Below are 72,089 nucleotides of genomic sequence, written 5' to 3'. Positions count from 1 at the left end.
CTACCTGAGGTGAAAGAACAATCGTGAAATTTAATAAAGAAGAAATGAAATGTTCAAGTGGAGACCAAAATTGCTTTACAGCAGTACAATAAAATAAAACACAAGCCAGTTGCCCTCAGCACCAGACTGTTATTCACACAAAGCAAAACAGGAAGTAGCCCTCAGGGTTTCTTCAGCAGAAATATGAGTGATGAGATTTTTATTTCTTTCCTTTTAACCTCTGAGGAGCAATGAAGGAAGAGCAGAAAGACCCACATTCAAGCAAAGGGTGAAAATTCTTTCTGTTTCCGCTACCATCTTTCTCATATATTATTCTGATAAACTGGCACTGGATGGAAAATATGTACCCTCTTTATTTTCTTAGATAATAGCCAGAGAAGGTAGAAATTTACATTTTTCTTCAGAAATGACACAAATTATTTCCCATTAGTACTGAGATAGGATGATAGTTCTATCTCTGGAAAAAACTGACAGGTAGCCAAACTGAATCACTGACTTCAAAATCCTAGTTGGTACCTGGTGTAATGCCTGCCTTACCATAGCACTCAAGATCATTTGTGGTTTTTTTTGTTTGTTTTTCTTGTCTTTTTAGGGCTGTACCCATGGCATATGGAGGTTGCCAGGCTAGGGATCTAATCAGAGCTGTAGCCACTGGCCTATACCACAGCCACAGCAACACCAGATCCAGGCTGTGTCTGAGACCTACACCACAGCTCATGGCAATGTCGGATCCTTAACCCACTGAGCAAGGCCAGGGATCGAACCCTGAGCCTCATGGTTCCTAGTCAGCTGTGCCATGATGGGAACTCCAAGATCATTTGTTGAGTAAAAAGACAGAAGATATTTTTGTAGAGAGATATGAAGAGGAATTGTAGAGGATTTTTTTTTTTTTTTGGAAGATTTTCTTCAAGGAAGCACACTGATTTTACTTATATGGTGTGTTTGTTTAGGGTGGTTTAAGAAGAGAGCCCATGGAAAGTCAGTCTTTGCTTTCTTCTGTCAATTCTACTTTTTGGCTACTTCTTCAAAATTAATATACATTTTCCTCACCTTGGACCGATTCTTTGTTTTTGTTTTGCTAGAAAGATAAAACAGAGGAATTTAATAGAAAAATCAATGATCTGTAATTGACTCATTATGGCTTATCTTTTTAACATCAAAAATTTTGTGTACTCAATCAATGAATCATACATATTTGCTACCATCATTCTCTTCCTACATGCATGAGAGTTCAAACCTGAACAGCATGTTTACAGACTTTATCAATTTTATCTTTTCTTTTGCATTTTTTTTCCCTTTCAAATGTCCCAGCCTCTAATCAAATCTCAGATCCTGTTGATAAGCTCAGCTAATAGTCCCATATTGGTCATTCTCTCTTTGCCTAAGCCCCATGCTAGTATTTTACAAATAATCCACAGAAAAATGACCAAGAATTTGAGTCATAGGTATCCAACATCCATCAGTCTTTATGGAATGTGTCTAAATGGACCATAGACAGACCCTCAAAGACAGGACAGATGCCACATAGAAGCCATTTGGGGGAAGATGAACAATGCAGGTGAAGAGGTCCTGGAGAGTGTTCATTTCCACCATCCTCCAACACTCCCTGAGTTCCTTTTTCATGTATAGATCAGGTTTCCGTGTAAGTTTTCAAAGGAAGTAAAATGTTCATTAAACAAAAACCAAAAACTATTGCTTTCTACGGTCTACTAAATTGGGGGGTGAGAAAGCACAAGGGGATTATTCCCATAAAGATGTTACTTTTAATAGTAACACAAGTCATTTGCAGGCAATGGCACCATGACTCTCCAGCTTGACCATTTGTCATTGGCATGGTGCATATTTAGAGAGGAATGAAGAGAAAAACAACAGGGTAAAGCCAATCAGTATTTTGAAGCAAGCTCAAAAGCATCAAAACAATGGCATCATTAAGAAAGACAGTCTATACAAGCATATTTCCTTTTATTGTGCTTTACAGATACTGTTTTTTTGTTTTTGTTTTTTTAATGAATTTAAAGTTTGTGGTACCCTGTGTCGAGCAAATCTATCAGCACCATTTTTCCAACAGCATTTTCTCCCCTTGCATCGCTATGTCACATTTTGGTAATTCTTGTAATATTTCAAACTTTTTCATTATTATCATATCTGTTATGGTGATCTATGATCAGTGATCCATGCTGTTTCAACTGCAAAAAGATTACAAGTCCCTGAAGACTCACTTAGCATGTTTTAGCAATAAAGTATTTTTAAATTAAGGTATGTACATTTTTAGACATAATAATGCTCTTGAACACTTATTGAATTACAGTATAGTGTAAACATAACTTTCATATACACTGGGAAACCAAAACGTTTGGGTGAAGGGCTTTACTCAACATTCACTTTATGGTGGTGGTCTAGAACCGATCTTGCAGTATCTCCAATGTTTGTGTGATTCTACTGAATCATATTATTGCACACTAGGGAAGGGGCACCACCTGAAATACTCATCCTGCACCTGCCACCTGAGGCAGAGAAGAGAAGAAACCTTTCCTCAGTCCTTTGGCTAGCCTATTTGCACCCCTGCCCTTAGGAAAATGTATGAGTAAAACCTTGTAAATCGCCAGACTCATCTGGTCCGAAGCACTTTTTTATTTTCTGCCCTTAAATTCAGTTTAGTTCCCTTCTTGTTAGCCCAATTTGCATGTAATTTTAAACCTCTTTCTTTCTTTTCACTATCCAGTTCTTGCTTTCCAGGCAGTATTAAGGAACCAGCCAGACACCTGTGGGTTTCTGGGCATCCTCAATTCTCTCTACAGTTGAAAAGTTTCTTTTACTGCCCTGTCAGAAGCCACCCAGTGCCTCAGAAGTTCCTATACATGTTTCTATTAATCTTCTATTTTTTTTTTTTTTTTGTCTTTTGTCTGTTGTTGTTGTTGTTGTTGCTATTTCTTGGGCCGCTCCCGCGGCATATGGAGATTCCGAGGCTAGGGGTTGAATCGGAGCTGTAGCCACCAGCCTACGCCAGAGCCACAGCAACGCAGGATCCGAGCCGCGTCTGCAACCTACACCACAGCTCACGGCAACGCCGGATCGTTAACCCACTGAGCAAGGGCAGGGACCGAACCCACAACCTCATGGTTCCCAGTCGGATTCGTTAACCACTGCGCCATGACGGGAACTCCTCTATTAATCTTCTAAATGACAATTCTCCAAAGACTGGTCTCTTCTTCAATCCTTCAGACTTGATCCCTGTCTCAGTTTATTGTTATAAAAGCAAGCGCCTTAGTTTCTCTCCATGAAGAACAAATTTCTATTTATGAAGTGATTTTAAGACAACCACACCTGAACTTTCTTACATTTAACCAAGAAGTTCAAACGTGTTATCACTCATGGCAGCATAACCAGCCCTGTCCTAAATACTAGCATAGTACTGGAAACTCACTGCAAACAGAAATATTAGCTCAGAAATACCCGTTGTGGCTCAGCAGTAACAAATCCAACTAGCATCCATGAGGACATGGGTTTGATCCCTGGCTTTACTCTTTGGGTTAAGGATCCATGAGCTGAGGTGTAGGTCACAGACATGGCTTGGATCTGGCATTGTGTAGGTGTTGTGTTGGACCATGGCTGTAGTGTATGTAGGCTGGCAGCTGCAGCTCCGATTGACTCGTAGCCTGGTAACCTCTATATGCCACAATTGTGGCCCTAAAAAGACAAAAAAATAAAAAAATTAGCTCTATTTCTGAGATAGATGGGAAGAAAAAGAGAGGAAGGAAGGATATTGGCAATGGGATGGGGAGTGATGGTAAAGATATAAAGTAATCATAATAAGTGAAGGGAAATGGAAGAGAAAAAAAAAGAGAAGTACAGTGTAGATAAGGCAATAATTTAAAAAAAGAAAGCTACCCAAGATAAGAAGATAGGAAACGGCATTTACTTAGGACTTTTTATCTGTTAAACGCAAAACCCAAACACTAGATTTGAACTCAGAATGATACCCCCTTTTTTTTTTTTGGTCTCTCACTTTTTTTTTACACTTTGAAATTGTGTGTTTATTTATGTTTTCTTTCTTTCTTTTTTTTTTTTTGGTTTTTGGTTTTTGGTTTTTTTATTACTCAAATGAATTTTTCACATCTGTAGTTGTGTAATGATCATAACAATCTAGTTTCACAGGATTTCCATCCCACAGCCCAAGCAAATCCCCCCACCCCCCAAACTGTCTCTTCTGGAGACCATAAGTTTTTCAATGTCTGTGAGTCAGCATCTGTTCTGCAAAGAAATTCAGTTTTCCTTTTTTCAGATTCCACATGTCAGTGAAAGCATTTGATGTTGGTGTCTCATTGAGGGGATGAAGAAGATGTGGTACATATACACAATGGAATATTGCTCAGCCATTAAAAAGAACAAAATACTGGCATTTTTAGCAACCTGGATGGACCTTGAAATTATCATGCTAAGTGAAGTCAGCCATACAATGGTCTCTCATTTGACAAGTAAATTAATCAAACAAAAATAAAGAAGCAAACACAACAACAGAATGTAAAGGATCTTGAAGCTTGGCGAGGCTGTGGGCCAAGTAACAAACTCGAGAACAAGAAGGCATCAAAACCAGAATTCTAGATTCCTTTATCAGATTTTAAAACAGAGGTCTTCCAAAAAATGAGAAGGAAAATAAGGGATGTTCATTAAGAGGGAAAGGGTGAATTTATCTGCAGAGAGTGACTTTTTAAATTGGCCTGTGCTCTCAGGCTTTTTCACTAATGTTTTGTTAGGATAATATTAATATTTCACCATCAATTAAAAACTTCCTTAATTGAAGCAAGACTTGGCATTTTTTCAAAAGTTTAAAAAAAAAACAAACCAAACTTAACCTACTCTCTTCTTTTAAAGAAAATATTTAAGAGCTGACTCTTATGTGAATGTATATGAGGGGCGCTAAAATTCCTAACCCCCAAAAAATATATTCCTTCATGGAGTAAAGAAACTTGAATCCCTGTCTTATATTAATCTCATTAAAAAAGATGATTCATAAAACTCAGAGTGAAAAGGAAAAAAAAATCTCTGGCTTAAATCAAAGGAAACATGGATAAAAGCTTTTCCAACTCTTCTTTAACATGTAAATAATACTCACAAGATAGGAAAGGAAGTGAGCTGTTATCAGTAAAGATAGTAATTTATCCATCCTTATAAATGAAATTAAATTGGCGTTGTGTTTAAGAATGCAAGGGTAGAGTCTAGATCACGGAACATGACCTATGAATTAGGCTAGTGGAAGTGGGTCCTTTGTGTTCTGGAGAAATGTGGAAAAGAGATGTTAAATCATAGAAGGTAGACATCAGATTGGCTGCAAAATAACAGGGCAAGTGGCAAGTTTGCAAAGCCTAAAAATAGACTTTCCATTTGGAAAGGGACCATCACTGGAAAATGAAGCTAGCTTCAAATACTAGAGGGTTACCTCGTAAGACTGACAAACTAAAAGATCAGGAAACATGGGAGAATCACTCGTATTGAATAAGAAACATTGATACTGAATGCTGATGCATTTAACTGAGTCCTTAAGCATCTCTGGCCTCAGATCCCTAACCTGAACATTGCTTAGTGGCAGGAGAGGTGCCTGTGAGCCCTGGGCACTAGGCGGGGCCTGATAATGGGTGCTGAAGAAGTCCTTGACTTTTCTCACAATCTCACCTAGAGTGGATCCTGCCTTGTTTAAGCCTTATAATTAAACACAAAATCTTCTCAACATCAAAGATACTTCTAATCCAATTAAACTGCCAGTAAAGTCAGTGCATTCATTTTCAGTCTTTGTCTCCAGTTGTAGTTTCTGGAAACAGAAGAATAAAGGCTTTTTTCCCATTAAAAATAAAGAAAGAATAAAGCCTACCAAATGTCATGCATGACGATGACAACAAAGAGACTTTATTATCTGTACTTTTCTAATACATCTGGAAATAACATCAGAGATAAAAGATATTTAAGTCTTTTATTCTTAGAAAGAATAAAAAGTTTTCATTTATTCAGAAAAAAATATATCTGGGCTCCTTTTAATATTAACTCATGACCCAATATTAATTTTCTTAATTTTATTACTAATAGCTCAGAGTTCGAACTCTATATAGTACACCCTCTGGGAATTAAGATGTTTTGATTTTTTAACCCCCCCTTACATTCTGTAACTTAGGAGAATAATTTCTCATACCGTGTATTACTCTTGTTATAGCATTTTTGTCTCAGGTCAGTTATTACTTGACAATTTATAAGTGAGCCTTTCTGACTTTATTTTTTTAGATGAAAAGGTCATATATAAGTCTTATTTCCCAAAATGAGTAAATAAAAAGGTGGTAAATTACATTATAAAATTAGTCTTCACTCTACAAAGAGTTTCACCTGGGATCCATCATGTAATGATTTCCTTTATTTCTGTTGTTTATTCACCCACAGAAAAATAAAACATCTGCAGTGAAGGGCTGAGAGGCTCACATAATTACATCTAAGCTGTATGATATATAATCCATGCAAAATGAAAATGGGGCATTCTGAATAGAAATTTTTGTCTGGTAGAATAGTACAGTTGGACCACCATTTGATTTATACCACTCCCCCAACCTGGAAGATATTTGACTCTGAAATAAAATCCGCTTGCCAATGACATGAATGTCATCTCATAGGGTGACCATGACCATACTATCTAAATATTTAGAGATCTCTAGCCAACACTCTGGCTTCCTGATCCTTTGCCTTTAGTTGAAATAAACCATGAAGACTATGATATTCGGAAAGATTTTTCATTTTAATTAAGTATTGGAAAATCAACTCAAACCCGAGCTTATTTCTTGGTTTCCTCACTCCATTAGACTGTGAGCCTAATATAGGTAGGGACATTGTCCATATTTTTTCTAATGTGCTAGCACTGAGGACAATCCCTGGCTCTATATTATGTGTTATTATATGTTATTTAATGTAATATTTGTTGACGGTAAAATGGGTGACCTATCTTAAGACCAATTTAATGTGCTTTAGGGATCCTGGGTCCCAGAAATGCCATGGAGCTTCTTCCTGGCTGGCCCCTTTAATATCTTGACTCTGCTTGGTCTTGCAATTTACTCTTGATTACTCACATCTCTTTTAATGATGGCTTGGCCCCCAGAGAGAAGGAAAGACGGCCCCTGACAATCCAAACGCTTTCCCTTTTATTTCTGATTTAGTGAATGATTATCCAGTGTAATGGAAGAACTCTAAACAGCTCTTTTGTATCCTATACCGATACATATTGTCAGAAAACAAGATGAGACCATATGATCAGCAGTTCCATTAGCAAAAACCACATGGCAAGGGAACAGCGGCTTTCCAGGGGTAAGAAGAGTGTAGGGGAGAGCGAAACAAAATGTGCACCCTAACCCCTTATTTCTCATTAGTATCCCAAAGTTAAAGTGAGAGTTACCTGCTTGTCTTGAGGAGACAATTTACATTCTTATGTCTAGAGTCTCCATTCTGGGTAATAATGGGTTCATTCAATCTAGTATCTTATTTTCCATATGGATTACTTCTTTTTGGGACTTTCCTCTTATCCTCAGTCTCTGACATCTCAGGGCAGGTAAATTCTCAGCTAAAAGAGGACTCAGAATTTTAGCCTCAGGGATGGGGAAAAATGTCATTCTCTTGACCTTACTGGCTTTCCTCTGAAGGCAATCTACTGTAATAGTAGGGGAAGCCAATGTTACAGATGAAGTGGAGAGCAATCTGCTGGAGAATCTCCTCGTGCTGGAGTGAGGCACAAGAAGAGGAGATAGGAGAAGATCTTTTTGTTCTATTCAGGCCTTCAACTGATTGTTCATGGCCCACTCACATTGTGAAGGGCAATACTTTTTACTCAAATTCCACCAATTTAAATCTCATAGAGAACACCCTCACAGAGACATCCAGAATAGTGTTTGACCAAATATCTGGGTACCCTGTGGCCCAGCCATGTTGACACTCCTTACACAGCTCCCTCCTTTTTTTTCCCCCCACTTGGGCACACCTGTGGCATATGGAAGTTCCAGACTAGGAATGGAATTGGAGCTGCAGCTGCCAGCCTATGCCACAGCCACAGCAACACTGGATCTGGGCTGCATCTGTGACCCAGCTTGCAGCAATGCCAGATCCTTAACCCGCTGAGCAAGGCCAGAGATTGAACCCACGTCCTCATGGACACTGTGTTTGATTCTTAATCTGCGGAGCCTATCAATAGGAACTCCGTTACACAGCTCCTTAAACCATACTTGATCTCTAAATAAAGACAATAACATAATAAGACAATGTCGTACTTCTATCTAACATGATAAAACTATTCTGTGCACAATTAAAAACATACAGACCTTTTCCACAGAAGGGGATACAAATTCCTTGAGGGGTCTTTTCTTTTCTCTTTGATATGCCATAACTTAAATATCATGGTACAAAATCAGTCCTTATGTTGCTTGATAAGGGTAAGAGAAGGAAGAGAACAAAGATATTACGCATGTACACATATACACAAATATGAAGAGGAAATATTTACCAAGATACTGATTACAGGTTGTGTTTCTACACCTGGTAATGAGGTCATAGCTGGTATTTATCTCTGCTTTCTTTCACTACCTTTCTGTTTTCCCTTTGCTTTCATCAAGAATCTCAGTTGTTTGTAGTTTGTTATATTATGGGATAATCCAAACCTTTATTTACGAAAGATCTGGCCACTAGTATTTCTGCCTGAATTTGCTGTTCAGTTGATTACTGTTGATGTTAATCACAGGGCGATACTAAGACATGTTTTAAGCCATCTCTTTATACTAGACATCTTCCTTGCTTGCATTGTGGAATAGTAGTTTAATTTCTCCTTGGTAGCCAAAACCACTTACCCCAGCCAGAACAGTAACTCCCTTATTTGCTAATTCAGAGTCATAAAGAGCTGTAAGTGCTATGTAGCAGTCTTAACTTTTAGTTCAGTGGGTTCATTGTTGTGCCTTCTGATGAAAACATTCCTCTCTTTGGAATTAAGATAGTCTAGACCATCAGGGAATAAGGTCATGTGGACAGGAAGAGGAAACCTTGCTAGTGGGTTGTTAGGGATCATAGTGAATGTTACCACTTATTTTTACCCTTAATTCCTACACATGTAAGTCTTGACTGTGGGAGAAATAGCATCATATATTAAACACTGATTCAGAGCCTATACGCCCCCCTGGAGACCTTCCCTCAGTCCTGCAAAATATCACCTAGCTTGCACTGTAATTAAGTCTTCAAAAGGCCAGTTCACTATTCTGACAAGTCAGCTGCTTCAGGAAGATGGGGAACATGGTAAGACCAGTGGATAATCTGAGGGTGTAGCCACTGCTGCCCTGCCTTTGTTGTGAAGTGAGTTTCTTGATCAGAAGCAGTGTCCTGTGGAATATCAGAATGGAAAATAAGGCATCGTGGAAACCCATGGATGGATGTGCTTTTGCATAGAGGAAAGGCACACTTGTATGCAGAGTAAATATCTATTTATAAAAAACAAAATCCTGTTCCTTCCATGATGGAAGCAATTCAGTGAGGTCAACCTACTACTAGGTAGCTGGGTGATCACCTGAGGAGTGGTGCTATATTGAGGATGCAGTGACTATCATTAATGATAGCCATTAAGCAGTGGCTATCATCACGTCAGCCTTGGTGAGCTGAAATCCTTATTGTTTATCCCAGCATAACCTCCATACCCGCCACCATGACCACTTTGTTTATAATACCATTTGGCAAAGGCTGTGGTGACCAGGGAAAGAGGCTGACTGGTACTCACAGAATGGGTCAATCTATGTGCTTGATTATTAAAATACTCCTCTGCTAATATTTAGAGATATTAGCAGAGGAGTATTTTCATAATCTTAAATAGTACTGTTTAATATCTTTAATAGTACTTTAATATCTTAATTAGTACTGTTGAGCTGAAAAAGTGCTTTGACATAATTTATTCTAGTTAATGAATACAATGTATTAGTCAAGAAATTTCTCTAGATATTAGCATCAACATGAGGAAAATGATCTGAAGCTCTTATGTGACATTAGTATTACTCCATCCAAAGAATATGAAGAGATAATATCTACTGAGGACACTAATATCATTGTTTACTCGGTTTATTACTTCATTGCTCAACATTTCTAAATTAGACTACAGTGAGAAAATTATCAGCAGTGTGATAATGAGAATGTCACATATAAAATTAATCATATTTGTTGATTTCAAAGAAAAACAAAATCTTATGGAATGCATTGGATTAGTTTTCATTAAGTTTGATGGAACCAAATATCAATATTTCCTTTGTGTTATTTAGAATTTTTTAATGAGGTGAATTGAAATTTAAAAAAAATAGTAGTTCATTATAAAGGAAGATCATTATTACTGCTAAATTACCTTCCATAGTTCCCTTGGCTTACAGGAGTATTTATACAGATGCTGATTGTGACAGTGTGATATTCTTATTTGTATAAAAAGAGGTATGTGAATATGATTTTCTCTATTAGCAAACTATTCTTTGCATTATTCATTCAAATATGTTGTAAACAAGTTGAATATGCTGTTTCTATGCCTTCTCTATCTTGAAATAATAAATGTACAAAAGAAAACCAGTTTGGTACAGTTTAAGCTAATAGAAAAACTCATTCTAAACAATACAGAGTCAATTCACACATTAGATTTAATCAAATAAAGTATAAAATCTCAGAGAATTTTATTAGAGTAGTTTATTGAAATCAAAGAATGAAAGAACTGGGTGAAATTGCAAGATCATATAGTACATCCTCTAATATTTTACAAATGAGTTAATGATCTCTAAGGGAAAGCAGCATGCTCAAGGTCATGGAATAACTTAATGGCAAGGTCAAATTCTCAGGTTCTGTTCAGAGGAAAACATATAGACTTCACAATTCCTTATTAAATTGCATGTTCCTGGTCTCATCATTGTAAATTTTCTCTGAAAGAACATATAGTTTAGTTTGTATCCAGTTCACAGAAAGGTTAATATGTATATATGGACAAATTATATATTCAGAATAAGAATACAACAAAAACTAAAGGAAACCAGCTATGTTCTCTGGATAAGCAAATGTTCGGAACAGACATGATTAATGAAATCATTTATAAGATGGTCAGTCAAGGAAATAAATTACATGTTTGCCAAATTATTGCATGAAAGGATATAAGGAATTAACTTCATATTTTTTATTTAATTTATGTCTAACAATGTGTATGTGTATATAGAATGTCACTTAAGCCTTACAATAAGATTTTATCTTCATGTTATACAAATTACTAATAATTATTTGGATGCTAATTAATTGTTTAGTGGATGTTATGTTACTTGCTCAAAATCAAATATCTAGTAAATAATAAGGGTTTTTAATGTGGTTTTACCTTATTAGAAGGTTGATTATAAATTGTTTTAGTTGTTAAAGCTGGAAGATAAAAAAAAACTTGAATTAAGAAGGTAGGTATTTGGAGTTCCCATCATGGCTCAGCAGAAATGAACCTGACTAGCATTGATGGGGATGCAGGTTAGATCCCTGGCCTTGCACAGTGAGATAAAGGTCCGGCGTTGCTGTGTGGTGTAGGTCGCAGACATGGCTCGGATCCTGTGTTGCTGTGTCTGCAGCATCTGTGGCATAGTCCAGCAGCTACAGCTCTGATTCAACCCCTAGCCTAGGAACCTCCATATGCTGCAGGTACAGCTCTTAAAAGACAAAAAAAAAAATAGGTCTTTTATATCTTAGTGAAAGCTATGAGCTTTTAATCTGATAACAATTAAGCAGTTATCATGAATATTAAAATACAAAATATTTTCATGATTGAACCACATAAAATTTTAGCTTGTTTCATTATTATTGTTATTATTGTCTTTTTAGGGCCACACCCATGGCATATGGAAGTTCCCTGGCTAGGGGTTGAATCGGAGCTGTAGGTGCCAGATTACATCACAACTCATGGAAACACCAGGTGCTTAACCCACTGAACAAGGCCAGGGATCAATCCTGCGACCTCATGGATACTAGTCAGGTTTGTCACTGCTGAGCCAAAATGAGAACTCCTATTATGATGATTATTATTATTTCAATACTGACGTGATGCTCAACAAAAAAAATAGACTCCTACTGAGTAAAGTAGGTCAGAAAGAGAAAGACAAATACCATAAGATATCACTTATATCTGGTACCTAATATATGGTACAAATGAACCTTTCCACAGAAAAAAATATCATAGACTTGGAGAATAGACTTGTGGTTGCCAAGGAGGAGGAGGAGGGAATGGGATGGCTTGAGAGCTTGGGGTTAATAGACGCAGACTATTGCCTTTGGAATGGATTAGCAATGAGATCCTGCTGTGTAGCACTGGGAACTATATCTGGTCACTTATGATGAAGCATGATGATGTGAGAAAAAAGAATGTGTACATGTATGTGTAACTGAGTCACCATGCTGTACAGTAGAAAATTGACAGAAGACTGTAAACCAACTTTACTGGAAAAAAATAAAAATCATTATATATAGAAAATGTGAAACAAAAAAATATAAAAACTAAAAAAAATTTTAGAATGTAAAAATTATAATAAAAGTTGAAAATAAAATCACTCCAATTCTTCAATGAGCATTTTTGGTTGTTTTGGTTACTTTTCTTCTTTTGTATATTTTCCTTTTCTAGTTAGCTTTTAGATGTTTTTTACTATGCATCGACTTAATTTTCTAAAGAGGTTCCAACTATCCTAATAAAGAGTGGCTTATTCTTGCAGAGAATGGCTGCTAAAATTGGCATTTTTAAGATTTTTTTCCCACTATATTCACTTTATACTTTAAATCAGATGTATATAATCTCATGCATGCATATGCCTCCAGCTACCTCCGATATACAAATGCCTCACTGTACTCATTTGGTAGATATTGGTAGTGCTCACCAATACTTTTAATTATCTTGATATTACAGGTCTAAAGTACAGTGATACTCTCTGCCCTATTTAAATTAGGACAGACCTTTTGTTCTGCTTTGGCATGAAATGTAATGTACATCAATTCCAGGTGGAAACAATTAAGAGCCAGTGATGAGCTCTCTGTGTTCCGTTTTTTTGCCTGAAGCCCCTTTATGAGGTGATGGGATCATACACTGCTGGACTCTTGTCAGCCTGCGTTCATGTCTTTAATGAGCAAAACCTTCCTGCAGAATCTTATTCATCATGCTTCTAAGGGTTGGGAATGGTTCATTACTGCAACATAAAGTAACAAAACTAGAAAAGACAAGTTTAGAAAACATCTCTCTCTCCAGCACACTTACTGTTACATCCATATTTAAATTAAACATTTATAACCAGATGATTCAAAGCCGTATCAAGTTTAGTACAGTGCAAACTGAGATATTATCCTCATATTCCAAACTCGCCATTCTTCCTTCCTCTATTGTTTATAATTGCCACCAATATGCTTTTATATTTTAACTGTAGTTTCTTCTCTCTTTGGATCCACATCTACAATAAGACAGAGTGCATCAGTCTAAATAGACCACTTAGGACCAAGAGACTGCTGTCATATTGTATTAAGCAATATTCATTTTAGAATAAAATTTTCTATTTGCTTCATACTTTTTGTTTTCTTTATATATAATATACTTTGAACATACAGACTATAATATGATACACACCCATGCATCCAGACTCAAAATCAGTAAAGGGTAACATGACACCACATTGTTTTATTTTTTCTGTAGAAGTTAAAACTACAGTTGACCCTTGAAAAACACAGGTTTGAACTGCACAGGTCTACTTACATTTGGTTATTTTCAGTAAATGCATGCTATTGAACTACACAATCCATGGTTGGTTGAATCCAAGGATATGGAGCATTAAATACGGAGGACAGGTTGTAAGTTTTATGTGGATTTTTGACTGCAAAGGAGGTCGATGCCCCTGACCCTATCCCCATGTGTTCAAGGGTCAACTGTATGTGAAAAGACCTTGATTTTCCATTATTAGTTTTCTATTTCCCAAGAATTAGATTATAATCTCCATGAAATCTGTGACCTTTATTTCCATATTTCTCATTTGATTCCTGGCCTTTAAAAGATTACATAGTACATTAAAGCCACTTATTTGATGTTTGCTCAGCAAAAACTGAATAAATAAATAAATTATACCATGCTTTTTTATTACCCAATGATTTTGACTTTAGATAATATTCAAAGTTGATATCATTAATGTTCATCATTCTCATTTATTTTTCAAAAGACATAAAGATGATTTCATTCATGCTATAAATCCCAAGTTTGTATTACTATTTCATTTGGAAAATGACCCTCTACAAGAATAGGATAAATTTTAAATAAGTAAATTATAAGTTTGAAAAATTAAAATAAAAATCCTGATTGTTGAATTTCATCCACTATTGCCTTTAAATAAGATTGTAAAAACTATTTTTTATTTTAATATACACTTAGTATAATAAAATATTAACTCTTGCTTAAGTACTATTTTTCATTCTTCAGTGCCTTTTTTTTTTATTTCTATTGGGGTATAGTTGATTTACAATGTTATATTGCCTTCTAACAGCAAAGTGGGTCAGTTGTACATACACATATATCCATTCTTTTTTCCCGTATAGGTTATTATAAAACATTGAATACAACTCCCTGTGCTATAAAGTAGGTCCTTGGTAGTTATCTGTTTTATGTAGAGTAGTATGTGTTAATACTATCCTTCCAATTTATCTCTCCCCACAATGCTTTCCCCTTTGGTAACCCTAAATTTGATTTTGAAATCTGTGAATCTCTTTCTGTTTTATACATAAGTTCTTTTGTATCATTTTTATTAGGTTCCACATTTAAGTGACAAGATATTTGTCTTTCTCTTTCTGACTTATTTCACTTAATAATGATAATCTCTAGGTCAAATGCTTTCATTGGCATTGTTTCATTCTTTTTTATGGCTGAATGATAGTTCATTGTATATATGTACCACATTTTCTTTATCCATTCCTGTCAATGGACATCTAGATTGTGTCCATGATTTGGCTATTGTAAATAGTGTTGCAGTGAACATCACTGTACATGTATCTTTGCGAATTATGGTTTTATCCAGATATATGCCCAGGAGTGGGATTGTTGGATCATAGAGTAGTTTTATATTTAGTTTTTGTTATTTATATAGATAATGCGTTAATAAAAAGAAAAAATGGACCTAGTAGCTATTTCTTTGCCTCATTGAATTGAATAATACATGGGAAGAGTCATGTAAAACATTCATATTTATGGTCAGATGAGTTACAGTGGTAATTCTGTCAATATTCTGAAAGACCAGTATCTTTAAGAAAATGAATGTTAATAAAACAGCTTTTATCAACACATTTAAGTCAGCCTGGAATTTCTTATATAAAAATAAATAATTTCCTTCAAAGTGTTGGTAAATTTATTCCTGTTTCTTATATGGATGTATTAAATTCATTTAAGTGTTTGAATGTATTTTCCCTATAGTCTAGGTGAACATAAAATTGAATTGTAAATTTGTCATCTATATTAGTGCTTTCCTTGGGAAGACTTGAATGTACTTTGAGCCTATCAATGCATCAAAATGCAGAGCGACCCAGTCATTTCTACATGAAATAAGTGACAGTTTCTTGCAAAAACACAGAAGTCTGTATTTAGTTTTTCAAGGAACCGCCCTACTTTTCTCCATAGTGGTTGTTCCAGTTTACAGTGCTGGAAGATTCCCTTTTCCCTACACCCTCTCCAGCATTTATTGTTTATAGACTTTCTGATGATGGCCATTCTGACTGGTGTGAAGTGATACCTCATTGTAGCTTTCATTTTCATTTCTCTAATAATGAGTGATGTTGAGCATCTTTTCATGTGCCTTTTGGCTATCTATCTGTCTTCTTTGGAAAAATGTCTATTTAGATCTCACCATTTTTTTATTGGAATTTTCTTTTTTGATATAAAGCTGCGAGAGATGTTTATATATTTTGGAGACTAATCCTTTGTCAGTTGCTTCATTTGCAAAGATTTTCTCCCATTCTAAGGGTTGTCTTTTTGTTTTTTTAATTATTTCCTTTTCTGTGCAGAGCTTTTAAGTTTAATTAGGTCCCATTTGTTTATTTTTTTGTATTTATTTATTTATTTATTTGTCTTTTGGTCTCTTTAGGACTGTACCCACAGCATATGGAGGTTCCCAGGCTAGGGGTCCAATTGGAGCTGTAGCTGCCATCCTACGCCAGAGCCACAACAATGTGGGATCTGAGCCACATCTGCAACCCACACCATAGCCCACGGCAAGGCTGGATCCTCAACGCACTGAGTGAGGCCAGGGATCCAACCCACGTCCTCAAGGATGCTAGGTGGGTTTGTTAACCACTGGGCCATGACAGGAACTCCCCTTTCATTTATTTTTTAGTTTTATTTTCATAGTCTATGAGGAGGATCCAAAAAGATACTACTGCAATTTATGTCAAAGAGTGTTCTGCCTATATTTTGCTCTAGGAGTTTTATAGTATCTATAAAATACATTTTGAGTTTATTTTTGAGTAAGGTGTTAGAGAATGTTCTAATCTTATTCTTTTACATGTAGCTATCCAGTTTACCCAGCCCAAACAAAACAAAGTTTTCTTTTATAATTTCTTTTGCCAGATTATCAATTTTAAAAGTTTGATGACTTTCTTAATCACTTTGGAATGCTGTAACAAAATACCAAAGACTATGTGACTTATAAACAACACATATGTTTAAGTGCTCTCGTTGGATATGGAAGGAAGGAAGTTTAGACAATAGTATCTTATAGGTACTACTAGTCTTGATGATAACGTTACTGCTTGCAATAGAAACAACATATTAAAAAATAAGGATAAATGTTTAGGATATTATAGTTGGTGGTGTAAATTTTGAATTTCACCAGCAAAACACTTTGCTTACCAAGATCTCAGTTGTGACAAGTGTTAGTGCCCAAATTTGAATGGAGATATATGTATCATGAATCCATTGAGTGACCATGGGCCTGGATTTGTAGCCATGTGACTGGTAAAATCATATTGCATGACGGCAAAACTTGAAGAGCAGGGAAAGATTTATCCTGGTACAAATGTCTTCAAAGAGTGCTGGTTCTCATTTGATAACATCAAGCTTAGGGAGAGCTGTTACTGAGTAATTATTGACTTCAGTGGGATAGGGTATTTACCTAAAGGTAAAAGATGAAAATACTAAATCAGTGGAGTACAGAAAAAAAGCAACATTACTGCCAGACAGAGGTTAGAGGTACATGTGGAATGGAGAATAAATAAAATTCTTCCAAGAAGGACACATAAGAATTAGTATCCTTGGAGTTCCCATCATGGCTCAGTGGTTAACAAACCCGACTAGTATCCATGAAGACGTAGGTTTGATCCCTGACCTTGCTCAGTGGGTTAAGAATCAGATGTTGCCGTGAACTGTGGTGTATAGGCCAGTAGCTACAGCTCTGATTTGACCCCTAGCCTGGGAACCTCCATATGCCATGCGTGTGGTCCTAAAAGACAAAAGACATACACACACACACACACACACACACACACACACACACACACACACACACAAAGAATCTGTATCCTTGCAGAAAACTGCTGTTTATTTATATTTTCCCTTTTATTTCATTTTCATCTTTATTAAATTACAGTGGAAAAATAAATATGTAAAATATTTCAAGTGTACAATGTGATGATTTCTCATATGTGTGTATCATCATCATGAAAATATTCTACCTCCCCAGTTAACATATCCATTTCCTCACATTTGCTTTTTTGTGTATGAGGGCATTTATGTTCTACTGTCTTAGCAAATTCAGTTATAGAAATAGTATTATCCACTGTAGTCATCATATTATATATTAGGTCCAAAGAACTTATTTATCTTAAAACTGAAAATCTGTACCCTTTAGCAACTTCTCTTTATTTTTTGCCACCCCAATCCCTAGCAATCACCTTTCTACTCTTTATTTCTGTATTTGACCTTTTTTTTTTGTTTTGTTTTAAGATTCCAAATATAAGTGATACCATGTAGCATCTGTCCTTCTTGGTTTGACATATTCCACCTAGCTTCATGCATTCTATGTTCAATCATGTTGTCATAAATAAGATAATTTCCCTCTTTATAAATTCTGAATAGTAGCTCATTGTGTGTGTTTGTGTGTATACAAATAGCACATTGTCTTCGTCAGTTCATCCAGTGTGGTTATCATGGGATACTTAGGTTGTTTCTTGTACCTTGGCTCTTGTGAACACTGTAAATTAAAGAGTGCCAGTATCTCTTTGAGATAATGATTTTGTATCCTTTGGGTATATACCCAGAAATGGAATTGCTAGATTACATGGTAGCTCTATAGTTGATTTTTTAAGGAACTATCTATTGTTTTCCATAATGGTTATGCCCATTATTACTGTTTTCATCTTGTATTCCCATTAAAATTGTATGTTTTCTCCTTTCCTTACAAATATTTGTTATTTTCTTTTTGATAACTGCTAAATGAACAGATGTGAGGGGATATCTCAATGTGATTTTGATTTAAATATCCCTGATGAATATTGATGATGAGCAACTTTTCATATACTGTTGGCCTTTTTAATGTCCTCTTTGGGAAAACATCTCTTCAGGACTGTTGCTCATTTTTAATTATATTTTCTATTAAGTTCTTTGTACATATTAGATATTAACCCTGTATCATGTATGTAGTTTGCAAATACTTTCTCTCATTCCACAGTTTGCCATTTCATTCTGTTGGTGGTTTTCTTTGCTATGCAAAAGCTTTTTATTTTGATGTAGTTCCATTTGTTTATTTCTGCATTTATGGTCTTTGCTTTTGGAATCAAACCCCAAAAATAGCTGCAAAGGCTAATGTCAAGGAATTTATCCTCTATATTTTCCTTCTAGGAATTTTATGAGTTCCGGTCTTATGTTTAAGTTTTTTATGTATGTTGTAGGATAACGATCCAGCTTCATTCTTTTGCCTGTGTTTCCTCAGTACAACTTATTGAAGAAATTACTCTTTCTTTGCTGTTTATTCTTGGTTCTTTTGTTGAAAATTCATTGACTATATATGCACAGATTTATTAATGGGCGCTCATGTTTGTTCTATTGATACATGCATCTATTTCTGCCAATAGTATTCTATTTTATTTACCATAGCTTTGTAATAGAGTTTGAAATAAGATATCATGATGCCTCTAAATTTGTTCTCTTTCTCAAGATTGCATTGAGTATTCAGGGTCATTTGTACTTATTTTTCTAGTTCTTTGAGGTTCAGCATTAGATTGTTTATTTGAGATTTTTAAACTTAATATAGGTATTTATCACTGTAAACTTCCATAATAGAACTGCTTTCTATTGCATAAGTTTTGGTATCTGGTATTTACATTTTTATTTGTCTCAATATATTATTTAATTTTTTCTTTGACCTACAGATTGTTCAGAACCATGTTGTTTAATATCTACATATTTGTGATTATTCTAGTTTTTGTCTTGTTATTGATTTCAAGTCATAAGATGGGAAAAGATTCTTTATATGATTTTATTTTTAAATTTATTGACATGTTTTTATTGCCAAACATATGGTGAATATTCCATGTATTCTTGAAAGAATGTGTGTTTTGCTGCTGTTGGATGGAATATTCTGAGTATGTCTATTATGTCTTTTTAATTTAACATGTGTTCAAGTGCAATGATGCAATGACTTTTTTTTTTTTTTTTTAACTGTGGCATGCAAAAATTCTGGGGCCAGGGCTGAAACCTGGGCCACACTTGTGACTTGAGCCACTGCAGTGATAATGCTAGATCTTTAACCCACTGCACCACCAGAGAACCCCAATGATTTCTTCTTTATTTTCTGTTTGGATGACCTATTCTTTATTGAAAGTGGGGTATTAAAGTCCCCTACTGTCATCATGTTGCTGTCTCTATCTCCTTTAAATCTGTTAATATTTGCTTTATATAGTTAGATGCTGTTACTTTCTTTTTCTTTTTCTTTTTATGCCTGCCTGGTAGTTCCTGGGCCAGAGGTCAAATAAGAGCTGCAGTCATGGCAACACCATATGTGAGCCGCATTTACAACCTATGCAGCAGCTTGCGGCAATGCCTGAGCAAAGCCAGAGATCAAACCTGCATCTTCAGAGACAGTGTCAGGTCCTTAACCTCCTGAATCAGAATGGGAACTCTTAGGTCCTCCTATGTTGGATGCATAAATATATGCTAATATTACATCTTCTTAATGAAGTTATCCGTTTGTAATTCTGTAATGACTTCGTTGTCTATTGTAACATTCTGGCTTAACTTTATCTTGCCTGATATAACCATAGCTACCCTTGTTTTCTTTAAGCTTCTATGTGTTCTTGAAGTTGAAGTATGTGTCCTGGAGGCAACCTATAGTTTTTTATTTTCATTTTTTTATTTTTTTTTCTATTCAGCCATTCTATGTCTTTTGATTGGATAATTTATTACATTTATATTTCAAGTTATTACTGACATAATGAATCTAGTATTTCCATTTAGTTAGTTGTTTCCTTGTTTTGTAATAATTTTGTTCCTCTCTTGCTCTCTTTCTTTGTAATTTGATGATTTTCTGTAGTGGTATTTCTTTATTCCCTTTTCTTGATTTTTTTGTGTAGCTGTTAGATTCTTTTGCGTGTGGTTACCGTGAGGCTTATGTAAAAAATATTATATTTTTAATTGTCTATTTTAAGTTAATAACAACTTATGTTTGCCTGCATACAGATGCTCCCCAACACATTTTTTTTGTTCCTCGGTTTGCATCCTTTTGCATTATGAATCTGTAAACAAATTATTATTTTAATAATTTTCTGAATACTTTTAATCTGTATACAGAAGTTATTATAAGTGATATAACTACACTATTACAACATTATAATGTTCTGAATTTAACAATATGTGTATTCTTATCAGTGAGTTTTATACTTCTTTTTTTAATTTTTATTTTTAGGGCTGCACCCATGGCATGTGGAAGTTCCCAGGCTAGGGGGTCAAATCAGAACAGCAGCTGCTGGCCTACACCACAGCCACAGCAACATGGGATTCAAGCTGCATCTGTAATCTACACTGCAGCTCACGACAACACTGGATCCTTACCTACTGAGCAAGGCCAAGGATTGAACCCGTATCCTCATGGTTACTAGACAGGTCCCTTACCACTGAGCCACAATGGGAACTCTGAATTTTTACTTTTCTATGTTTTCCTGTTACTGGTTAGTGTTATTTCCTTTAAGCTTAAAGAATTCTCTTTAACATTTCTTTCTCATAAAGGCAGTCTAGAGATGTTACATACCATCATTTAGCTTTTGTCTGGAAGATACTTTATCTCTCCATAAATTCTGAGTAGGAGAGTCTTCAATGTTAGCATTTTTTTTTCATCATTTTAACATATACCACTCTTTAGGACTACAAAATTCTGCTGAAAATTTTCCATTGTCTTATGGAGTTTCTTTTGTACGTAACAAGTTGCTTTTCTCTTCCTGCCTTTAAGAGTCTTCCTTTTCTTTAACTTTTGACAAATTCATTATAATGTATCACTCTGTGGATCTCTTGGGATTCAACATTTTAAAAATCTCTTTGGACTTCCTGGATCTGGATGTATATTTTCCCATTTCAGGAGAGTTTTCAGCCCTTATTTCTTTGAATGAGCTTTCTGCCTCTTTCTCTCTCTTCTCTTTCTGAGATCCCCAATAATGTGAATTTTGGTTTACTTAATGGTATTCCGTATATTCCTTAAGCTGTCTTCTCTCATTTCATTCTTTATGTTTTCTCCTCTTATTAGATGAATTCTGCTACCCTGAATTAAAGTTTGCTGATCCTTTCTTGCACTTGATAGTCTGATATTGAACCCCTCTATTGAATTTTTCAGTTTAAGTATTTATTTCCACTTTTGTGATTTCTGTTTGATTCTTTATTCATATTTTCTATCTCTTTGTTTTATTTCTCACTTTGTTTGTGCGTCACTCTTCTGACTTTAATGAGCTATCTAGGACTGTTTTTTAAACTTTATACGAGGTAAATCATTTCTCTCTGTTTCATCAGTATCTGTGTCTGGAGATTTTTCTTGTTTTGTTTCTAAAATACTCCTCTGTTTCTTCATTTTTCTCGATTTTGTTTGTTGTTTTCTACACATTACATAAAACAGCCTCCTTTCCCAGTCTTGACAAAACGGTCTAGTATATGAGATGAACCTCATCAGTTAGCCTAGACTGTCTCTCAAGCTGCTATGCTTGTATAAGTTGGCTTCTTTGTTTTTCGTGGCACCCATTAGTTGAAGGCATGACAAGTCTTAGGTGTACCAAATGGGAGGATCACAGTCAGTACCTAGATGAAGGCTAATTGGAAGCTAGATCCTCAGGTAACAGCTGAGAAATTATGTAGTTAACTCATTCTAAGGAAAAAAGGTATAGTTGCCTTCTCCCTCTGTGGTAGATCTAGGTATATGGGGGCAGGGAGATGCTCCTGCACCTGTTAAAAACTGCTTGTTTGTTTTAGCCCTGTGGTACTGGTGAATGCAAGCCTCACTGACTGTCAGAACCAGCAATCTTGGGTCTGTCCCTTGGATGACAGCCACAATAGCTGGGGCACAAGATGTGTATATATACTGTTACTTGGAAAATACTGATGACTTGGTTTTATTATTGTAGTAGTTTGGAGGAAAAAGTGGGACAGGTGTGCACTGGTTTCTCAAGTTTTTGGGTAGGGCTGCAGCCAGCCCCTAAGATGTCTGTCTACTAAAATAGAAGCCTGGCCCTTAGCCAGCAGCATTCAAAGTGTGCCAATAAATCCCTTTTAGGAAAGGACTGGTAGATGTACAATTTTTCCTGTCCCCTCTGAGCTGAGTCCTAGAGAGATAGACAGTGCTCTGTGAACCCATTAAGAACTACTCCTTGGTTTACTGTAGTCTTGTGGGTCTCTTGGAATACAAGCCCTTTTGCCTTTCAGAAGTAGGTGTTTTGAGGGTCCAACCCTCAGCTGGGGGTCCTAAATGTGGGGGCACTAAATGTGGGGTATAATCCCTTTACTCTCCATGGAGAAGCTAGGAGTTGAGGCTCTCTGATTGTATGGCTCTGTGTCTGGGCTAAGATTTATGATAAAAATGTATCTTAGCCTTTCCTATCTGTTTCAGCATGTGGATATGTTCTCATTTGCTGAGTCTGTAAGAGTCACTTATGTAGTTCCTGGGTCTTTTCTATATCTGTCTGCACATTCAGTACATCTGTGGGAAGAGAGGAGTTCAGGATACACCTATGTCACCATCTTGGTTAACCACCCTCCAAAAAATAATTTCTAGTTAGGCAAGTAAGTTTAAAAATTTAGTGAACTACATGAGCATACAAATGAATTAATTAAACTGTATCATGTTTCTTATTAATTTACACAATGGATTCTCTAGAGGAGGAAATAACTGTGTGAATTACTGCTGTTGTTATTATTCCTTGTCTTCTCATTACATTTTATTACTTTAATATAACAACACTTAAGAATTTCTTGGATATATTTGAAAGTTTCATGGGAGATTGAGTTGAAGGGAATTATGGACACAACAGTAGTTATTCTACAAAGATGAAGGAAGAATACATGATAGCCACAAATTTATTTTCTTGTGACTTAGAATGAAAGTATTACATGACGTGTTGAGAATGGCTTAAGAAAATTCTCTGAAGACTCTTGATGTTGATGAAAAGTGAACTATCTCTAGAACATGACAACTACAGCCTGTATTGATTGTGAATCTAGAAGTTCTAGCCATCAACAGGAAGAATGGTTTCTTGAAATCTCACTACAAGTTGGTAATTTTAAGAAAGAGGTAAATGGAGCTATCCAAGAATCCCTGGAATTAGTAATGAAACATAGCTTTTGCACTCCTTCTTTGCTTCCTTCTTATTTTGATTGCCCTACTTATTGAGACAACTTATTTTCCTGGGGTATTTTTTTTTTAACAACAAAAACCAAAATTTTAATTTTAATTACTTCTTGCAGATTGCCACATGGTCAATATCAGGTGGATAGCAACAAATAGCAAAGTTATGTTTAGATGTACTATTTTTGAAGTATTGTTCCAATGAACCAAATTCAATGGGAATTATAAGGATACTTTTTCTCCTTTGTTCCTCATTATAAGGAAGGTATTTTTAATAATTTCCTGCCCCCAAAGAGAACAGAGTATCTCAACTATTTTCAAGTATGCAACATGTTATAGAAGTCATCGAAATTCTTGACAGTTGGGTGAACCAGTAGATTTGGTACAAACTCGGAAATTTTTGGAGTATTTACTGCTAATATTTCTTTTCCTGGGTGTGAATACTTTGTGATTATTATGATTTGGACATTTTTTTTTTGGTAAAGGAACTCAAGAGCAGGGCTATGAATTATATGCTCAAAGGGTTCTTCACACAGAGATGTCTCAATTAATTTATCCAAACTTGGTTACCCCTCAAGAGTAAGAAAATAATATTATATAAGCCATGATTGTTTCACAGAGAATTCTCAGCTCTGAAAGTCATTCTCTTACTGCCATCATAGAGTTGCTGGACTCAAGAATATAGAAATGGTAGACTACTCAGGGTAGAATTGAATGAAAACACAAGGCTTCTCTCAATCCTAGACTCTTGAAAAAAGAGCTTCATCACTTTTTTCCTTTAATTCTTCCTTTCTTCCCTTTTTCCCTCCTCCCTCCCTCACACTCATTCTCTTCCTTTCTCTCTCTGTCACCCACTTTCTCTCTTTCTTTTCTCTTTTTTGCGTTTCCTTCATAATAGATCATGAATGTTTATTCATAGCAAGTAATGTTTTAAATATTGGGTATATAACAGGAAACAAAACTATGAATCTTATGGGAGAAAAATATAAATTTACATTTAAATAATACAAATGTACAAACATGAATCACCACCTTTTTCTAGGGTTTGTAAACACTGATCTGTGATTTTGTGCCAAATTAAATTTAGAAAACCTTATATCACAGAGTAAACTGGATTCTTCATAAATATCCAATGGAGAAGATTTTAAATGTGACTCATTTTGACATAATGAAGTCAAAACCATTTGACAGATAATTAGAAAAAATGCTTCACTCAAAAAAAAAGAAGGGTCACCCTAAATTATCTGTCTACATTGAATGGAATAATTGAGATAGAATAAATTTAAACGAAACACTAGAGATTTTTTTTTAACCCAGATGATCAGAAATATTCTATTAATTGGAACTGATTTCAACTCTGATCTCAAATATTCTTCCTACTCTTTAGTGTATAGTTAAATTACTTTTCACTGTATATAGTTCAAATAAATCAATGAATGAAAAAGTAATGCAACATAATTCATATATACACTCAGGAGCTTCCTGGCAAAAAGTATTATGAGCAAGGAAATGTTCCTATTTTTAATTATTTTGGTCCACTGAATGATAACATTGATTTTATACACCAATCTTATAACCATGCAAAATTGTTCATTGAACTGTATCTTATGAAATTTGTAACATTATGGTATTCCTAAAGGAAGAGGAACATAAAAATATATTTGAGATGTTTTAAGTTGAGAAATTCTTGTGCAGAATTGGGATTTATTCCCTAGCACATGAGAGTTTATGATGTTAAACAAGAGGTAGAAAGATTATTTATGCATTTTACTTTTTTTCAGAGCTTGCAGGACTTCTCAAACTTATTTCTTCTGGTGTTATCTTAGAGGAAAATAAGTATTTTAAGAACCACATTTGATTCTGTCTGTTTCTACAGAAATAAATATCAATCACCATGACAGAATTTAATTTGCTTTTGAATGTACAAAAATGTGGGACTTAAAATAGAAAACAAATTAACCAATCATGTTATACCTCAATAATTGCATATCTTGCCTTTTAGATGGTAGACTTTATTAAGTCAAGACTTTATCCCATGTGGCTACTACTATCTTTGGAACTTAAGGTGTTTAATTTATTTTTTTTTAATAAATAAGTTTTAGTTTCAGAAGGATAGGTGTTAGCTCTTCTCTAAATGTTTGATAGAATTCGCCTGCGAAGCCATCTGGCCCTGGACTTTTGTTTGTTGGAACTTTTTAAATCACAGTTTCAATTGCAGTACTTATGATTGGTCCATTCATCTTTTCTATTTCATCTTGGTTTTGTCATGGAAGATTGTACTTTTCTAAGAATTTGTCCATTTCTTCCAGGTTTTCCCTTTTATTGCCACAGAGTTGGATGTAGTAGTCTCTTATGAGACTACTTTGTATTTCTATGATGTTTGTTGTTACTTCTCCTTTTTCATTTCTAATTTTATTGATGTGAGTCCTCTCCCTTTTTTTCTTGATAAGTCTGATTAAGGGTCAAGTGGGATTTATCCCAGGGATGCAAGGAATCTTCAATATCTGCAATTCAATCAGTGTAATACACCACATTAACAAACTGAAGAATAAAAAAACTGTAATCCTCTCAATAGACGCAGAAAAAGCCTTTGACAAAATCCAACACCCATTTCTGATAAGAACCCTTCAGAAAGTGAGCATAGAGGGAACCTACCTCAACATAATAAAGGCCATATATGACAAATCTACAGATAACATTATTCTCAATGGTGAAAAGCTGAAAGAATTCCTGCTGAGATCAGGGACAAGACAATGATGTCCACTCTCACCACTACTCTTCAACATAGTTTTGGAAGTCCTAGCCGCAGCAATCAGAGAAGTAAAAGAAATAAAAGGAATCCAAATTGGAAAGGAAGAAGTAAAACTATCACTTTTTGCAGATGTTGTGATACTATACCTAGAGAATCCTAAAAACTCTACCAGAAAACTGTTAGAGCTCATCCATGAATTTGGCAAAGTTGCAGGATACAAAATTAATACGCAGAAATCAACGGCGTTTCTATATACTAACAGTGAAAGATCAGAAAGAAAAATTAGGGAAGCAATTCTGTTTACCATTGCATCCAAAAGAATAAAATACCTAGGAGTATACCTACCTAAAGAGACAAAAGACCTATACTCTGAAAATTCTAAGACACTGATGAAAGAAATCAAAGATGACACAAATAGAAGGAAAGACATACCATGCTTATGGATTGGAAGAGTTAATATCATCAAAATGACTATACTACCCAAGGCAATCTACAGATTCAATGCAATCCCTATCAAATTACCAAGGACATTTTTCACAGAACTTGAACAAAATATTTTAAAGTTTGTTTCGAAGCACAAAAGACCCAGAATAGCCAAAGACATCCTGAAAAAGAAAAATGGAGCTGGAGGAATCAGGCTCCCGGACTTCAGACTATACTACAAAGCAGCAGTCATCAAAACCATATGGTACTGGCACAAAGACAGACATATAGATCAGTGGAACAGGATAGAAAGCCCAGAATTAAACCCATGCACCTACTTCCAGCTAATTTATGACAAAGGAGGCAAGAATGTACAATGGAGAAAAGACAGCCTGTTCAATAAGTGGTGCTGAGAAAACTGGATAGCCACATGGAAAAGAATGAAATTAGAATATTCCCTAACACCCATAACACTATACACAAAAATAAACTCCAAATGGATTAAAGAACTGGAAATAAGACCAGACACTATACAACTCTTAGAGGAAAACATAGCCCAACAACTCTCTGACATAAATGACAGCAACATCTTCTCAGTTCCACCTCTTGGAGTATCTACAATAAAAACAAAAATGAACAAATGGGACCTAATCAAACTTAAAAGTTTCTTCACAGCAAAGGAAACCCCAAACAAAATGAAAAGACAACCCACAGAATGGGAGAAAATCTTTGCAAATGAATCGACTGACAAGGGATTCATCTCCAAAATTTATAAACACATCCTACCACTCATTACCAAAAAAAACAAACAACCCCATAAAAAAATGGGCAGAAGGTCTAAATAGACAATTCTCCAAAGAAGCTATATGGATGGCCAAAAAACACATGAAAAGATGCTCAACATCACTCATTCTTAGAGAAATGCAAATAAAAACCACTATGAGATACCACCTTACACCAGCCAGAATGGCCATCATCAAAAAGTCTACAAACTATAAGTGCTGGAGAGGGTGTGGAGACAAAGGAACCTATTACACTGTTGGTGAGATTATAAATTGGTGCAACCACTGTGGAAAACAGTATGGAGATTCCTCAGAAAACTAAACATAGAACTACCAATTGATCCAACAATCCCAGTCCTGGACATCTATCCAGAGAAAACCATGACTTGCAAAGACACATGTACTCCAATGTTTATTGCAGAACTTTATACAATAGCCAAGACATGGAAACAACCTAAATGTCCATCGGCAGAGGAGTGGATTAAGAAGATGTTGTATGTATACACAGTGGAATATTACTCAGTCATTAAAAAGAATGAAATACCGGCATTTTTAGCAACATGATGGACCTAGAAATTATCATGCTAAGTGAAGTCAGTCAGACAATGAGACACCAACATCAAATGCTTTCACTGACATGTGGAATCTGAAAAAAGGACAGAATGAACTTCTTTGCAGAACAGACTCTGAAAAACTCACGGACTTTGAAAAACTTATGGTTTCCAAAGGAGACAGGTTGGAGGGTGGGAGGGTGCGCTGGGGGTGTGGGATGAAAATCCTATAAAATTGGATTGTGATGATCATTGTACAACTATAAATGTAATAAATTCATTGAGTAATAAAAAAATAAACAAGTTTTGATAAAGAAAGCTAGGTGCAGAATTCTCATTGTGGTGCAAATGCAAATCCAACTAGTATCCATGAGGATATGTGTTTAATCCCTAGACAAGCTCAGGAGGTCAGGGATCTGGTGTTGCTGTGAGCTGTGGTGTAGGTCACAGACACAGCGTGGATCCTGTGTTTCTGTGGCTGTGGTATAGGCCAGCAGCTGTAGCTCCGATTCGACCCCTAGCCTAGGAACTTCTGTATGCAGTGGGTGTGGTGGTAAAAAGCAAAAACAAAAATTAAAAAAAATTTAAAAAAAAGAAAGAAAGAAAGTAAGCAAGCTGGGTAGATAAGTGCTTATGTTAGCCATAACATTCTTAGTGGGAAAAAAATAGAGAAACATGTGGTCCACCAAAAATGCAATGAATAGTACACACTAGAGCTGCTTTCCCGGATTTACAGTTTTTTTTTCAAGGCCTGACTGATTTTAGTTATTTGAAAATGGTAGTAGAAAGGAAGCACATTGATATACAGTAATCACAATTTAATGAGATTGAAAAACACCTTATTTTTTGACACAGTCTATATGTTAATATGTTAACTAGTGGTAGACTTGGACAAATATCTTCATTTTTTTAATCAATAAACGCTTTATGAACCTAACTTAACAAAAATATATACCAGGTGACTTGCACCCCAATATTATTGCTATAGCAATACAGCAGTTTGGGAGATGACTAAAACAAGGATCCTTTATAATCTTCGTAAAGTCATAGTATAGAAGTTTGTGAGACAAATGAGGAAGGTACCTGAAAGAGTTCATGATTTTATATCTTGCAGGGAGATTGGATTTTATTTTGAAAGCACTATGAAAGTCATTACAAGAGAATTAAAATGAGTTCCAAAGCTTCAATGCTGTCTTTATTTATATACTGCTTTTCCCAAGTAATAGAATCTGGCATATGGAAAAAAGAGAGTTTTATGGTATGCTTGTTTTTAGAATATGTAGCAATTGTTTTCTATTAATGTGATAAGGAATAGCAATACAAATGAAACATCAAGGGCATATTCATCAAAAAACTGTTTGTATATTGATGGAGAGATTTGGAGAAAAGGCCCAATAAAACCCAAATCATGACTGGAGGAAACCAAGCATAAATGATGGGCAAAAGCATATATTACACTTTTAACTGCCTTTTATCACTTGACTCTCCTTTACTTTGGCATTAGTAGAAAGCACATAAAAGGAGTCTTTGTGAATCTCTCTTGATATTTCTATAAGAATTAATGATCAATTTTAATTAAGCCATGTTAATATTTGTAGTCAGCTTGCTCTGACCCTTTTAATGTCTGAGTAATCAATAATAATACACATTAATTAGCCTGTATATTTGACTAATATATTTTTTCTTTACCCAATTTTATCTTGTCCACTTAAGAAATTATCGTCGTATATAAAATTTATAAAAATAAATTAAGAAATTCCCAGCATGGCTCAACGGAAACGACTCTGACTATTAACCATGAGGATGCATGTTCAATCCCTGGCCTTGCTCAGTGGGTCAAAGATCTGACGTTTCCATGAGCTGTGGTGTAGGTCACAGACATGGCTCAGATCCCACATTGCTGTGTCTGTGGTATAGGCCAGAAGCTGCAGTTCCCATTGGACCCCTACCCTGGGAACTTCCATATGCCTTGGGTTCAGCCCTAAAAAGAAAATAAATAAATAGAATTTCTCTCTGTCCCTCTCTCTTATATTCTCTCTTTCCCCCACCTGCCACACATACATACACATGGAAACACACTTGCATATATATCACTTGTCCAGCTTGATCTTGCTTGAGTCACAGTTAGTTTTCAGAAATTCAGAATAATTTTTATTTTTGCTTAAGAAAGTTTATGAATATGTATTTTGTAAGCCTAGTCAGCTACACATAGTACAAAAAGAACTCTGAAATCATGGCCAATTATTTTAAAATAGAATGTATCTTTCTGTCGTGGCTTTTGTTATGTATTTATTAATGGGAATTTTAGCCAGCCCCAAACCCATAGGTATGATCCATGTGGATTAACCTGGCAAGCAGGTTTTTTTTTTTTTTTTCAGCATCACAAAGGACAAATTCTGATGAGTAAGTAAGGCACTTTCATGTGACAAAAGCATACACAAAAATGAAGTTTGTGGGAGAGAAGGTTAGAAATTGTTTTTAACTCACTGAGTGAATTTTCTCATTTACTTTAGCATCACCACCTCACCAAACTCTTCTTTGTTCTTCTTACTTTTGAGCTTGTAAGACCATAAGCTCCCAAACTCTCCCACAGAAAGTGAGGGCTGAGGTCTGGGTCAAGATTCGCTATTAAAAGCCTGTTCCTTCTGCACAGAAGTTTAGCCATATTTGCAGCACTGAAAGCCGATATGAGCTGCAATATCTCATCGACAGGAAGGATCTTAAATGCAGCCAACCAAGCTGTCTCAGTGAATTTTCCGTCCAAAAATGGTAAAAAGAGAAGGAACCTAGTCATATATACAGCCCAACATTTTGTGATGAGCCATCTCCTTCCTACATAAGTTAGAATGCTCTGATGGGTCTGATGCAATATACATTCTATCTCGTATATCGTGCAATATTGACCCTCCTTCATTGAGAACTGAAGTCTGTATTTCCTCCCCTTGAATCTGGATGGACTGGTCCCAGATGTGTGATTTCCAAGGCTAGGTTAAAAAAAGTCTATATAGTTGATGCCTAGCTCTGTTTCTTGAGATTCCCATTCTTCAACCAATCGAACGCACTGAGAGAAAGTCCAAGCCAGACCATACAGAGAAACCACACTCAGAGTCTGCCATGCAGAGGAACAGACACAGCCAATCTGCCATCAGCAATCAACCACCAGAGAATCAAGACTTCCCAAAGCCTTTCAACTTCCCTAGCTGGCAAGTGAGGCAAAATTGAGCTTTCTCTGCCAAGCCCTGCTCGAACACCATATTCTGGAAAAAAGTAAATGTTGTTTTAAGCCACTTTTGGGGTGTTTTTTAATGCAGCATGAAATGACCAAAACAGATGGCCTCACTCATATGTCCGGCAGTTTGCAGGCTGTTGACTAGAGAGCTTCAATTTTCCTCAAAGTAGAGTAGAGGCTAGCTCAGGCTTATTCACATTTTGATTTCCCATTTCTAAGCAAGAGTAAGAGAGCAAGTCTTAAATGCATAGGTGTTTTTTTAAGCCATAACTTGTATTGCACCTACTGATGTCCCCTGGACCAAAGCAACCTACCTCCACATCTGTATCATGGCAAAGTGCCTTGATCATGGATTCTGCAAGGTACAGTATGCATTCTGAAGCCATATGACTTCTGACACCAACTCAAATGTAACACAATTAACTGTAAATGCCATTTCTTTTCTGTGCAAGTACCAAAAAATTTCATGAGATCCTAGACCTAGGAGCATCTGTGAATTTAGAAAATTTTTCAGGGATATAATCAGTGCAGGCAGCTTAAATATGAAATGGAATAAAGATTAGAGGTTTTCAGGAGATAATAAAATTATACATTGCCATGTAAAATAGGCCTAAGGAGTCTTTTGAAAAGCCCAAGTTTCTCCACACTTTTTCATATTCACCAAGTTTATTGGGAATGTATCCTAAAGTAGGAATTTATAGATGCCAGTTGAAGACTTGAGCTATGACATGATCAGACACTTGTCTTTTTAATATAGTCTTGACTGAGAGGCAGGAAAGACCAACTTATATAGGAAAGGATTTGGAAAACTTCTTCTGGAGGCCAAAAATTCAGGTGTGAATGAAGATTTTTTTTTTTCCAGTTTCCTACAAGGAGTGAGGAATTTCATATAGACCTAGGCTTTTGTGAAATCAAAAAGCCAACTATGAAGACACGGTCACAAAATCTGGTTTACCAAAGTCTAAGCTGTTTTCATTGGAATATTTAAGAAGTGAGATTTTGAAATAAATGTTTACAGCTGTGAGGTAAGCTTAATTAACCTGAGAGTGAAAACTGTACCTCATAGAGATTGGAATCAGAGTAGTATTCTCTTCACCAAGGGAGATCTGGTGAGATAGCATTCTATCAGAGGAGGATGAAGAAAGGACAATTTGAGAAAAAGGTAAGAGAAATAAAAGTTCTGTGTCATAAGATGAGCATCGGTAGGGGGCTATTATGAAGCATCACAGCAGTACGTTGAGCATTCAGAGTATAATAAAAGGATAATATATCGGACCGCATGAAATCATTTTTGTAGAATAAACATTTCTGAATATTCTATATGGTTATCTTAACAATTAAGGAATGAAGAAATACATATATTTCTTCTCAGTTATATAAAGGACAGTAATCCCTTTCATTTTTGGAATTGCACAATTCTGTTTTCAATGTTTTTGATGTATCAATGAGGGTTGCTAAGACAGATCCTTAGGTGTCTACTTATAATATGTACTTAGATAATGTTGTCTTTAACCAAATCAAGTTTGTATTACCCATCTAATACAAATGAATGCAAAATAATTTTGATCAGTTAAACAAATAAAGATCTTGACAGCTGCCAAATGTTCTAGAAGTGGAATCTGCTGAAAGAACTTGTACTACATAGAATGGTAAGCAGATCTTAACATTACATAAATTGTCATTGTATGAGACCAAAAATTCATCATGACAAGTACAAGGAAAAAAAGATTTGGTGGAAATGGAAGACATATTCATAATAAGGGGTAAAGAGGTTTTGATTAAAAATCAGTTCCATCTCTGTGTGATACACATACGTGGACTTATATATACCTATAGCATTGCTATATAAATAAATGCATTGTGTTCAGGATCAACATGACTGCTGCCAACCCACAAGCTCCTGAAACTTACATGAGCATGATTGATGGAGTCTCTTTTGCGTTGAAGCTTTTGACACCTTACTGGGAAATTTAATGGCCTATCATCAGAGAAGGTAGAAGAAAAAATATGTAGTTGTTCTTCGAGAATTTCTATAGGAATTTGAAGAAGCCTGAGATGGTTTGTTTCTCATATGATCACATGAAAACAAATATAAATGTTTGTATGTTTGGGCAACAAATATTTTGGAAGTAAAAATCAGTTATAATTAAAAAGTGCTGAACTTCATCTTATGAAATCCACTGAGCCTTTTTAGAAATGGGAAATTTCCATAAGTGGTTGTCATAGAAACTAGAAAACTTCGTGCTTTTTTTCCTTTTCTGAATGCTAGTATTAAAATAAATGGGCCATATCACAGGTCTTTGATTTCCCTCCAGTCTTGTGTGTATTTGATTTCATCATGACACATTGTGAGAATGCCATAACAGAATAAATTGCATCTTCAGATGGGATGTAGTTAAAGAATGGATACACTGTGTTTCATTAATAATAGAACACTTGAAGTACCAGTGGCCCTTCAATCTTTTCAGTAATATGAAGCATAGAAATATACAACAGCAACTATTTTTTTTTTTTTAAATCATAGAACTTCCAAGTCCAGCTTCTGAAGCTGTTTGGAAAAATGACCATGACAGATCATGTTCAGTATTCCAACTGCTAATCTCTAGATGGTTCTCAGACTTTATCATGTTTGATATACTCCATGGACCTTTGTGTACTTTGGTCAATATTTATAGGAACTCTTGTTCTATGCATGGAGTACACATTGGTGATACAGAAATGACCAAAGTACCTGTAGGGCTCTTAATTTAGTGGAGACACCAAAATTACCTACCAGATAAATTAATTTATCTTCATCAACTTAGTGTTATTTCCCAGTAAACCCAGTAAGTTGAAAATGCATTGAATCCACTAACTTAACCAAAAATCATGCTTAGCCTAGTTTCCCTTAAATGCTCAGAACACTTACATTAGCCTATAGTTGAGAAAAGCATCTGACACAAAACCTCTTTTATGATAAAGTGTTCAATTTATTCTGTATGTTATTGAATACTCTACTGAAAGTGAAAGCCAGTATGGTTGTATGTGTATCAGTTGTTTATTCTCATGATCACGTGGCTGACAGGGAGTTGTGCCTCTCTGCCATTGCCTAGAATCACGAGAGAGTTTGTATGGCTCAGCATTCATCTAGGCTAAGAAAAGATCAAATTCAGAATGCAAAATATAGTTCCTACTGATAGCAGATCACTTTTGCACCACAGTAAGGTCTAAAAATTTAAAATCAAGCCATTGTAAGTCAAGGACCATCTGTGTTGTATAAACACATTCTTAGACAGACATGTGAACCTGACTGCCTCTTGCCCAGTAAAGGTGCAAAGATTTAAATCCAACCTTAGTGGAAAAGAGATTTAAAGTTTCAGTAAGCATGTTCCTGAGTTTCATTTGGGTGGATTATTAATGAATTCAAGGCATATCAATGCTTTCTAACATAGTCAAATAATTATTTACAAACTATTTTTTACAGTTTAGATTTAGGAGAAGTTAAGATAGTGAAAAAATGATTTGATATAGAATAACTTCGACTCTTTTCTTGTATGACCTCTCTCAATTTCTCTTTATACATTTATCACCACTTTATCTTTCTCTTTATGAATATTTTCCTCTTTCTTCCAAAGTACATGCTAACAGAATTTGTGATTTCACTAGGAAAGTTAATTAAGAATTAAAATATACATGAAGTTTAATAAATACTTTGTTGACTATGGAGTGAGGTAAAGCAAATGTTCTTTCATGTTATAAGGGTTTGAGTGAGACCTAAATACGTAGGTTGAAATTGAAATTTTAAAATCATTAAGTTTTAGGTACTTATTTCACTTCGGAAAAACCTAACAGATGAACCGAGAGATCATATTTGAATAGCAAAGAATAAGTCCACTAACACAAATTATCTCTCTCTGTTCTGAAGTAAGGCTAAAAAATGTTTTTGATTTAAATATTGTAAGGTTATTCCTTATATCTGTAAATGATTCTGCTTCAATTAGATGTAGAAGTTATAGGGTTACACTCCTGTTTTTAATTCTCTAAGTTACTTTTGAGATGATAACATGTTATTAGAAAAAACCCTTTATTTGTAGTTACATATAAAATATTTTAGAATTAATTATATGAAACATTTTCCTAATTTCATCCAGAAGTCCACATTGCTTTTCTAAAGTAGCATTCATTTATTTTGTGCAAGTTGAAGAAAACCTCAAAATGTTCCTTTATTTACTCCGATATACAAATATAAAATATACTTTTATGTATCTCACTATTTATTAAACTGAAATCTCACCAGGGGAAATACTCTCTGACACTTTCAGAATAAGAATGTCCATTAAAGAAGTAGGAAAGATACTTTTTGAACAGAAACTGAAGCCTTCTGGTATATACCAAGGCTTAAATTAAAAAAAAAAAATACTATGTGTATGCATGGATAATAAAATCAATGGCTTGTTCAATTTCAATTAATAAATATGAATATAATATTTGCATAACATACACTGATGCTGCCTTATGGGCCGTATGTGAAGAATGGCAGTGATAAAAAATAGAATACTGCAAATCATATGAACTAAAATGGAAGCCATGATATAATAAGGCAGTTATGGAAATATCAAACATGTAACTCTATAAGAAAATGAAAGTTGGAAAAGCAGTAATTCTCTCTCCAAGAGAGTTTACATTCTAATGTAATAAAATCAAATCATATTTAGTATTTATTCAAAAGGAGTGTCCTAAAGAGGTTCCGAATATAGCCTCAACCACTATTAGAAGGTTGGTGCTTTTCCTTGTAAACAGCTGGGATAGCCTGTTCTAAAGGAGAAAATAAAAGAAACCTAAATGTGAAATAAGAGAAACCCTGATGTGGTCAGAGAATGATTTCTGTAGGAGTGACCAAATGACAAAACACAAAGGATTCTGCTGGTAGTCAGAGATAAGACCACTTTAATGTATGAATTGAGGAATATTTCAGCCTCAACTAATTTCCATTGCCTCCATGAAAGCTTTATAAATACCTTGATACAAAACTGAAGTTTATATGTCTATTGTTTTACTTTGCAACTATTTTCAAACATATATATATATATTTTTTTTTTATGACATTCTTTTGTGTTTTTCCCTTGTATATTGAGGAGGGCATAGCTAAAAGTATAGATCCTGGCTCAGATTTGTGTTCAAATCTGACGTCTAACACTATCTAATTCTGTGGTACTTTCTCAGTCATCAAACAGAGCATTTGAATATCTGTTACATTGAACTAGATGACTCAAATTCTATTTTATATGCTTGACTAGATGTGGACTCTGCATTTTACAACTTCCATTTCTTTATTTTAACGTCTTAATTTACTTGTCATAAGACTCCTTTCCAAAAAAAATGTTTAAGAAATATTTCATCTCCAAATTCTGTTCAAAAAGCCAGGAGATATTTGTTCTTCTTCTTCATATTAACTTTAGTTTTGAAAGTGTTTAAAAAGTGTTTATGAAAAAGACTTCTTTTTAGGCTTATTAGAACTATTCTGCCACTGATAACACCTAACATATATGCAACTTTAAATAAATATTTAAATGTAATTTGAGCATAACACAGTAACTAAAATCAACTGCTTAATAATATGTGTATTGGAGTTCCCACTGTGGCACAGCAGGTTGAAGATCCAGTGTTGACTCTCTGGTGGTGCAGATTCAATCCCTGGCACTGAACAGTGGGCTAAGGAACCAGCATTGCAGCACTTGTGGCATAGGTTGAAGCAGCTGTGGCTCAGATTTGAGATCCCTGGCCTTCCATATGCTGGGTAAAGAAAAAACAAAATTTATATATATATAAACTGTGGCAAATCTTGATATATGGTGGTTCTTCATATGATTAAATATGGACAAGTGTTTACTATATAGTAATTTTTAAATATCATTTGTATTGTGTTAATTGAGAGCCTAATTCTGTGATTGAATAGCATGAGAGCCAGTTTTTGTGGTTGAATGGCAAAAGTGTTCTGCCTACCTGGAATATATTCCCAGAAGTGTTCCTTCTTGGAAATGCAACCTAAATCATTTAATTTACCTTGTTGAGCCTCAGGTTTACTCTTCTGAATCTGATTTTGCAATTTAAAACTATTTACATGAAATAGTTTTGTATATATTAAACTACTATTCATATAGATTTGTATAGATGGGTTTTTTTATTCATGCATAGAAGGTTTTATTTAGGCATCATTAAAGTGGTACAGAATGAATGAAGACAGGTGAACAATGCTCATTAACATGTGGGATCATTTTTTTTTCTCCTTTTTATGTAAAAGGGCTTTTATTAGAGTACAGTCTTAAATAATGGGAGTTTCTAAATGTGCCAGTTACAAATAATATATAATTATACCCAGAGTAAGTTAGGTTTGGGGTTTCCTTTTTAGGAACAACTACACACAGATATTGAGATTGCCATTAGTACAGAATATTCTCTAGGAAAACGTATTTTTCTGGAAGGATTGAGAAGAACAGATAAAAATAGAGATATATCATACTCTTGAGTAATTTGCTTAGATATCTGACTTCCAGATGAGGTAGTATTTCAATTTTATGTTAATAAAAATCTTCATGTGAGCCTTTAGGTGGAATGAGTTTTTAGAAAAAAATTCATATACATTCAAAAATGTAAAAAAAGAACATTCTAGGGGAATATGCTCTATTGGATAGTGAAATGTTTCAGAGTGATCATATATGTTAAAAAAAAAAACTGTATTACTGGTACAAGAATAAACACATTAGTGAAATGGCAGTCTAGTATACATTGTGATGACCAGCACTGAAAACAAAGGGTAAAAGTCTAAATATGACACGTGGTACTGAGATAAATAATATTTACAAAAATGTAAATACGCTATCAGAGCATGAAATAACATTAATTGCAAGTAAACTAAGTAGTTAAAAATTAAGATAAAATGTAAAAAGTAAATACAAAATTAGACAGCTGTAAATTGGCAATTAAATAAAAATAAAAGATGAGGTTAGTACAATAAAAATTTAAATATCTTAAATGGAAATAGTAAATATCCTACAATCAAAATAAGACATTTAGAAGAACGTGATTAATTAATATATCCCACACTTTTGACAGCCAATTATCTTCAATAATAAAGATAAATTTTATTTTGTATTTTTATGGTAAGCTTTAGCAAACAAGGCACAAGTAAACTTAAAAACAACTTAAAAATTATTTTTTTTTCAAAAGAGAAGAGGAAGGAAGGAAAGATGGAGGAAAGAAAGGAAGGCAGATGGCCAAAACTTACTGATAAAATTAAAATTTTATTTTCCTCCATAAATTTAATGAATACACATTTTTCAATGAGGTCATATTTTTACCTATTTAATTTGGTGAACTTTTAAAGATAACAATTGATGGAATGAAAGATAGCCATAGTTATTGTCATCTACCAGGGAGACTATATTGGTCCAAACTTTCAGAGAAAGGTGATCTTTGAAAATGTATGTAAAAATGTTTATAAGAAGGATAAATTTCACCCAGAAGTTGTGATTTAATAATTTTAACCTAATCTATAAGACATTTATTTCTGTAATATATGAATTTTTATACAATTTCATTTATTATAACATAGAAATAGGGAACAACCTAAATGTTGGGTGTATAAGGACTTAGTTGATACAGCTGCAGGAACTGTATCTTTATATAAGGCAGCAAAGTAATAATTTTGATGGGTAATACTCTAAACAAAGCTATTGAATTATTTTTTAAAAGTCACAGCAAAATTAACTTGCATTCACAAAGAGAGTAAAGGTAGGAAGATAATTTATAAAAATGCAGGATTAGTAGCGAAACTTGGTATGAATTAAAAGTGTTCCTGTGAATTATCTATAAATTAATGATAAAAATTAACTGTATTGGTCTCATTTTTCTTTTTTTTTTTTTTTAGTAAAGGGACTGTTTAATTTTAGATCTAGCAGTGTTTTGATTAACCTTTTTTATGATGAATTTTGCCCTATTTATAATTAAAACCTTTACCACTTATAGAATCCCATGATGAGACCTGCACTATGAAAAGAAAAATATTCTAGACAAGAGTAAATCAGCTGATGAAAATTCTCTAATTCATCTATCTAATATGCATTACTATAGCAACAAAGGAATCTAGCCTGTCTGTTCTTGGTCTTGTCTTAGAAATATTTACCAAAAAAAAAAAAAAAAAAAAAAGGTGGGGGAGTTCCCTTCATGGCTCAGCGGTTAACAAACCCCACTAGGATCCATGAGGATACGGGTTTGATCCCTGACCTCACTCAGTGGATTAAAGATTTGGCATTGCTGTGGCTATGTTGTAGGCCAGCAGCTACAGTTCCAATTTGACCTCTGGTCTGGGAACCTCCATATGCTGCGGGTAGGGCCCTAGAGAGAAAAAAAAAAAAAAAACTTGACAAATGTGACATTTTCCTTCATCAAATGATGCCAATAGTAATCATCCTGGCAAAATTCATATTGCTCCAGTACTTTGTGGACTGAAAATTGGACACATGACTTATCAACTGTTATTATAAAAACTCCTATGAAGCAGTCAGGATTGATGTTACATCCCCCCAGTTTGCAGATAAAGTAAATGAGGCTCACAGTATTTAATCATCATCCAAACCACACAGATAATAAATGGCAGAAATGACAACATCTCACCCTGTTTATCTAGTTCTGACCCACTAATCATGCAGTCCTTTTGAAGTATATGAAAATTCATATTTATGCTTCATGATATAAATGAATGGATAAAAGTGTTTGTGCACGTGTTTGTGTATATTTATGTGTGTGTTAGGTAGTTGTCCTTAAGTAGTATAAAGCAGCTTAATTCAGTTTTGCAAATTTCAACAAGCATGAAGTAACTAGGGGATTTTGTCAAAATGAGGAATTTGTTAGTTCTGGGATGAAATATGAAATTTCACATTCTAGCAAGTTCATTTCCTGTCTATAGTGACACATTCAAATGCAAGCTCTTAATTCTAATGAGGTCCTACAATATAGCACAGAGAACTATATCCAGTCTCTTGGGACAGACCATGTTGGAAGATAATGTACTAAAGGGAAAATATATGTATATATATGACTGAGTCACTTTGCTGTATGGGAGAAATTGGCACATTATAAATCAAATCTAATTTTTTTTAAAAAAGATAGCAATTTTAATTGTGATTTTTTTAAGAATGTTAAAATAGGCGAGAAAAAAAATCTTTAATTTGATCAGTCGCAACTGCCAACCTACACCACAGTCACAGAACGCCAGATCCAAACCACATCTGTGACCTACGCCGCAGCTCGTGGCAATACTGGATCATTAACCCACTGAGCGAGGCTAGGGATCAAACCTGCAGCCTCCTCTATCTAGACTATGTTGGATTCTTAACTGGCTGAGGCACAACAGAAAATCCACTTTCTTTATACTATAACCAAAACACCTAAAAGGCATACTTAAATATCTGATTTAATTTTTACCTATAAACAATCTTAGGTATATTATCAAAGATAAAGAAATCCCTAGGTTAAAAAAAGATAGTTACTTGATATAATTATATTTAGATTTTTATAACATTTGCTATCATAGCTCATGTTTGAGTTTTTCTAGACCTAGAAACATTAAATCTCCTTGATTTTTTTTTCCCTCTGGCCCATAAGAATAAAGATGACAGCGGTTCTTTAAAACTGTTTTAGTACTGGAATTTATACTTAAATATGTAGTTCCTGTCTCTAGGAGAAAGACTAGTTTCAATATTTTTTCCTGTCATAATTGAGCTTAGCATGGGACCTTAACTCTTATTATTTGGATCATGTAACTTTCAAGCCCTTCTTTTCAAAATGAAAGCTTGTAATGCATGTAACATTTTTAGGTAGGAAATTTCTTTTGTACTAAAAGGCATTTGTATTCTTGCTTAACTTTTTGACAGAATTATTTTAGTGATTTTATTGTTCTAATAAATCTTAAAATTTTTAAAGTTTTAGATTTATGAAAAAATTGTGAAGATAAAACAGAAAGTTCTTATATAACACCATATTAACTTTTCTGTATGAACAATTTAGTATGGAATATTTGTCACAATTCATGAGTCAATATTGAGATATTATTATTAACTAAATTCTGTACTTTATTTAGATTTCCTTAGTTTTTGGTGTCTAAAATCCTCTTTTCTATTTCAGCATCCCATTCAGGAAACCACCCACATTACATTGAGTCTTCCTGTCTCTTTAGGCTATTCTTGGCTGTGACACTTTCTCAGACTGTCCTTGTTTTTGATAACCTTGAAAGTTTTGAGAATTACTAATATTTATAGAGAATTACAAGTAGTTATACCTAACCAAATGAATGAGATTTATCTGATTTTCTCATAGATTAAGGTTCTAGGTTATCATGGTATGTTTTTATGAACATTGTAAAGTTACCTTAAACCTAACTATAGTTGACTTACACATGTATTTATATTTTCTAATAGTGTTATCTCTGTATGACTATAGCAATGAAATATACACAGGAATGCTATGAGCCTTTGAATTTCCCACAGAATTGTATTAGGTCAAGTCAAAAGTGTAGATCACTATTTACCATCCAGATGTCAGCACCCATAAATTCAGCAAAGGACCTCAATTTATTGTAATTTGGATGCCACTGATGTTATTAAATATTACATGGGTTAAGGCAATGAAAGCAGTTTTTTTTTTTTTTCCCACTGTACAGCAAGGGGATCAAGTTATCGTTACATGTATACATTATAATTACATTTTTTCCCCACCCTTTGTTCTGTTGCAACATGAGTATCTAGACAAAGTTCTCAATTGAAAGCAGTTTTTGATGTCCATGTTGAAACTTTGAATAAGATGTAATTCCTTACCGTTAAATTGTTCCATGAGTGTAAAAGCTGCATTCTTCCTTCACTGCTGCTTTTTCTCTTTTATTTTGTTTTGCCACTTTGCTGTTGCTTAATTAAAGGACCGAAAGGAGTAGGAAAAAAATGTAAGAAAAAGGGTAATTGATGCACTGTGGCATTTGAATATTCTTTTCATATCCAGGAAAATATTCTTTTCATATTCCTATATTTTTATGTGGATTAGTGGCAGATTTCAATAATCCCTGGTGGCTCTGACTTTTCAGGAAGGTATAAATGCCCATGTAATTGCTAACTTAATTGTTTCTAATCTTTGAATCAAATAAAGTAAGGCTTGATAGTATATCACTGCTAATCATGAATCCTGATCATGAATATGTATTGTGTTAGCCAACTGCTCATACCCATGTTATCTAAGACAATTCAAGGGACATTTGAATCAGTGGTTCCTATAGCAATGGAGCAATTGTATCAGAAAGGGCAGCTTCCATGTGGGTCAGCTATTTTGCTTCTGTGTAGTCATTCTTAGAGATCTGGTCTAGAGTCAGCTCCTTTGCCCTTGAAATAATTGTGTCAATACCTAATACCTTATAGCTCTGAAGCTACTATTGTTGAAATAATGCTGTATAACAGTGAACCAAAACTCCTCAGTGGCACTCAACACTAAGCATTTATTTTTCATATTTCTGTGGGTCAGTCGGTGTTCTGCTGATCTGAGCTAGGCTTAGCCTGACAGCTCTTCTCCAGCTAAATGACATCCTGAGTAGCCAGGTAACTGAGGCATGATTTTCACATGGTAAATAGAAAAAGACTTCATTTAATCACCCAACCATAATTCTAGCCAATGATTGCGTTACATCTAATAACATCCCATTAGTCAAAGCAAGTCACATGATAAGCTCCACATCAAGGAGTGGCAATTACTATAGTTAATATGGCAGAAAGTAAGACTGAGTAATCCAGTTATGAAGTAGGGAGTGAATGGCTAAGGTCCTGTTCCAGTCTGTCATACTACATAAATGTCTTTTTATGAAAATAGCTCAAGCAGTTTTAATTCACATGCAATAGAACACTGACTAATACAGAACTTTTTTTTTTTTTGGTAAATTCAGTATATATTAAAGTATAAACTAAAGAGAATGTATTAACTCCATTCTCATTAGTTTATGTGTGAGGCAGTATATTTCTCAGGTAGAAATCAAACAGTAGTTTTAACACCAGGAGTGAAGGAAATGAACTTGGAAATGTATTTACATGTGAAAAGTATTTGTGAGCTCTTCAATCAGAACCCTTGGGTAAGTACCTCCAGCAGGAGCAGGAGCAGATGCCAAGGCCCCTGGTTTGATGATTTGAACTATTAATCCCGGACAGTAGGCACCAGAACTTTAGGCTGCAATATTAGTTTCCTCCAGCCCTAATCCTCCCTGGCTTTAGCTGTTTCAAACTTGTTTTGCTGGAATGTTTCCAGCATACCGTGCAGTCAGGAACACACTGATTAAGGCAGGCTAATTGAATAGTAAAATGTCAAAGGCCATTGAAATGTCAGTTTGTTCGCCTTTTAGAGGTTGAGAACTGCCACTATTGAAATTGTTTCTTGGGTATCATTGAGTGAGGGGTTGAGTAGGGAGATAGGAGCAATTACATTGAGGGAAAATGGTATTGTCTCTCCCCTCTTGAACTATATGACTGCCTGAGCAGAGCAGCAGAGGAAAATAATATAAAGGGGATAAGTGATATAAAAAAAAAGTGAGGCTGTCTGTGTTTTGCAACCCAGAACTACACAGAAATGACATCCATCATCATCCCTTCTTTATTCGTTTCTAAGCTTTTTTCTTTCCAATTTTAAAAAGATACTTTACAGCATGACAAAGACTGTTAAACATCAAGATATATAAATCTCCAAAGGTTTTGATTTTTTTGATCTCTGCAGTTACTTTTAGTAAATTATTTCAGTTCTTAAAAGAACTGAAAGTATTCATCTGAATACTTACTTAATGAAATTAGTGATAACTTTATCATTTACTTTTGAACTTTGTGTTTTTACTTTTTGTATATTTTAAATTTTTTTTACATCTTGAAAGTTTAAAAACATTTTTCTCAGAGTCATTTTTCATATGTGTTCTTTTTCAAACTCCTCACCCATGTGTTTCCAACAAGTAGAAATGAACAACATATGTCTCTATTTCCTACTTATTTATAGATTATTTTATACTTTTTTTGAATTACTCGTGTTTGGGGTTCTTTGCCTATCTGATCTACAAAACAGACTTGACAGATCATTTGTTATCATCAGTTTATCTCCAGAAGTATTTTCACCTTCCAGGCTCCTATATCTTATTAAAAAAAAAAAATTTGAAGCAAAAACATATATATATATGTATATATATATATAATTGCTTTTTAGAAGTATCTAAAAGGAAATCAGTTTGTACACTTTAAAAATTAAGATTTAGAATCCAGATTGAACATTTGTATAAATAAAAATTCAACAGAAAAGCATTCACTCTTGAAACAATTTGGTTTTCTTATTACAAATGGAATTTCAAAGTCCATTACCATAGTTTGACCCTAACCTAGAAAGCTAGGTGTATATCAAATAAGTCATCATCCCTTTAAAAATTTAGTTCTAGAATTTACTTATTTTATCAATTTATTTTTATTGTGATGTTAATAAACACATGTAGCAGAACTTGATTTAATAGATGATTATTGTTCTTCATAATTTTTTCATAAAACATGTTCTCAAATCACTTAAACCTTTTATTTGAAATCTATAAATAGCACTCTAAGGAAGTAGATTTATATTTGAAGAAAGGATTAGAGGTTAGCGATCTCATTTAGTTATGTTTCATATGTCTGTATTTGCCACTGTTGATAAAATTTCCATTTACCTTTTTAGTTCTTTGTTTCTTTGTACCTTCTAAAACTTGTAATGTGGCAGAGTTCCTGCTGTTGCACATGTTAAGGATCTGTCATTGCTGCAGCTGTGACATAGATCAAAGCTGTGGCTCAGATTCAGTCCCTGGCCCAGGAACTTCTATATGCCATGAGTGAGACGAAAACAAAACAAAACTTGTCATGGGGAAACATTGGTTAGTGGTATAGTTCATGGCCCTGCCTACCAGTGTCAAAGGCCAAAGAAAGGGAATCGGAGAAGAAAAGCTTAGGCATATGTGTCTCTTCTTTTTGGCTATGATTCCCACTCAAGTGAGATCTTGGAATTTTTTTCCCGATTTTCTCTTTCCAAAGAGTGAAACATTTGGGCAAAACCTAATAACCAAGGTCTCAAACCCTTTGATTCTATGACTCCACTTAAACATAGAATATAAATATGAAAATTCAGATGAAGTAAAATGAAAGTAGTTAATATGAGAATACATGTTACCAAAACAGATGATAATAGTACGAGCAGCCAACATTTATCCAGAAATATTTCATTCCAAAGCATACTCTCTTCCCAGACTAGTTTGCAGTTCCTCAGAGGTAACCACTGGGATTCTGCATTTATTCCTAAATTGTAGCTTTTCTACCATCCTCTGATAGTACTCCTAACCCCAGTCACTTAGATTGAATCCCAATGGACCAACATGGTTTTTGGTATTCATCTGATGCATTTATATATTTTATATTTTTGAGAGGGAAAGAAGTTAATATTTTTCTTAGAGCAGGACTTTAGGTAGCAGTGTTATTTCTTATCAGGTTTTAATTATCCAGACATTTTAAAAAAGGCAAACCCAAGGGAAAGAATTAATAAATAGAAAGATATTATGGTTTGTCTAATTAAAATTCTTCTCTCCTGCTAATAAAGCTTTATTGCAAATATGTGTGGGCATTGGATAACTGCATAAGCAATGTACTAACTAACTGAGCTAATAAAGTGTATTTTATCCTGTCAGCCCGGCTTCAGTGTGCCTAGAATATCCCCTTAGATCCTTCAGTGATTTAATAAAAATGCCTGTTCTATTCTCCAAGAACTTAACTAGCCAGAGAGTGAACTTTCTCTTTCCCTGCTGGGATCATGGATTGCAAATCAGTTTTCTCTGCCCAAAAGCAATCACCTAAGCCAGTGGTTATGTGAGACTAGGGTAAAAGGGAAAAGCCGTAAAAATTAATGAGCCTATCTGATGCCCAAGCTTTCAGACCATAATTCTAGGCATGAGAAAATTGAAGTCTTTTTTGGTGCTGTCTCAGGTTGAGTGTAGACTGCAGTGCATGCTAGTGTTTTTGGAAATTTTGTTGTCTGAAGACTACTAGTGCAAAGTGCTTCTACCTCTTCCTATAACTACAATAACCAAATTTAACAAAAGCAAAATAAAAGACACCATTAGCAGAGTTAATGGTGTGTAAGTGAGATATCCTTGGGATATAAATAATAGAATACTTTTTCAAACCAGCTCAGGCAATAATGTTGGCTTTGGTAACTGAAACATCCAGTTGTAGAAATTGTTTTGAGTAATATTTGATGCAGAGTTGAGGGATCCTTCAAAATGTCACCCTATGTCTCTCTCCCTGCCCTCCTTTTTCCCCCTCCTTCCCCATGTCTCTCTCCCTCTCTTTCTCACTCCTTTTTCTGGGTTCTTCTCTCTGATTTCCATGGTGTTTGCTTTACCAGAAGGCTTGCTGGATCACCTTGAGAGTAACTTCTGAGAGTTATGCAGTTCCATGCTTTCTCTTTCCCAGGATTCCTTTCTGGATAGTAAGGAAGCATGTCTTTGCAAAAGACTACACCCATGGGTAGGTCAGTGCTCTGACCTAATCAAGTGGGTATTCCCTTCCCAGGGAGTGAGTTAGGTATGCAGTCATGATGATGGAGGTGTGAATTCCCAAAAGAAATGCAAATTATTATGATTAAACTAAAATGAAAATGGAAGCTCAATGGTCAAAAATAGCCAATGTTCTCCAGAATTTAGAAGATAAATTGCTTTTTAAATTAAGCTATCGATAAGTGCTATTGAATTTGCATCATTTTCTGCCATACTGTATGGTTTTGCAATTACATTAACTGACATCCACTCCTAGGCAAATGGTAGAAACCCCCATTATTATTGCTCCTGAAAATCAAGAGAATAACATTTTATTGAATGTTTACTGTCATGTTTTAAGCCATAAAATAAAATTTTAAGTTGATAGTTTCTTATGGACAAAAAGTATTTACTGTTATTAGGGAATGAGTGTATTTTCTCATGGGAGCTGTCTCCCCATCACCTCTTGCCAGAGTAGATGCATTTCCACGGAAGGCAGAGCATGCCTCAGTTTCTCCCTAACGAATGTTTTAGAAGTATCAGTAACAGAAGCTCAATTGCAAACTGAAATCCATTTATCATTTCTGAGACTTGCCATAAGTGCAATATGGCAATGACTATGAGGGACACAACATGTAAAACCTTTTGACTATGGCCTTCAAAAACACATACCTATATGGGCAGAAAACTTACTATGAATTTGACATGATACTAGGAAAAGGAGTCTTGTAGAAGTAACTCTCTTTTGATAATACAGTCATATCTAGAGGAAAACAAGAAATGGCTTCAGAAAGAAATATACTGGGCTATCTATATAACTCTGAACAATCTCTAGCTGCTGCCAGTGAGTGTGATGGTCAGAAGAAATAATAGTAATAGGACTGTGATAGTAGATCCACTGTTTATGTACAATTTCATCATCTGCTCATGTTTTCAAATGTCCTTCCCTTCCCTTGGGGCATTCATTCATTCAGACATTCTTGTTTTGAGTTCCCCTAATCAGAGAGGTATCTGATGAAATAATCAGACAAGCTCATTTTCCATATTTTTATATTAGGAAGTTTAATTAATGATAAATACCATATACTTCAATAATCCTGCATTAGGAGGATACATATGTGTAGGTTTTGAGAGTTCTCTTGATAATGTATTCACACTCCTCAATTCCATAGGAAGATCTTAAGTAATTCTTGCTTCTGTATTAAGCCTTCTAGTTTCCAAGAACTCCATTTAATGTACCAAATCTTAGAATAGTATTGAAATTCTTTCTTGGGCTTACTTTGATCCAAATTTTATATTTCCTCTTTCCATCACTCTAGGGTTTCTTGTATTGTTTTGAAAAATGTATGTCATCATTTAATTGACAGTAAATAATATTGTCTTTGTCCTCTCGGTATCCCCTCCCCCACATTAGACAGACACTTCCTGAATTGATAAGGCAAGTTCCTTTGTCTATTAGTTTTCAAAGGAATCTAATAAACATAAACAGGAGCCACCTACACCTTTTTTAAAACAGCATCAAAAAAAAAAATCTCTTGTAAATTGCATTATTTTAATACTGTTTGTTCCTCTGAAATATTCATATTTAATCCATGTGAGAGCAGATTATTTACAGCTATAACTTTCCATGCATAGCTCAGTTCCTTGTTTATGAACAAGGGTTGTGATTGCAAGTTTGTCTTTAAAAAGAAATAATTATCAGCTCTTTCATTTTTTTCAGTCTATGTAGTTTTCCATTATCCTCTTAATTGCCTCATTTTTTTGAACCTTTTCTTTCAGTTTTATCGAAATACAATTGGCAGCACTGTATAAGTTTAAGGTGTATAGCATAATGATTTGACTTGCATACATCAATAAATGATTACCACAGTAAGTTTAATAAACCCATATCATCTCAAGATTAGAAAATAATTTTAGGATTAGAAATCAGAATTTAGAAAAACATTTTTTTTCCTTCTGGTGAAAAGAAAACATTTTTTTTCCTTCTCTTAGGATTTACTCTTTTAATGTGTATGTATCACACAGCAATGTTTGCTATATTTACCATGTTGCACATTACATCCTTAGTACCTATTCATCTTGTAACTGGAAGTTTGTACCTTTGGACTGCCTTCATTCAGTTTCCCCTCCCCCACCCCTGCCCCTGGTAACCACAAATCTGATTTGTCTATGAGTTTGCTTTCTTGTTTGTTTTCTAACTATAATTGACCTCAAAGAAATGTTAGTTTCTGATATGCAACATATTTTGTATTTATATACATTTTAAAATGATTACTATCATAAATCTAGTTATGATATGTCCCCATACAAAGATACTAACAATTATTGAATATATTACCCAGACTGAACATTTCATATACCTTTGACTCATTTATTTGACTGGAAGTTTATACCTCTTAGTCTCCCTCACCTGTTTCTCTTCTCTCCTCACCCCCCACACCTCTGGCAACCACCAATTTGTTCTTTGTATCTATGACTCTATTTCACTTTTCTTGTTTGCTCATTTGTTTTGTATTTTAGATTTCACATATGCATCAAAACATACAGTATTTGTCTTTCTCTGTTTGACTTATTTCATTTAGAATAATACCCTCTAGGTCCATTTATATTACAAATCACAAGTAATAACCATTCATTCATTTATATATATGAATTTATATGTATATATCACATTTTCTTTATCCATACATCTGTTGATGGGCACTTATGTTATTTCCATATCTTGGCTATTATAAATAGTTTTGCCAAAAACATACAGGAGCATGTGTCCTTTAGAATTAACGTGTTTGTTTTCTTCAGACACATACTCAGGAATGGGACTGCTGGATCTTATAGTAGTTCTATTTTTAATTTTTTGAAGACTCTCCTTACTTTTTTCCAGAGTGCCTGCCAACAGTACTCAAGGGTTCCCTTTCCTCCACATCCTTGCCCATGCTGGTACTTGTCTTTTTGATAAATAGCCATTCTAATGGGTATGAGGTGATATCTCCAGGGGTGAACAGCAAAATCATCTGGAATGCTCTTTTAAATATGCAAGTATGCATCCCTATTCTCCAGAAATTCTAACTTAGTATGCACATTGGAAAGAGGCAAAATTATAAAAGCAGCACACAAGTCTGATGAAGAACCACTACGTAACTCTTTCTGTACCTGGAAGGGGCTCTGTGCATAATGATCCCTCGTTGAATTTCCTTTGTTTTTGCTCAGAAGCCATATTCCCATCTTCACACAAAAATCTATCTCACTTTTGGCAGTTGGGCATTCATGGTTAATGGAGACAAAACTGATTTTTCAAGACAGCACAAAACAATGAAAAACTATGATTATATATACATATACATGTTGACAGGTTTCACATATCATTTGGCATTTATCATGAAAATGAAGCAAAGAGAGTAAAATAGCATGAGAGAATTTAAGAGGTACAATTAACATCTGCCTTAAATATTCATGCAGGTAGAGATTAGGATATTTGTCAGGAGAGAAGCTCTTGTGGAGAAGTGGTGTTTTTAGGTATCTAGTGCATATGTAATCTTACGTTTGATATTGATCATTTCTGTGCTCTCTTCTTTACTAGTCTAGGTAGCAGTTAATTGTGTCATTTTATTAAAAAACAACCTTGAATTTTTTTCTCTCAGTCTTATTTGTTTTGTTCTTCCCTAATTACTGCTCTTTATTATTTACTTGCTTTTGCTTACCTTGCGTAAACTGTGCTTCTCTTTGCTTCTTAAAAGTTAGCTCTTCCAATTAAATTTATTTGAATTTGAAGTGTATTAAATTTTTTTCTGCAATTCAAGAAGTTCCTTCTGTAACTTTCCTTCTAACCACTGTTTTAGCTATGCCTCACAGATTTTGAAAGGTAGTACTTGAGTTTTTACTTAATAAAATATTTTCCATCTAAAAAATGTCTTATTCAATTTATGATTATTTAGAAGTGTGTTATTTAATTTCCAAATAATTTACTGTACTTAAATGTATTATTATAATTGATTTCTACTTTATTTCTGTTAAGTTTGGAAGCATATTTGTTATAATTTTAATTGTTTTAAATCAAATGAGGCTTTTTATTTTTGCTGATCCTAAAAATCTTAGTGAACTGTGCTTTGTGCTTATAAGAAACGGGAAGTTCCCGTTGTGGCTTAGTGGTAACAAACCTGACTAGTATCCATGAGGATGTAGGTTTGATCCCTGGCCTTGCTCACTGGGTTAAGGATCCAGCATTGCCATGAGGTGTGGTGTAAATAACAGACATGGCTTGGATCTTGCATGACTGTGGCTATGGTGTAAGCAGGCAGCTTCAGCTCTGATTCAACCCCTAGCCTGAGAATTTCCATATGCTGTGGGTGTGGCCTTAAAAAAAAAAAAAAAAGAAGAAAAGAAAAGAAAAAGAAATGAAAGTTTACTCCCAGTTTTTGGTATAGTACTTTGTAAATATCAGTTAGGTCAAGGTGTTTGATAGTTCTAGCTCTGTTACTTTATGTCTAATTTTATCAATTGTGGAAAGGATGTTAAAAAAATCTTAGTATGATTCTGAAATTGTCTATTTCTCTCTCTAATTCTATCTTTTTTTTTTTTTTTTTTAAATCTTTTTAGGGCCATGACACCCATGGCATATAGAAATTCCCAGGCTAGGAGTCAAATCTGAGCTACAGCTGCTGGCCTACACCACAGCAACACAGGATATAAGCCACTTATGCGACCCACACAACAGCTCACATTAACGCCATATTCTTAACCCACTGAGTGAGGGCAGGGATGGAACCTGCATCCTCATGGATCCTAGTCAGGTTCATTAACCATGGAGCCACGAAAGGAACTCCCTATCTGTCTTTTAATTCATGTGTTTTGTGGATGTATTTTAAGACAAATATATGCTTAGGACATGATGGTTATGTCTCCCTTGTGGGTACACCAGTTTATCATTATGACATTCCCTTATTTTTCTCTATTTATTGTCCTATTTATTCCTATTCTTTGTTTTGAAATTTATATTGTCCGATATTAATATATAACCACTTTGGGCTTCAGTACCTCTTGTTTGAATGAAATATATTCTCCATCCATGAGGTCCATATCTATCTATGTCTTTATAAACAGCATTTTTTGTAAGCAGCATCACATTTGGATTTTGCTTTCTTTCTTTTTTTTTTTTTTTGCATTTGAATTATCCCTACTTTCTAAGTGCTCAGTTCATTAATGTTTAATGCAATTATTAATGTAGTTAGACTTAGATATCTAATGTTGGGGTTCATTCAATGGTAAGGAAATGCGAATCTGGCAATTTATATGTATACTGCCCTTTTCCTTCTTAGAGAGAAATCTTTTTTTTAATGATTTTTATTTTTTCCATTATAGTTTGTTTAGTGTTCTGTCAATTTTCTACTATACAGCAAAGTGACCCAGTCACACATACATATATACATTCTTTTTCTCACATTATCCTCCATCATGCTCCATCACAAGTGACTAGATATATAGTTCCCTATGCTATACAGCAGGATCTCATTGCTTATCCATTCCAAATGCAATAGTTTGCATCTATTAACCCCAGATTCCCAGGGTGAGAGAGCAATCTTAATCTCCCTTTTTCTTCTCAGAAATAGAAGGAAACTATTTTTGCCTTTTGGAATGTAAATAAAAATCTAGTGGTGAGGGAAATAAAATAAGCCATCATAGTTTAACTCCTGGATAACTCTATTGCTCCTGGTTTCATATCCCTTTGAAATGTAAGCCCATGACTCCCAGACAGTCTCTCAGTGTTTGAATCATCCCTAAAGTTCCAAATCTTATCCACTGATGCAACTCCCAGAAAAAGTTTTCCCTAGACCCTTACCATGTAAAAATATACAAATACTCACTTCCTGTGGATTCAGTAACTTTTTCCTCTATTTTAAAAAAAATTACTATAAAAGTTGTTCTGAGAATTCTTACTTCATTTTCTAATTCTAACATTTCCATATATACATGTGTGTACACACAAACACACAAATATATATATATATACATATTTTTTTTTGCTAAGATTTTCTTTCTTGTCATTCATATTTTTCTTTACCTTGTTACTTTAAAGTTTAGGTCTGATAATTCCAACATCTGAATCATCTCCAGGTTGACCTCCATTTTCTTTGGAAATATTTTCCTGTTTCATTTATATTGAGTATTTTTAGATTGCATTCTATAAATGTGTGAAATTCTGAGTGGTGTATTGTATGCTCCCAGGATCCCCTTACATCTCTCTAAGTAATGTTTGTTTTTAATTTTATGGCTGCACCTGCCACATATGGAAGTCTCCAGTCCAGGGATTGAATCTGAGCCACAGCTGCAGCTGTGGCAATGCCTTTTCCTTCTTAATCCACTGCGTCAGACCAGGGATCAAACCTGTACCTTCGTAGCCACCTGAGTCCCTGCAGTCAGATTCTTAAACCACTGCACCAAGGCAGGAGCTCCTCTAAATAATGCTTTTGGTTTTGTTTTAGCAAACAATTAACTCAGTTGGCTTGAAAATGAACATTCAATCTTGTCCAAGATGAGTGGCAACTTAGATGTCAGTTCAATTCTTTTTGGTGTCTAGTGGAGCTATTCACACAATAATCTATGCAAGGAGTAATTCAAGAATGAGCTCTGGACTTAAGCAGAGATTTCACACAAAACCTGGACCTTTTTCCTTTCCAGCAGCTGTGATTCTCTAGGTTCTGTCTTCCCTAGGCTAGAAAGATGGTATATTTCTATCGGAATTTCAGCCATCCTACACCATACTCAACTTCAGCCTATCTTCAGACTAATGCTAAAGGGACAAGGAATTTAACTGTACTAGCCCTTTCTTACAAGATTCCATTCCCTTCCAAATGTATCTGCAATTGCTTATTCTCTAGATCCTTCACAGAATGTTCTAAAATGTTATATTGAGTTGATTTTTATATGTGTAGGAGAGTCAGCCTGCTGGCAACTTGATCTGCCATACCAGAGTTGGAACTCACACTTAGTACTATTTTACATGTTTGTGTATAAATACCTTTCACAACTTTCATTAGATTTATTCCTAGATAATTTTAATTCAAGAATAATTTGCATAAAGTGAAATACAACACTCTAAGAATGCCAGATTGTTGGTAACCATGGCTTTCATTGTATGCTCCTCAAGAAGAGAGTCCCTGCATTACTTAGAACTCTACATCAAGTGAAGATCTGTTGCCTGGAACATATAAGTACTCTATAAGTATTTTTGAATTAAAATGCATTTTTTTTAACAACTGCGCCTGCAGCATATGGAAGTTCCCAGACTAGGGGTTGAATAGGAGTTGCAGCTGAAGCCTATGCCACAGCCACAGCAGCACCTGATTCCAGCTGCATCTGCAACCTGTTCTTCAGCTTGCAGCAACCAGGTCCTTAAACTCCTGAGCAAGGCAAGGAGTCGAACTCTCATCTTCATAGAGACAGCACCAGGTCCTTAAACTACTTAGCAGCAAAGGAAATGCTCATTGCTGATTCTGATGTAATGAATTGGTAATTTTCTTGCTGAAGTTTCCCATCTTTGGATCTACTCAAGAATAGTTTTGGAATAGAGCACAGAGCTTGTAGCTGACCACTTACACTGACCCTTCCTATCTCTGCTTCAGTGGTTTGAAATCTTTAGTGCATAACAGGATCATGCAGGAGGATGTTAAATAATATTGATGTCAGGCTGTACCCAAGACCAGTGACACTGGCAGTGTAATTCTAGTACCAATATTTTGTAAATCTCTCCAGGTAATTCTAACATACACTAAGGTTGTGGACCTTGGTTCAATTTAAAGCCAAGCACACAGATTTGGCCTGTTTAAAGATTCTAGGGGTTCCCATTGTGTGTTAGTGAGTTAACCCAACTAGCATCCATGAAGGTGCAAGTTTAATCCCTGGCCTCCCTCAGTGGGTTAAAGTATGTGGTGTTGCTTCGAGATGCAGTGTAGGTTGCAGAAGTGGCTCAGATCTGGCGTTGCTGTGGCTGTGGCATAGGCCAGCAGTTGCAGGTCCGATTTGATTCCTAGCCTGTGAACTTCCATATGTCGCAAGTGAAGCACTAAAAAGATTCCAAGGGTACAAACTATGAGAAAACAATCAGATGACTAAGGCAAAAGTAAGCCTGAAAAATTTTCTGTTGTAGAATTTTAGAGTTTTCCCATGCATTATTTTCTGCCTTTTGACTCATTTCTTTTTTTTTTTTTTTTTTTTTTTTTGTCTTTTTGCCATTTCTTGGGCCGCTCCCTCAGCATATGGAGGTTCCCAGGCTAGGGGTCGAATCAGATCCATAGCTGCCAGCCTACACCAGAGCCACAGCAACGTGGGATCCGAGCCTCGTCTGCAACCTACACCACAGCTCATGGCAATGCCAGATCGTTAACCCACTGAGCAAGGGCAGGGGTTGAACCTGCAACCTTATGGTTCCTAGTCAGATTCATTAACCAGTGCACCACAACAGGAACTCCAGACTCATTTCTAAATGTAATTTGATATGTATGACTGGGTCCCCATGCTGTACAGCAGAAATTGGCACAACACTCTAAATCAACTACACTCTAAAAAATAAAAAGAGGGAGTTCCCATTGTGGCTCAGTGGGTTACAAAACCAAATAGTATCCATGAGACTTTGGGTTTGATCCCTGGCCTTGCTCAGTGGGTGAAAGTTGCTGCATTGCATTGCATTGCATTGCATTGAGTTGTGGTGTAGGTCACAGACACTGCCCAGATCCTGCATTGCCACGGCTGTGGAATAGGCCAGCAGCTACAGCTCCGATTTGACCCCTAGCCTGGGCACTTCCATATGCCAAGGGTGCGGCCCTAAAAATCAGAATAATGAATAAATGAATGAATGAATAAATAAATAAATAAATAAATAAATAAATAGGAGCTCCTATACTGGTGCAACAGGATTAGCAGCATCCTGGGAGCACTGGGACATGGGTTTGATCACAGGCACAGCACATTGTGTTAAGGATCCAGCATTGCCACAGCTTTGGCTTAGGGCAAGACTGCAGCTTGGATCTGATTCCTTCTCCAGGAGCTCCATATGCCGTGGGGCAGCCAAAAATGGAAAAAAAATTATATGTGTGTGTGTGTGTGTGTGTATTATTTGAAGCCCCATTAGAATTAAACCTAATGTTTAAAAATAATAGTGGTATGAGGAACTGTAAATATAAGATAGAGTCAGATTGTGGGGGGCTCCATATCCTGGACTAGACTCCACTGTGAAGTCACAGAAAGATTCTGATCATTGTATTTACACACACACACACACACACACACACACACACAGAAGTTTGGAGAAGAATAGATTAGCAGTGCTTGACAAGATTTAAACCTATAGATGGTATTACTGTAAAGGAACTTGGAACTCTAAGCCATTAGATTTATTAGCATTACTGAAGCTTGTTTTCAAACATTTTTAGACCAAAAAGTTTCTAGTTGCCCACAGGCTAAGAGTCAAGTGTATGCTTCTGGAATTTTAAATATTCTTCTGTGTGTGCATCCCACAGTGTATCAGCCTAGATAGCATCTTGACAACACCCTTCTCCCCTGAGAGTGGCCTCTGACACCTCTCTTCCTCATTTCAGGAGCTGAAAGGAAATCTTATCTCCTGGGGATGAATCTCTGGGATTGAAACAGTACGAAGTAGTTGAAGACTTGTCTGTGAATACTGAAGTCTTATTAGAAAACGATTCACCCTCTCTTTTCTTAGTTAAAAATATTATTGTACAAAGATTAATAACCTGGATCCTACAGATCTATTAAGAAAACCTGTTCAATAAAATCATGCCTTTGATTATGTCACCAAAGGCATTGCCTGTCTTGGGTCAAAGGCATAGATTGGGCAGAGGTGTTAAACCTTATCATCTGTTGCTTTAGTGTTCAGATAAAATCTCATGTGTCAAATCTGATCTGGTCGATGTTCCCTTTTAAAGTTTTCCATGTTCTCAATGAATTTCACAAAAATTCTAACCTCTCTGGTTGGCACTTACATATTTTTTTCTTTTTCTTTTCCATTTTTTAAAGTGTTGTTTTTTTGTTTGTTTGTTTGTTTGTTTTTGTCTTTTTGCCATTCTTGGGCCGCTCCTGCGGCATGTGGATATTCCCAGGTTGGGGGTCCAGTGGGAGCCTCAGCTGCTGGCCTACGCCAGAGCCACAGCAATGCGGGATCCGAGCCACATCTGCAACCTACACCACAGCTCACGGCAACTCCGGGTCCTTAACCCACTGAGCAAGGGCAGGGATCAAATGCTCAACCTCATGGTTCCTAGTCGGATTCATTGACCACTGCGCCACGACAGGAACTTCCCCATTTTTTAAAGTTTTATCAAAGGATAGTTGATTTACAGTTTTGTGATAATTTCTGCTGTGCAACAAAGTGATTCAGTTTTACATGTACATGCATCCGTTCTTTTTCAGATTCTTTTTCCACATACATTATCACAGAGTACTGAGTAGAGTTCCCTCTGCTATACAGCAGGTCCCTCTTGGCCAGTCATTCCATATACCACAGTGTGCATATGCCAATTTGACTTAATTTTCTTGTCTGTCATCCTGCCAACTTCTCACTCATCCCACTCCATCCCCTTCCTCTCAATGCACAGACAGCCTTACTTATCTATCTAGAGATAATAGTAGCTACTGAAAATTTATCATTCCAAATTAGACATATTTTATAATCACAGAATGAATGAGAATTGGGGTATCAGAATTATTATAACAAAAATGATCATTAAAACTTCTATCCTGATCTTATATCATGAATAACACAAAATGCTGATAGGTTTTATTTTTCAATCTTTTACTATTTAGAAGTGTTTCAGTTAAAGAAGCAATTTTTAATTATAAACAGGTGCTTATCTTACTTTTAAAAATGTGCTTATTTAATAGAATGTACACTGATTATCTCTGTTTCATATCATAGGAGGCAATTTTAGTGTCATCTATCAGTGATATTAATGCACATGGTACAAGGCTTCATAAAGTCCACGTGCAAGTTTAAAAGGCTAATCACTTGGAATACATCACCACACCCAAAGTACTGACCACACCTATCACTTCCAAAAATGTTCTTGTGTTCTGTGTGTGTGTATGTGTTCTCCACAGTGTAAGTCTTGAGACCAGAAGCCTGGTCTTTTTCAGAATGCTCTTTCAGGCAGCCCATCCCTGAGGTCTGTAGACACTGGGTGGGCCTAGTCAATATGGCATTTGGCCAGAAGCAGTTCTTCAGAGAAGAGACAGTTGTGAATTGTCAACCAACATTCAAGGCCACTGAGATGGGTGCAAGGGCTTGGCCAGTAATGAAGATCAGGTCAAGACCCAGACAGTATCGACTTAAACCGTATAGACATAGACAAATACTTCCTTCTTTGATACATATGATTTGTCCTCGCCCATCTGCCTGCCTCTGCTTTGAATACTATCACTTGGGTTTATGGCAAAGGAAGGAAAGAAAGGATCTTTCAAGACCAGTAAGTGACAGGTGATTTCCCACATCTAAACACTTCTGTTAGAAACCTTTACAAAATGATCATATCTTTATGCTGTCACTATGAAGGCCACACTAAAGATGGACACTTCAGGACCTTGTACACAGAAGTCATATGACTGTACAGCAGAAATTGACAAAACATTGTAAATCAACTATGCTTTAATTAAAAAAATAAGATGGTTGGAATTAATTAAATTGCATACCCTGAGTCCCTTACTCAGATTTTTTACAGTGCTTACTGGGTTCTTGCTAGCACTCAGGACAGTTCAGTTCATCTTCCAGAAAAGGGTGATTTTAATTAAAATAAGCTCAACACTGTATTATTTTGTCATTGTTCTACATGCCAAGAATGCTTTATTTTATGATCAAGCATGTAATGCACTTGCATGGTCAATTTCACTGACAGCTATACCGTGTAATAATAAATAAAGAAGTAAACCAATCAACACCCCCCTTTAAAGTTAGTTGAGAGAAGAGTGTAAAATAAGAAATTTTATGATAACCACGCATAAAATGCAGTATTTAAAGGAATATCCAAATATGGGTTAAACATCTCAGCCTTGAAATAATTGTATCTCACTCCATAATAGTTTTAGCTTTGAGAGGAATTAGAGAAGGGAGGGACAGATTAAGTGTCTGGAATTAACATGCCAGAAAATATTTTGCTCGTTTGAATACGCTGAAGATTTAAAAAAAAAAAAAAAAGAGAGAGAGAGAGAGAAAGAAAGAAAATCTCTTCACACTTAGAGTCTGGGGAAGCACACAGCATATGGGGAAAACATAAAGCAGCCAGAGTTTCCTCAAAGACCCAAGCCAGAGGTTTGTGTATGTGGACCTTACTTTATTTTCTTCAGGAGAACGTACCTAAAATACAAGGACAAGGGGAATTAAACAAATCATTTATTTTCCTTGGAGATGGCCAGAGATTTGGTGCCTTGTAACTAAAATCTTCTTAATGATGCTTGCTGCAAATTGCCACATCAGATAAATATTTTAACTGAAGAGTGGCAAAAATAGTATAGTACAGCGATGGTACTTTGAGTTCTGGTTCTGATTCTGGATATATTTCATTCTCAAATGACTTTACAGTCAGAATTCACTAAAGTATGATTTTAATAGGATTAATACAAAGTAAGTGACAGTGAAAGAGTATTCCTGAGTAATACAGGAACTCTCTGTGCTTCTTATCCCAAACTGGCACTGCCCTGGGATGAATGAGGTGGTTGATCACACACAGAGATCTGCAGGACTGTCAGTCTTCATCTGGCCTTCAAATCTGTCCCTCTTCATGTTTCTGTAATAATAGTAGTAGCAGTAGTTGTAATGATTGCTAACATTTATTGAAGTATTATTTACAAGATACTAGCCAAGAACTTTATAATATTATTCTACTTAATCAAGTACCTCAGTGGGATAACTTTTGCCTCCTTTTAAAGATGAGAAAACACATATTCAAAGTAGTTACATGGCCTGAATACAGTCATACAGTGAATGAATGCAAAAGTCGTGATTCTGAACTGACTCCACACACCTGAATTTCTATGCTATACATTTCTCCATTCATGCTGGCTGCCATATCTTTCTGTCTTATTTAAAATCCCCTCAGTGTTCCCATTGTAGCTCAGTGGAAATGAATTCAACTAGGAACCATGAGGTTGTGGCTTCAATCCCTGGCCTTGCTCAGGGGTTTAAGGATCTGGCCTTGCCATGAGCTGTGGTGTAGGTCGCAGCCGTGGCTCAGCTCCCTCGTTGCAGTGGCTGTTGTGTAGGCCAGAGGCTACAGCTCTGATTCCACCCCTAGCCTGGGAACCTCCATATGCCACAGGTGTGGCCCTAAAAATACAAAAAATACAAAAAATAAAATAAAATTCCTTCTCTTTATGACATTAATTGTGTTCTTTCTGGCAATGTGGCAGGCAGTGATCATTATCCATTTGGTAAAGTAGATGTTTCAACTGAATAGATCTTTTATAAATCAATCATATACATAAAAGTGGGGCATCCCTAAGGAGACTCTCCAATGATTGTCTTCAAAAACAATAACCTAGGGAGTTCCTGCCGTGGCACTATGAACATTTGTGTGCATATACCTTTTTGAATTAGAGGTTTCTCCAGATATATGCCCTGGAGTGGGATTGTTAGATGATATGGTAACTTTAATTTTTTTAAGGAACCTCCATACTGTTTTCTATAGTGTCTGCAACAATTTACCTTCCCACTAACAGTGTAGGAGGGTTCCCTTTTGTCTACATTCTCTCCAGAATTTATTATTTGTGGACTTTTTAATGATGACCATTCTTACCAGGGTGAGGTCATACCTCATTGTAGTTTTAATTTACATTTCTCTGGTAAGTAGTGATCCTAAGCATCTTTTCATGAGCCTGTTGGCCATCTGCATGTCTTGAAGAAATATCTCTATATTAATATCTTAAGATAGTTATTACAAGAGTAAGCTTTGCTTTCCACATGTTTGAAAAGGAAACGGGAAATCCCAGAAATAAATGTTTTCATGCCTTTGCAGAGAAAATCTATTGATTTAATTGATTATACATAAATCGTTTAAAGGCTCTCCCAAAAGCAGAAACAATGACTCCCTGAGTGGGTCAGAGGTTAAATGTAAAAATTACAGGATAAGCAGGGAGGCTTTTTGTTAAAATATTGACATGAATATCTTATTTGTTTTATTGTCAGGAATATGTTAAAACATAGGTCAAATCTAAGTCATACATTTTAAAAGTGATTATTAGCCTATGGACATGTCCTGTGAATAGGGAACAGAAAAGAAGGAGTGGGATATTTTTCCTGTGCAACCTAGCAGTATTATCAATTTTTCCAACTTGAAAGTATGTACGTTTTACTTTTAATCATATAGCATTACATATCATATACCAGCTTGGGACTCATATCTTTTGTAAAGGTTTTCAAGTCTAAATTTTCCCAGAGTGGATCTTTTACTTCTGTTAAATGCCTAGAGCAGGAGAGAGGACAAGATGGCGGAGGAGTAGGGGGACACGCTCGCCCTCTCCCACAAACACAACAAAAAAAGCACATCTACAGAATAAATGACTCGCACAGAACAGCAACCAATCGCTGGCAGAGGAACCTAAACTCCAATAACGGCAAGAAGTTCATGACATTATTGGGCAGAACGGGAGAAAAGAGGAGAGTGAGAGAAGGTGAATCCGAGCGGGACAGGCGCTCCCGAAAGGGAACTGCGGAGGAGAAAGGGATCCCGCACCCTGGAAAGTCACCTACACGGGGGAAAGATCAAACAAACCGGAGGAATCTCCAGATGCAGAGAAGAGTGTAGCAGTAAGTTGGAGTATGGAAAAGCCGATCAAGAACCCAATGGACCATCTGAACTATGGGCACAGTCACCAAAAATTGAGACGCCTGGGTGGGGGCTGGACACCGAATTCTCAGCTCCAGAGGTTAGTCCCCGGGAAAGGGCCGGGGGACGCCTGGGTGGGGGCTGGGCACCGAGACCTCGCCTCTGAAGGTTAGTCCCCAAGAGGGGGCCAGGGGACACCTGGGTGGGGGCTGGGCACCGAGACCTCGGCTCCAGAGATTAGTCCCCGGGCTAGGGGGGCGGGGCAGAGCGGAAACTGTTTGGGAGGTCTCTAAACCATTTGACGGGGCAGAGACTGCCTGGGAGACTAGAAAACAAAGCTGTCGCAGAGGAAGGGAACAATACTCTAGGGACGGGGAAGTGGAAAGCCGCCTCAGAGGGAACCTGGGAGAAGAGCCTGGTCTGCGCCGGTGTTGGGGAGGGGAGAGAAGAAGGGGTGGGTCCCCATAGAATACCCCCCACGCCACAGCAAGCTTACAGGCCCGCTAGCTAGCAGAAAGCTGTGCTTCCCAGTGCATTCCCTCCCCCCCCCCCACCACCCCCTATGCTCTCGCCGAACCTGGGGCTGCCTGCCATCCAGGAAGGCTGGCCTCAACAATTGCCTGAAGCCTACCACCTCAGGGGCTGTCCCTGCACAGGCCTGCTTGCCCTTTGGTGGGGCTACACTTCTGCAGAGCAGCACCAAACACCACCAGGCCCCTAGAAAAGGCCTGCAGCCCAGAAAAAGCTAGAACAAGCCTAGCCAGGCCGTGAATAGATCGGCCTAATTCTCGGACGGTTTTTCTGAGACGGGCTGCCCTGGGGAGGAGCCTCTTGGGTCTCCAAGGGCCTTGCTACCCGCCCAAGCCCCCAGGGGGTGCTGAGACCTAGTGGACCAGCTGCATAGGACTGCCAGCTCCAGGCAGGACCCCCTGCAGCCCAGAAAAGCTGCAACAAGCCTGGCCGAGTCGGGAAAAGATCTCAGATGGTTTTTCTGAGTTGGGCTGCCCTGGGGAGGAGCCTCTTGGGTCTCCAACAGCCCTGCTACCCGCCCAAGCTCCCAGGGGGTGCCCCACTCCCGTGAAATAACTGCTCAGCACCACCAGCCCCCTGGAAGAGCCCCTGCAGCCCAGAAAACCTGCAACAAGCTCGGCCAGACTGTGAAAAGATCCGCCTACATTCTCAGGCTGTCCTTCTGAGTTGGGCTGCCCTAGGGAAGAGCCTCTTAGGTTCTCAGTGACCCAGATAGCTGCTCCAGCCCCCAGGGGGTGATGCACCCCTGAAGAGCAGCTGCCCAACACCGCCAACCCCCTGCAAGAACCCCACAGCCTAAAAACACCAGAGCAAGCTCTGCATGACCAAGTGAAATCTGCTACCATCGTGGTGTGGACCTCCCAGTCCTGTCTGCCCTCAGGAAGTCCGCTTTGCTTCAAAGAAACCCTGTTAGCCCCATCAACACTCCAGAAAAGCCACACTGCCTCAAAAAAGATTGACCAACAACGCCAGCCCTCAGGAAATATTCCACGGCAGTGACAAGGCAAACACTGCCCGATCACGGAGAGTACAACTCCCTCAGGAGAAAGAAAACAACAAGCAAGATGAAGAAGCTGAGAAACCACCCCCAGTCAAACCAACAGGAGAACTCACCTAAAACAGTCAACAATGAAACAGATCTCTGCAGTCAGACAGACCTGGAGTTCAAAAGAGAAATAGTGAAAATACTGAAGGAATTAAGAGAAGATATGAACAGTAATGCAGATACCCTCAGAAAGGAACTAGAAAATATAAGGAGGAGCCAAGAAAAACTAGAACATTCATTTGCAGAGATGCAAACTGAACTAGGGGCAGTAAAAACCAGAATGAATAATGCAGAAGAACGAATCAGTGATATGGAAGATAGAATAATGGAAATCACTCAATCCGGTCAACAGACAGAAAACTGAATCAAAAAAATGGAAAGCAATATAAGAGACCTATGGGATAATATAAAGCGGGGCAATCTACGCATAATAGGAATTCCAGAAGGAGTAGAAAAAGATAAGGGAATGGAAAATATATTTGAAGAAATTATCGCTGGAAACTTCCCAAATCTAAAGGATACTGGGTTCAAGATACAAGAAGCACAGAGGGCCCCAAACAAACTGAACCCAAACAGACCCACACCAAGACACATCATAATAAAAATGGCAAAAGTTAGTGATAAAGAGAGGATCCTAAAGGCAGCAAGAGAAAAACAGAATGTTACCTACAAGGGAACCCCCATAAGAATATCAGCTGATTTCTCTACAGAAACAGTACAGGCCAGGAGGGAATGACAAGAGATATTTAAAGTGCTCAAAGGAAAAAATATGCAACCTAGAATACTCTACCCAGCAAGAATATCATTTAAAATAGAAGGGGACATAAAAATTTTTCCCAACAAACAAAAACTTAAAGAATACAGCAACACAAAACCCAGGTTAAAGGAAATATTGAAAGGGCTTCTCTAAACCAAAAAGAAAGGAAGGAAAGGGAAGAAAAAAGAAAAGAAAAAAAAAAAAAGAAGAAGAGGAAGAACTAGGACTGAGGAAATCGCAATCAGAGAGCAGTCACTCAAATAAGCCAGCATACAGATTTAATCATGAACATGCTTCAAACAAAATAAAATTAAAAAGAAAAAAATAAAAGTCATCAAAACCATAAAATGTGGGCAAGGGATGTTAGGAGGTAAATAACCCTTTTTGTTTGTATGTATATCTCTCTTCTTAATTTTAATATAGTAATGAAGTGTTTGAACTTACAGGACCATCAGGCTAAAACACACAATTATGGGAAGGGGTTAGCATACTTAAAAAACAGGGCAACCACAAGCCAAAACCAAATATTGCATTTGCAAAAAATGAAAAAAAAAAAAAAACACTCAAGCAGATAATAACAGGAGACCATCCAACCAAAAAAAAAAAAAAAGAAAAGAAAGGAAGAATGGAGAACCATAGAATCAACTGGAACACGAGGTTCAAATGGCAATAAATAATCATCTATCAATTATCACCTTAAATGTCAATGGACTGAATGCCCCAATCAAAAGACACAGAGTGGCTGAGTGGATAAAAAGGCAAAAACCTTCAATATGCTGCCTACAAGAAACTCACCTTAGGACAAAAGATACATATAGATTGAAAATGAAAGGGTGGGGAAGAGTATTTCACGCCAATAGACATGACAGAAAAGCAGGAGTCGCAACGCTCATATCAGACAAAATAGACTTTAAAACAAAAGACATAAAGAAAGACAAAGAAGGACACTATTTAATGATTAAGGGATCCATCCAAGGAGAGGATGTTACTATCATCACCATATATGCCCCAAACATAGGAGCACCCAGATACATACAACAAATATTAACAGACATAAAGGGAGATATTGATGAGAATACAATCATAGTAGGAGACCTAAATGCCCCCCTCACATCAATGGACAGATCCTCTAGACAGAAAACCAATAAAGCAACAGAGATCCTAAAGGAAACAATAGAAAAGTTAGACTTCATTGATATCTTCAGGACACTACATCCAAAAAAAACAGAATACACATTCTTCTCAAATGCTCATGGAACATTCTCAAGAATCGACCACATATTGGGACATAAAGAGAATCTCAATAAATTTAGGAGCATAGAAATTATCTCAAGTATCTTCTCTGACCACAATGCCATGAAATTAGAAATCAACCATGGGAAAAGCAAAGAGAAAAAACCTACTGCATGGAGACTAAACAACATGCTATAAAAAACCAATGGGTCAATGAGGAAATCAAGAAGGAAATTTAAAAATACCTTGAAACAAATGATAATGAAGACACCACCTCTCAAAATCTCTGGGATGCTACGAAAGCAGTGCTCAGAGGGAAATTTATAGCAATACAGGCCTTTCTCAAAAAAGAAGAAAGATCCCAAATTGACAACTTAACCCTCCACCTAAATGAATTGGAAAAAGAAGAACAAAGAAGTCCTAAAGTCAGCAGAAGGAAGGAAAGTATAAAGATCAAAGAAGAAATCAATAAAACAGAGACTCAAAAAACAATAGAGAAAATTAATAAAACCAAGAGCTGGTTCTTTGAAAAGGTGAACAAAATTGACAAAGCCCTGGCCAGACTCACTAAAAAGAGGAGAGAAAGAACCCAAATAGCCAAAATTATAAATGAAAAAGGAGAAATCACAACGGATACAGCAGAAATACAAAAAACCATAAGAGAATACTATGAACAACTACATGCCAACAAGTTTGACAATCTGGAAGAAATGGACAATTTTCTAGAATCTTACAGCCTGCCAAAACTGAATCAAGCAGAAACAGACCAACTGAACAGACCGATCACTAGAAATGAAATTGAAGAGGTCATAAAATCACTCCCTACAAATAAAAGTCCAGGACCAGATGGCTTCACAGGTGAATTCTATCAAACATATAAAGAGGAATTGGTGCCCATCCTCCTTAAACTCTTTCAAAAGGTTGAAGAAGAAGGAAGACTCCCAAAGACATTCTATGATGCCACCATCACCCCCATTCCAAAACCAGGCAGAGATACCACCAAAAAAGAAAACTATCGGCCAATATCATTGATGAATATAGATGCAAAAATTCTCAACAAAATCTTAGCCAACCGAATCCAACAACATACCAAAAAAATTTTACACCATGACCAGGTTGGGTTCATCCCAGGTTCACAAGGGTGGTTCAACATATGCAAATCAATCAGCATCAGACACCACATTAACAAAAAAAAAAGTCAAAAATCATATGATCATCTCAATAGACGCAGAAAAAGCATTTGACAAAGTCCAACATCCATTCATGATCAAGACCCTCGCCAAAGTGGGTATAGAGGGAACATTCCTGAATATAATCAAAGCCATTTATGATAAACCCACAGCAAATATAATCCTCAATGGGGAAAAACGGAAAGCCTTCTCACTCAAATCTGGAACAAGACAGGGATGCCCACTCTCACCACTGCTCTTCAACATAGTTTTGGAAGTCTTAGCCACAGCAATTAGACAAACAAAAGAAATCAAAGGCATCCATATAGGAAGAGAAGAGATCAAACTGTCACTGTATGCAGATGACATGATACTATACCTAGAAAACCCTAAGGACTCAACCCCAAAACTCCTTGAACTGATTAATTAATTCAGCAAAGTGGCAGGATATAAGATTAACATTCAGAAGTCAGTTGCATTTCTGTATACCAGCAATGAAATATTAGAAAAGGAATACAAAAATACGATACCTTTTAAAATTGCACCTCACAAAATCAAATACCTCGGAATACACCTGACCAAGGAGGTAAAGGACGTATATGCCGAGAACTATAAAACCTTAATCAAAGAAATCAAAGAAGATGTAAAGAAATGGAAAGATACTCCATGTTCCTGGATTGGAAAAATCAATATTGTGAAAATGGCCATCCTACCCAAAGCAATCTACAGATTCAATGCAATCCCTATCAAATTACCCAGGACATTTTTCACAGAACTAGAACAAACAATCCAAACATTTATATGGAACAACAAAAGACCCAGAATCTCCAAAGCAATCCTGAGAAACAAAAACCAAGCAGGAGGCATAACTGTCCCAGACTTCAAGAAATACTACAAAGCCACAGTCATCAAAACAGTGTGGTACTGGTATCAAAATAGACAGACAGACCAATGGAACAGAATAGAGAACCCAGAAATAAACCCTGACACCTATGGTCAATTAATCTTTGACAAGGGAGTCAAGAACATAAAATGGGAAAAGGAAAGTCTATTCAGCAAGCATTGCTGGGAAACCTGGACAGCTGCATGCAAAGCAATGAAACGAGAACACACCCTCACACCATGCACAAAAACAAACTCCAAATGGCTGAAAGACTTAATATAAGACAGGACTCCATCAAACTCCTAGAAGAAAACATAGGCAAAACACTCTCTGACATCAACATCATGAATATTTTCTCAGGTCAGTCTCCCAAAGCAATAGAAATTAGAGCAAAAATAAACCCATGGGACCTCATCAAACTGAAAAGCTTTTGCACAGCAAAGGAAACCCAAAAGAAAACAAAAAGACAACTTACAGAATGGGAGAAAATAGTTTCAAATGATGCAACTGACAAGGGCTTAATCTCTAGAATATACAAGCAACTTATACAACCCAACAGCAAAAAAACCAATCAATCAATGGAAAAATGGGCAAAAGACCTGAATAGACATTTCTCCAAGGAAGATATACAGATGGCCAACAAACACATGAAAAAATGCTCAACATCGCTGATTATAAGAGAAATGCAAATCAAAACTACCATGAGATACCACCTCACACCAGTCAGAACGGCCATCATTAATAAATCCACAAATAACAAGTGCTGGAGGGGCTGTGGAGAAAAGGGAACCCTCCTGCACTGTTGGTGGAAATGTAAACTGGTACAGCCACTATGGAGAACAGTTTGGAGATACCTTAGAAATCTATACATAGAACTTCCATATGACCCTGCAATCCCACTCTTGGGCATCTATCCGGACAAAGCTCTACTTAAAAGAGACACATGCACCCGCATGTTCATTGCAGCCCTATTCACAATAGCCAGGACATGGAAACAATCCAAATGTCCATCGACAGATGATTGGATTCAGAAGAGGTGGTATATATATACACAATGGAATACTACTCAGCCATAAAAAGGAACGACATAATGCCATTTGCAGCAACATGGATGGAACTAGAGAATCTCATACTGAGTGAAATGAGCCAGAAAGACAAAGACAAATGCCATATGCTATCACTTATAACTGGAATCTAATATCCAGCACAAAGGAACATCTCCACAGAAAAGAAAATCATGGACTTGGAGAAGAGACTTGTGGCTGCCTGATGGGAGTGGGAGGGAGTGGGAGGGATTGGGAGCTTGGGCTTATCAGACACAACCTAGACTAGATTTACAAGGAGATCCTGCTGAATAGCATTGAGAACTATGTCTAGATACTCATGTTGCAACAGAAGAAAGGGTGGGGGAAAAACTGTAATTGCAATGTATACATGTAAGGATAACCTGACCCCCTTGCTGTACAGTGGGAAAATAAAAAATTAAAAAAAAAATGCCTAGAGCAGCAGTTTTCAACTGTGATATCTCAAAGCATAAATATGTTTCAATCTGTTCTGAATTTGTACAAAAGTAATTTATAAAATGGAAGAATAAATAATCAAATGTTTTCTAATTATTTAATATAGATTATAAAATATTCCTGTAACTCTGATGGGTATACAATTTATCATCCAAACCAGAAAAAAATGTTGAATGTAAAAAAGGCACTACAATAAATTAAGCCAGAAAAATAGGTTTTAATTCTAAATTACAACCCAGAGCCACCCAGAGCCCTTGGGCCTGAACTCTCTGGGGCCAGCCAGGTTCCTGGGGTACAATTTGAAGGAGGTGTTCACTCTCATAGCCCTACAAATATAAGGTCAGCACCTCGTGTTTGCTTTCTCTAAGCACCTCACTTTCCTCAGCCTAGTGCCGTAATCATCTTACTGTAATTATGTCTCTCCCAGTCAGTTCCATTCCACACGTCTTCTTTAATAAAACAAATAAACAAACAAAAAAAGAGGATGATTGAGGTGACAGTAAAGGCAGCAAGAATCCTCCATTCCCTGCAGGCTGTGTTGCTCTCTCTGCCATAGACAGTTGGGTCAAGCCTTGCTATTCCTAGAGTGTCATGTGTGAATGTCATAGCTAATAGGAAGTGAGAGTCACCATCCTGGATCACTTACTGTTAGGTTCTCTCAGTTTCCATTTGACATATTCCACCTTATATTGTTATATATGCTTTTTTCAATCCCTTATCCTGTCACTCTGATTTTGTCTATGCCCTTGTAAAGGAAATGAAACAAATCTTACTTTGATACATCAAGATGTCTTATTCTGGTACATTTTTTCCTCCTAAAGCTTCTTATGATATAGGATGCTGATGATCAGAACTCAGGGAAGGATACACTTATTAATCATTTCTTATGTTTCACACTTTATCCTAAGTATGGGGCTACAAAAATAATATATTTTTTTATACTAATGGAGGTTACATGTAGTGTTGTACCAATGTTCTCTGTAGCAAGGCTCTTCCCATTCGTCTTTTGTTTTCATATTATTCTATATATTTTCTTTTTTATTATTTTTATTTTTATTTTTTTATTACTCAAATGAATTTGTCACATCTGTAGTTATATAATGATCATAACAATTCAATTTCACAGGATTTCCATCCCATAACACAAGCACATCCCCCCACCCCCCAAACTGTCTCCTCTGGAGACCATAAGTTTTTCAATGTCTGTGAGTCAGCATCTGTTCTGCAAAGAAGTTCAGTCTGTCCTTTTTTCCAATTCCACATGTCAGTGAAAGCATTTGATGTTGGTGTCTCATTGAATGGCTGACTTCACTTAGTAAGATAATTTCTAGATCCATCCATGTTGCTAAAAATGCCAGTATTGTGTTCCTTTTAATGGCTGAGTAATATTCCATTGTGTATATGTACCACATCTTCTGGATCCACTTCTCTGTCGATGGACATTTAGGTTGTTTCCATGTCTTGGCTATTGCAAACAGTGCTGCAATGAACATTGGAGTACATGTGTCTCTGCGAGTCGTGGTTTTCTCTGGATAGATGCCCAGGAGTGGGATTGCTGGATTGAATGGTAATTCTATTTTTAGTTTTCTGAGGCATGTCCATCCTGTTTTCCACAGTGGTTGCACCAATTTACAATCCCACCAACCTTTTTTTTATTTTTTTAAATTTAATTATTATTAGTGTAGTTGATTTGCAATGTTTCATCAAGTTCTTTGTATAACAAAGTGACCCAATCACACACATTTCCCTGTGCTGTATGGTAGGATCCCATTGCCCATTAGTCTTAATGTAGGGAACCTATTTTTTCAAAATCAAATATTATGACATAAAATATAAAGAATTAGGTTATGGAGGGAGTTTCTGTCATGGCGCAGTGGTTAACGAATCCGACCAGGAACCATGAGGTTGCAGGTTCGGTCCCTGCCCTTGCTCAGTGGGTTAACGATCTGGCGTTGCCGTGAGCTATGGTGTAGGTCACAGATGTGGCTTGGATCCCACATTGCTGTGGCTCTGGCGTAGGCCAGCGGCTACAGCTCCGATTCGACCCCTAGCCTGGGAACCTCCATATGCCGCGGGAGCGGCCCAAGAAATGGCAAAAAGACAAAAAAAAAAGAATTAGGTTATGGAAATCACTTTATTTTCCCACTGATTTTGTTATTCCTCAGTCTGTGAGGCTTACACTGATACCCTATAACTATATAAATGATAGTTTTTTATGTTAGTAGCATCTTAAATTTGAACACATTTCAAAGCTTTATCTTTTTACTCACCCTCCCACATTTTATACATTCGGTGACACCTTGTATATGCTTTTTTATTTTATGCATCACTAATCAGTTGTTATGACTTTAGTTATTTGCATTCCTGTTGTCTTTTACCTTCATGCTTGCTCTATGAGTGATTCACCCACTACTTTTATTATATATTTATGCACTCCAGTAAGATTTTTAGTTTTTTATGTTTTCTTGTTATTACTTAGTGCCTTTCTTTTCAGGTTAGATAAGTCCTTCTCTCTCTCTCTTTTTATAGTTGCACCTGAAACATATGGAATTTCCCAGGCTAGGGGGTGAATTGGAGCTGCAGCAGCTGGCCTACGCCACAGCCACAGCAATGCAGGATCCAAGCTGCATCTGCAACCTATGCTACAGCTTGGAGCAACACCAGATCCTTAGCTCCCTGAGTGAGGCCAGGTATTGGTCCCACATCCCCATGGATACTAGTTGCGTCCTTAGCCCACTGAGCCACAATAGAAACTCTGACAAGTACTCTTCATGTTTTATTTCTTTCTTTTTTTTTTTTTTTTTTTTTTTTTGTCTTTTCAGGGCTGCACCCACAGCTTATGGAAGTTTCCAGGCTAGGGATTGAATTATAACTATACCTGCCAGCCTATGCTACAGACACAGCAATACCAGATCCAAGCCTCATCTGCAACCTGT

This window comes from Sus scrofa, chromosome 3, assembly GCF_054392235.1.
Source record: "Sus scrofa isolate SSC_HxYL_T2T_F1_AM1 chromosome 3, Sscrofa_HxYL_maternal_Yorkshire_Landrace_v2.0, whole genome shotgun sequence".
Classification (NCBI taxonomy): Eukaryota; Metazoa; Chordata; class Mammalia; order Artiodactyla; family Suidae; genus Sus; species Sus scrofa.
The sequence above is the reverse complement of the archived record's forward strand: the minus strand, read 5'-3'. Positions refer to the sequence as shown.